Raw genomic sequence first — 72089 nt, 5'->3', positions numbered from 1 at the left:
TCTTTTACCCCTTTTGTTTTTAGTGGGTTGGTAAAGAAAATTTATGAGTGCTTGGTTTATTTATTTTCTTCATGCACTCATATCTCGTAATTGTTGGACTAAAGTTGTTCTTGATAAGCATACTCTCTTTATCTTAGTTGTGTTCTAAATGATATATAGGGAGTGAGGATTCCATGTTTGTGCATATTGTATTCAAATGCAAACATTATAAATTGTGCACGAACCTTGGGGAGCTTCCTTATTTTATAACACTACATCTCTCTTATCATGATATCTTTGTTTGTCCAATTGGATCATTGTTTGCTTGCTTTATTTGTTGAAGCTCACTTCACCATGTTATCTTTATGCAATCTTTGATCCTCAATATAGTTTGATTTCCTTCAAGTATTCATCATTGGATATGTGCACTTGATTCCACTCAAATTATGAGAAGTGCACACTTTGGGGAGGAACTCACATTATATTGGCCTTCTAAATTTTTTTTACCCATTTTGACAATCGATGCCAATGGGGGAGAAGTTTAGAGGGTTTAAGGGAATGGTTTTATACTTTAGCTTGGTTTGTGCTTAAGTGTTTTGCCTCTCATGCATGCATTCCATATCTATATGTCTTGCATGGTTGTATATATATATAGTGGAAACTATCCCAAAGGTTAATCTTGACAATATATGCAATGAATTCATGTTCATCACACGTGCATACATTGTGGGGGAGTTTTCTCTATATATATTGGTTCTACTCACATCTCTTGCATTTGTTGTAGTTGTGTGAGTAGAGCCGGTTTTGAGATGGGCTAGTAGCTTTGTGTTACTTGACCATATCAAATACAACCTCTTGTATACAACTTATTCTCGGATAAGTTGCGTACTTGTCTCTAATATTCATTATATAAACCCTCTTATTGTGGTTGTCATCAATTACCAAAATGGGGGAGATTGTAAGGGTATATTGCCCCTATGTGTGGTTTTGGTAATTAATGACAACCCCTATGGACTAATGTTTTCATTGAGTTTATATGAAGGAATATTCCATAGGTTCTACTTGTTCTCCATGTGTTGGATTCAAGTATGGATGCCATGAAAATAAAGATATACCTTGTGTATTGGCATCAAGATCATCGATTTGAAGATACATATGTGATATGATCAAGAAGAAGAAATGAAGATGGTGTTCTTATGTGGAACCCAATATTAGCCATGCTCTATCTCAAGTGAGTATGAGAAGATACAAGGTTGAGTTGGGCAAGTTCAAGATGAGCATCTTGAGTGGATCACATGCTTGAAGCTTGCCGTCCATTTGGTGATAATGGACATGTGAAGATGTGCATCAATGAAGCTTTCCCATCATAGTGTATGGGGGAGCATTTGTGAGTATACACGAAGCGACAATGATCAAGTGATGGGATGCGCAAGGCAAAGGTATGACCTTGATAGGCTTTCCTTTTACCGGTCTCGAGGTGGTTGATGGGAGACCGGATTATAGGATAGATAGCCGCACTATCAAGAGGGGCTTTCGGTTGGTTAACTTGATCACATCGTCTTAGGGAGCTCAATCCTTGCATGCATCGCATATTCTTATTGCTTCTTGGTATTTCTCGGTGTGAGGTTCTTGAGCTTGTTGCTAGCTTTACAACAAGCCCAAGTTCATCGAAAACGGAGTTCACATGCATCTTCTATTGCGTTTTCGAGGTTGGGTGATTTTACCGGTTATTCATGATATAAGGTTCTACCTTTTATATTCATGATAAAATCCCCTCCTACAGATTCTTGGGTTTTCACTTTCTATAAGATAGCATTCGTTGTTATCTTCCAAACAAAATTGGTTTCATGCGATTCGGAGTTCGGGAGCATTTGTTATTAAAGAAAAGGGAAAAAGAGAAAAGGATAAAAAGAAAAGAAAAGAAAAAAACAGAGGGGTGGCAGCCGGCGGCCGCCGGTCAGCCGGGCCGCGCCGGCCCACCCGGTCCCGAACCGGCCTGGTGACCGGTGCCATCCGGGCCGCGGCCGAGAGGCCATTTGGCCCATGATCGGCCGAAGGCCCGGTCCACGACCGGCCACTGGCGCGTGCCCCGGTCCCGACCGGATTCGACTCCGGCCGCCTCCGCCCCACCGGCCCACACGGCCACCGCTGCCCCGCGCGGCCTGTGCGGCCTGCGCTGCCCGCGCGCGCTCCACGCCTACCTGCCGCTCTGCGGCTCGCCCCGCCTGGGCCTGGCTGCTGCGCCGGCCCATCGCTCCCGCCCAAGCTGGGCTTTGCTTCTCCACGAGGCCCACGCGCCGTGTTTGGCTCCAGTCCGGTCGGACCGGGCTGCTGACCGGCCTGTCCGGCCTCAGCCCCGGTCGGCCGGCTGGGCCACCGGCTGGGCACGTTTTTGGGCCTTTTTAATGCGTTTTTCTCCTGGTTTTTCCCCCAACGGTTATTTCTCTTCTTGGACTATAAATAGGTCTTCTTCCACCTTTAGACAAGTACTTCTTCCCTTTCTCTCACCTCCATTGTTGCATTTGAAGAAGTTGCTCTCTCTCTCTCTTGTTCCCCCCCATGATTCTTGCTCATATTTGAGGATTTGAGAGAGGAGATCTAGATCTACACTTCCACCAAACCGTTTCTTCTCTAAGTGAGGGAATCTCTTGGGATCTAGATCTTGGAGTCTTTGGTTGACTTTCCCCCTTGTTCTTTCTCTCCAATCTCATCCTAGCATTCGTTGCTTTGGTGGGATTTGAGTGTGAAGGACTTGAACACCTCCGGTGTTCTTGCTTTGCGTCATTGCATAGTGTTGAGCTCTCCACCACGATTTGTTCGAGTGAGAGACCGTGAGCTTGTTACTCTTGGAGGGTGACCTCCTAGTTGGCTTGGTGATTGGTGCTCCGGTGATCTCTTCAAGAAGATTGTGAAGAGGCCCGGGCTTCTCCTTCGTGGAGCTTGTGAAGTGGTTGTGGAGCTTGCCATCTCCGGAGCGGAGGAAAAGCTAACCATAAGGAAAGGGCCATTATCCTTCGTGGGTGTGGTTCGGAGAATAGGGTGAGCCTTCGTGGCGCGGGGAATCCTTCGTGGGACCTCCACTCCTCCAAACGTGACGTACCTTGTTGCAAAGCAAGGGAACACGGGAATACATCCTCGTCTCCGCGTGCCTCGGTTATTTCTATACCCGAGCTCTCTTTCCTTGTGATAGCCATCGTGCTTGAAGTACATATATCTTGCTATCACTTGTGCTACATATATCTTGTGCCTATCTTGCTTAGCTCTAGTTGCTATTGTTACACTTAGTTGAGCTTAGCATATTTAGGGTTTGTGCTTGTAAACTAAACGATAGTTTTATTCCGCATTGTTACAAGACAAATCCGCGAGAGTTTGTAATTGCCTATTCACCCCCCCTCTAGGCGACATCTCGATCTTTCAGCCATTCACCCCCCCCCCCCTCTTGTTCGCTACGATCCGTTCACAGCTGACATTTTACCAGTTGCAAGTGGGGTTGCAACCGAGATTTCTCTGAAAAATATGGAGTTGCAACCAAGGTTTTTTTCTCGGTAGGCACAATTACCGATGGGTAACGGTACTTCCGATATTTCTAAAATACCGGAAAAAGCGGGTGAGATTTTCCAAACCAATTGATCATTTCGCCCAAAATTTATAAAAGTAAATAAATTTTAGCAAATTATTTGAATATAGGAAAAAAATTACGTATTATTTTTTCTCGGTGGAAACCGCTAAAACCAGTTTCTGCCGAATATTGGAAATACTTGCTGAGAAGAAAACCTGGTTGGAATCGAGTTTTTTTCAATTACAATTACACTAGTAGAAACAGATCTTTCGTCCAAAGCCCTTGGAAGCTCTACTCCCAGTTTAAAAAGGAACCGGGACTAGTGGGCCACATTAGTCCCGGGTCGAACGGTGCGGGCGACGGAACCCATTAGTCCCGGTTCGTCTCGAGCCATTAGTCCCGGTTGGTATTACCAATCGGGACTAAAGGGGCTTGGGGTAATACCAACCGGGACTAAAGGGCCATCTATATATACCCTGCCCTGCCCAAGCCTGTGAGCCACACTTAGCTTTTTCCACTACTTGGCACAAGAGGTGTATGTTGTTTTTCTCTCTCTTCTTATGCACAAGAGGTGCTCGATGAAATTCCTAAGAGCATTTGCCACTTGAGTTCACACAAAATGAGCCACACTTAAGCTTTCTCCTCTTTTTTCCTTCTCGATCGAGGTTAATAACTTTATCCTTTCATCAATCATTTATAAAATGCATGTGTGTATATATACATCGCTTCACTATTCATGATATTCTGTAATGGTTTTTGATAAGCTTAATTATATAATGTAGGTGAATCGGCAATGGATGTAAAGTGACCGACGCCATAATGAGTTCACCGCGAAACTGAGATTTTCCTGTTACAAGTGGGTTGCAACTGAGAATTTTCAGTTGCAACTGATATTTTTGTTTTATTGTTGAGCGGCCCATTCATGCCTTTGTGGGGTTGGGCTTTTTTGTCCTATTTTAATTTTGTTTTTCTATTTATCTTTATTTTTTTGCGATGCACTTGTAGAAATTTGTCACCTAATTATTTTTTCAGTTGCAAGTATGATTTCAACTGAGATTTTTCATTTGCAAGTGAGACTGCCGAGTTTTTCTCTAGTTAAAAGTCGGGGCTACAACTGATAGTTTTATGTTGTAACTAGGGTTGCAACTGAGATTCTTTTTTAGTTGTAAGTTGGGTTGCAACTGACATTTTCACTGCTGCCCGAGAGGGGTTGCACTAAGAATTTTCTAGTTGCAAATGAGATTTCTGGTGAGATCATTTTTCAATTGCAAGTTGGGTTGCATCTAATATTTTCCCAGTTGCAACCGGGGTTGCAACCGAGATTTTTCAAACTACAAGTTGGGTTGCAACCGAGATTTTTCCAACTACAAGTTGGGTTGCAACCGAGATTTTTTCAACTACAAGTTGGGTTGCAGCTTGTAAGAGCAAGATCCATATCCCGTGTTTTGTGTGTTTGATAACAACACTCGAACAATTCTAACCATGCACAAAGTTTGTTATTGATAGGTTTGCAAGATGCACGGTACCCTCGCTGAGCACATTTTGATCAGAAGACCGAAGCGTAGCTCTTAGGGTTTCTGGTTTTGCGTGTGTGTCGTGAGGTGACATGGTAGGAGAGGAAGAGAGGAAAGCTGTTTTAGCCATAGCGGTACTACCGGTACCAGGAGCGGTAGTACCGCCACCTCTACTGGTACCGCCCGTGATACCGCTCTGAGCATTGCACAAGGATTTGCCCCACAGAACACGTTGCGGTACCTTCACGGTACCTGGAGCGGTAGTACCGCTCGAGGGCGGTAGTACCGCCCACGGTACCACGCTAAGTACCGTAAAGCGTTACGGTAGTACCGCTCTGATACCGCTCGTGTACCGCTTGGGATCCAGTAAGGTCTGGACCCTATTGCGGTACCACAAGCGGTAGTACCGCAATGTGTCCACGTGGGCAAGTTCAGTGGGGAATTCGAACTCAGAGCGGTAGTACCGCTTCTAGGAGCGGTAGTACCGCTTAGGCAAAAACAGTGGGCAACGGTTGGATTTGGTGGGACCTATATAAAGGCCCCTTCTTCTCCACCCAGCCCTAGCTCTTCTCTCTCTCTCTCCTCCATTGTTGCTGAGCTCAAATTTGAGGGGATCTCCTCATCCACCCAACCAATCTTGCTCATACTTTGTGAGGTGGTGGAGGAGACCCCGATCTATCATTCTACCGAGAGAAAGTTCACCAATTCGTGGTAGTCCTTAGTGGATCTTGTTGTTAGGGTTCCTTGGTGGAAGAGCTTCTTGGTGGAGCATTGGAAGAGCTTCTTGGTGGAGCATTGGAAGAGCTTCTTGGTGGAGCACTGGAAGAGCTTCTTGGTGGAGCACTGGAAGAGCTTCTTGGTGGAGTTTTGGAGGGTTTCCTTTGGTGGAGCATTGGAGATGGGTTCCTATGGTGGAGCATTGGAGATGTGCAGCTATGGAGTCTAGCTTGGTGATGTACTAGCTCCATAGGGTGTTGGGAGCATCCTTGTGTGTGTGGAGCTCGCCCCAACCTTGTGAAGGAATCACCGCCTCGACCGGTGCCTTAGTGGAAGAGGGAGAGCACCTCCGTGGAGCTCTCTCGAGGAAGAGGGTGAGGCCTTCCTTCGTGGTGTGGCCGCCTAGTCTCTTGTGTGAGACTAGCACCTCCTCAACGCAGACGTACCTCCTTTAGTGGAGGGAACTGCGGGAAACAAACATCGACTCGCCTCGCGCCCCCCGGTTGTCTTGCTCCTCACTCTTACTATCTTGTTGATTCCTTTACTTGTTGCACATGCTCTAGCTTCATTGTAGGAACATGATGGCGTGTAACTCACACGTTCGTTGGGAACCCCAAGAGGAAGGTATGATGCGCACAGCAGCAAGTTTTCCCTCAGAAAGAAACCAAGGTTTATCGAACCAGGAGGAGCCAAGAAGCACGTTGAAGGTTGATGGCGGCGGGATGTAGTGCGGCGCAACACCAGGGATTCCGGCGCCAACGTGGAACCTGCACAACACAACCAAAGTACTTTGCCCCAACGAAACAGTGAGGTTGTCAATCTCACCGGCTTGCTGTAACAAAGGATTAACCGTATTGTGTGGAAGATGATTGTTTGCGAAAACAAGAGAACAAGTATTGCAGTAGATTGTATTTCAGTAAAGAGAATTGGACCGGGGTCCACAGTTCACTAGAGGTGTCTCTCCCATAAGACAAACAGCATGTTGGGTGAACAAATTACAGTTGGGCAATTGACAAATAAAGAGAGCATGACCATGCACATACATATCATGATGAGTATAGTGAGATTTAATTGGGCATTACGACAAAGTACATAGACCGTCATCCAAGCGCATCTATGCCTAAAAAGTCCACCTTCAGGTTATCATCCGAACCCCTCCGGTATTAAGTTGCTAACAACAGACAATTGCATTAAGTATGGCGCGTAATGTAACTAGTGACTACATCCTTGAACATAGCACTAATGTTTTATCCCTAGTGGCAACAGACAACACAACCTTAGAACTTTCTGTCACTGTCCTGTGTCAATGCAGCATGAACCCACTATCGAGCATAAGTACTCCCTCTTGGAGTTACAAGCATCTACTTGGCCAGAGCATCTACTAGTAACGGAGAGCATGCAAGATCATAAACAACACATAGCATAACTTTGATAATCAACATAACAAGTATTCTCTATTCATCGGATCCCAACAAACGCAACATATAGAATTACAGATAGACGATCTTGATCATGTTAGGCAGCTCACAAGATCCGACAATGATAGCACAATGGGGAGAAGACAACCATCTAGCTACTGCTATGGACCCATAGTCCAGGGGTAGACTACTCACACATCACACCGGAGGCGACCATGGCGGCGTAGAGTCCTCCGGAGATGATTCCCCTCCGGCAGGGTGCCGGAGGTGATCTCCGGATCCCCGAGATGGGATCGGCGGCGGCGGCGTCTCCGGGAAGGTTTTCCGTATCGTGGCTCTCGGTGCGGGGGTTTCGTCACGGAGACTTTTTATAGGCGAAAGGGCAGGTCAAGAGGTGGCACGGGGCCCCACACCACAGGGCCGCGCGGCCAAGGGGGGCCGCGCCGCCTAGGGTGTGGCCCCTCCGTGGCCCCTCTTCGTCTCTCCTTCGGACTTCTGGAAGCTTCGTGAGAAAATAGGCCCTGGGCTTTGATTTCGTCCAATTCCGAGAATATTTCCTTACTAGGATTTCTGAAACCAAAAACAGCAGAAAACAAAGAATCGGCACTTCGGCATCTTGTTAATAGGTTAGTTCCAGAAAATGCACGAATATGACATAAAGTGTGCATAAAACATGTAGATAACATCAATAATGTGGCATGGAACATAAGAAATTATCGATACGTCGGAGACGTATCAGCATCCCCAAGCTTAGTTCTGCTCGTCCAGCGGGTAAAACGATAACACGATAATTTACGGAGTGACATGCCATCATAATCTTGATCATACTATTTGTAAAGCATATGTAGTGAATGCAGCGATCGAAACAATGTATATGACATGAGTAAACAAGTGAATCATATAGCAAAGACTTTTCATGAATAGCACTTCAAGACAAGCATCAATAAGTCTTGCATAAGAGTTAACTCATAAAGCAATAATTCAAAGTAGAGATATTGAAGCAACACAAAAGAAGATTAAGTTTCAGCGGTTGCTTTCAACTTGTAACATGTATATCTCATGGATATTGTCAACATAGAGTAATATAATAAGTGCAATAAGCAAGTATGTAGGAATCAATGCACAGTTCACACAAGTGTTTGCTTCTTGAGGTGGAGAGAAATAGGTGAACTGACTCAACATTGAAAGTAAAAGAATGGTCCTCCATAGAGGAAAAGCATCGATTGCTATATTTGTGCTAGAGCTTTGATTTTGAAAACATGAAACAATTTTGTCAACGGTAGTAATAAAGCATATGCATCATGTAAATTATATCTAATAAGTTGCAAGCCTCATGCATAGCATACTAATAGTGCCCGCACCTTGTCCTAATTAGCTTGGACTACCGGATCATCACAATGCATTGTTTTTACCAAGTGTCACAAAGGGGTACCTCTATGCCGCCTGTACAAAGGTCTAAGGAGAAAGCTCGCATTGGATTTCTCGCTATTGATTATTCTTCAACTTAGACATCCATACCGGGACAACACAGACAACAGATAATGGACTCCTCTTTTATGCATAAGCATATAACAACAATTAATAATTTTCTCATTTGAGATTTGAGGATTGTTGTCCAAAACTGAAACTTCCACCATGGAACATGGCTTCGGTTAGCGGCCCAATGTTCTTCTCTAACATATGCATGCTTGACCATATGGTGGTAGATCTCTCTTACTTCAGACAAGACGAACATGCATAGCAACTCACATGAAATTCAACAAAGAGTAGTTGATGGCGTCCCCAGTGAACATGGTTATCGCACAACAAGCAACTTAATAAGAGATAAAGTGCATAATGACATATTCAATACCACAATAGTTTTTTAAGCTATTTGTCCCATGAGCTATATATTGCATAGGTGAATGATGGAATTTTAAAGGTAGCACTCAAGCAATTTACTTTGGAATGGCGGAAAATACCATGTAATATAGGTAGGTATGGTGGACACAAATGGCATAGTGGTTGGCTCAAGTATTTTGGATGCATGAGAAGTATTCCCTCTCGATACAAGGTTTAGGATAGCAAGGCTTATTTGAAACAAACACAAGGATGAACCGGTGCAGCAAAACTCACATAAAATACATATTGAAAACATTATAAGACTCTACACCGTCTTCCTTGTTGTTCAAACTCAATACTAGAAATTATCTAGACCTTAGAGAAACCAAATATGCAAACCAAATTTAGCATGCTCTATGTATTTCTTCATTAATGGGTGCAAAGCATATGATGCAAGAGCTTAAACATGAGCACAACAATTGCCAAGTATCACATTACCCAAGACATTTATAGCAATTACTACATGTATCATTTTCCAATTCCAACCATATAACAATTTAACGAAGAAGAAACTTCGCCATGAATACTATGAGTAGAAACCAAGGACATACTTGTCCATATGCTACAGCGGAGCGTGTCTCTCTCCCATAAAGTGAATGCTAGGATCCATTTTATTCAAACAAAACAAAAACAAAAACAAACCGACGCTCCAAGAAAAAGCACATAAGATGTGATGGAATAAAAATATAGTTTCAGGGGAGGAACCTGATAATGTTGTCGATGAAGAAGGGGATGCCTTGGGCATCCCCAAGCTTAGACGCTTGAGTCTTCTTGATATATGCAGGGGTGAACCACCGGGTGCATCCCCAAGCTTAGAGCTTTCACTCTCCTTGATCATGTTGCATCATACTCCTCTCTTGAACCTTGAAAACTTCCTCCACACCAAACTCGAAACAACTCATTAGAGGGTTAGTGCACATTATAAATTGACATATTCAGAGGTGACACAATCATTCTTAACACTTCTGGACATTGCATAATGCTACTGGACATTAATGGATCAAAGAAATTCATCCAACATAGCGAAAGAGGCAATGCGAAATAAAAGGCAGAATCTGTCAAAACAGAACAGTTCGTATTGACGAATTTTAAAATGGCACCAGACTTGCTCAGATGAAAATTCTCAAATTGAATGAAAGTTGCGTACATATCTGAGGATCACACACGTAAATTGGCATAATTTTCTGAGCTACCTACAGGGAGGTGGACCCAGATTCGTGACAGCAAAGAAATCTGGAACTGTGCAGTAATCCAAATCTAGTACTTACTTCTCTATCAACGGCTTAACTTGGCACAACAAAACACAAAACTAAGATAAGGAGAGGTTGCTACAGTAGTAAACAACTTCCAAGACACAAAATAAAAACAAAGTACTGTAGGTAAAAACATGGGTTGTCTCCCATAAGCGCTTTTCTTTAACGCCTTTCAGCTAGGCGCAGAAAGTGTGTATCAAGTATTATCAAGAGACGAAGTGTCAACATCATAATTTGTTCTCATAATAGAATCAAAAGGTACCTTCATTCTCTTTCTAGGGAAGTGTTCCATACCTTTCTTGAGAGGAAATTGATATTTTATATTACCTTTCTTCATATCAATGATAGCACCAACAGTTCGAAGAAAAGGTCTTCCCAATATAATGGGACAAGATGCATTGTACTCAATATCCAAGACAACAAAATCAACGGGAACAAGGTTATTGTTAACGGTAATGCGAACATTATCAACTTTACCCAAAGGTTTCTTTGTAGAATGATCAGCAAGATTAACATCCAAATAACAATTTTTCAGCGGTGGCAAGTCAAGCATATTATAAATTTTCTTAGGCATAACAGAAATACTTGCACCAAGATCACATAAAGCATTACAATCAAAATCTTTAACCTTCATCTTAATGATGGGCTCCCAACCATCCTCTAGCTTTTTAGGAATAGAGGCTTCATGCTCTAGTTTCTCTTCTCTAGCTTTTATGAGAGCATTTGTAATATGATGCGTGAAAGCCAAATTTATAGCACTAGCATTAGGACTTTTAGCAAGTTTTTGCAAGAACTTTATAACTTCAGAGATGTGGCAATCATCAAAATTCAAACCATTATAATCTAAAGCAATGGGATCATCATCCCCAATGTTGGAAAAAATTTCAGCAGCTTTATCACAGGCAGTTTCAGCAATTTTAGCAGTTTCAGGCAGTTTTTCGCGCTTTGCATTCGAAGTGGAAACATTGCTAACACCAATTCTTTTATTAGTATGAGTAGGAGGTGCAGCAACATGTGTAGCATTAGCATTACTAGTGGTGGTAATAGTCCAAACTTTAGCTATATTCTTTTCTTTAGCTAGTTTTTCATTTTCTTCTCTATCCCACCTAGCAAGCAGTTCAGCCATTAATCTTATATTCTCATTAATTCTAACTTGAATGGCATTTGCTGTAGTAACAATTTTATTATGATCATTCTCATTAGGCAAAACTTTTGATTTCAAAAGATCAACATCAGCAGCAAGACTATCGACTTTAGAAGCAAGTATATCAATTTTCCCAAGCTTTTCTTCAACAGATTTGTTAAAAGCAGTTTGTGTACTAATAAATTCTTTAAGCATGGCTTCAAGTCCAGGGGGTGAACTCCTATTATTGTTGTAAGAATTCCCATAAGAATTACCATAGCCGTTGCCACTATTATAAGGATATGGCCTATAGTTGTTACTAGAATTGTTCCGGTAAGCATTGTTGTTGAAATTATTATTTTTAATGAAGTTTACATCAACATGTTCTTCTTGTGCAACCAATGAAGCTAACGGAACATTATTAGGATCAATATTAGTCCTATCATTCACAAGCATAGACATAATAGCATCAATCTTATCACTCAAGGAAGAGGTTTCTTCGACAGAATTTACCTTCTTACCTTGTGGAGCTCTTTCCGTGTGCCATTCAGAGTAGTTGATCATCATATTATCAAGAAGCTTTGTTGCTTCACCAAGAGTGATGGACATAAAGGTACCTCCAGCAGCTGAATCCAATAAATTCCGTGAAGAAAAATTTAGTCCTGCATAGAAGGTTTGGATGATCATCCAAGTAGTCAGTCCATGGGTTGGGCAATTTTTAACCAGAGATTTCATTCTTTCCCAAGCTTGAGCAACATGTTCAGTATCTAATTGTTTAAAATTCATTATGCTACTCCTCAAAGATATAATTTTAGCAGGGGATAATATCTACCAATAAAAGCATCCTTGCATTTAGTCCATGAATCAATACTATTCTTAGGCAGAGATAGCAACCAATCTTTAGCTCTTCCTCTTAATGAGAAAGGGAACAATTTTAATTTTATAATGTCACCATATACATCCTTATACTTTTGCATTTCACATAATTCAACAAAATTATTAAGATGGGCAGCAGCATCATCAGAACTAACACCAGAAAATTGCTCTCGCATAACAAGATTCAGTAAAGCAGGTTTAATTTCAAAGAATTCTGCTGTAGTAGCAGGTGGAGCAATAGGTGTGCATAAGAAATCATTATTATTTGTGATTGTGAAGTCACACAACTTAGTATTTTCAGCGTTGGCCATTTTAGCAACAGTAAATAAAGCAAACTAGATAAAGTAAATGCAAGTAAACTAATTTTTTTTGTGTTTTCGATATAGCAAACAAGATAGCAAGTAAAGTAAAACTAGCAACTAATTTTTTTGTATTTTGATTTAGTGCAGCAAACAAAGTAGTAAATAAAACTAAGCAAGACAAAAACAAAGTAAAGAGATTAAGAAGTGGAGACTCCCCTTGCAGCGTGTCTTGATCTCCCCGGCAACGGCGCCAGAAAATATGCTTGATGGCGTGTAACTCACACGTTCGTTGGGAACCCCAAGAGGAAGGTATGATGCGCACAGCAGCAAGTTTTCCCTCAGAAAGAAACCAAGGTTTATCGAACCAGGAGGAGCCAAGAAGCACGTTGAAGGTTGATGGCGGCGGGATGTAGTGCGGCGCAACACCAGGGATTCCGGCGCCAACGTGGAACCTGCACAACACAACCAAAGTACTTTGCCCCAACGAAACAGTGAGGTTGTCAATCTCACCGGCTTGCTGTAACAAAGGATTAACCGTATTGTGTGGAAGATGATTGTTTGCAGAAAACAATAGAACAAGTATTGCAGTAGATTGTATTTCAAGAAAGAGAATTGGACCGGGGTCCACAGGTTCACTAGAGGTGTCTCTCCCATAAGACAAACAACATGTTGGGTGAACAAATTACAGTTGGGCAATTGACAAATAAAGAGAGCATGTCCTTGCACATACATTTCATGATGAGTATAGTGAGATTTAATTGGGCATTACGAAAAAGTACATAGACCTTCATCCAATCGCATCTATGCCTAAAAGTCCACCTTCAGGTTATCATCCGAACCCCCTCCGTATTAAGTTGCTAACAACAGACAATTGCATTAAGTATGGCGCGTAATGTAACTAGTGACTACATCCTTGAACATAGCATTAATGTTTTATCCCTAGTGGCAACAAAGACAACACAACCTTAGAACTTTCTGTCACTGTCCTGTGTCAATGCGGGCATGAACCCACTATCGAGCATAAGTACTCCCTCTTGGAGTTACAAGCATCTACTTGGCCAGAGCATCTACTAGTAACGGAGAGCATGCAAGATCATAAACAACACATAGCATAACTTTGATAATCAACATAACAAGTATTCTCTATTCATCGGATCCCAACAAACGCAACATATAGAATTACAGATAGACGATCTTGATCATGTTAGGCAGCTCACAAGATCCGACAATGATAGCACAATGGGGAGAAGACAACCATCTAGCTACTGCTATGGACCCATAGTCCAGGGGTAGACTACTCACACATCACACCGGAGGCGACCATGGCGGCGTAGAGTCCTCCGGGAGATGATTCCCCTCTCCGGCAGGGTGCCGGAGGTGATCTCCTGGATCCCCCGAGATGGGATCGGCGGCGGCGGCGTCTCTGGAAGGTTTTCCGTATCGTGGCTCTCGGTACTGGGGGTTTCGTCACGGAGACTTTTTATAGGCGAAAGGGCAGGTCAAGAGGCGGCACGGGGGCCCCACACCACAGGGCCGCGCGGCCAAGGGGGGGCCGCGCCGCCCTAGGGTGTGGCCCCTCCGTGGCCCCTCTTCGTCTCTCCTTCGGACTTCTGGAAGATTCGTGAGAAAATAGGCCCCTGGGCTTTGATTTCGTCCAATTCCGAGAATATTTCCTTACTAGGATTTCTGAAACCAAAAACAGCGAAACAAAGAATCGGCACTTCGGCATCTTGTTAATAGGTTAGTTCCAGAAAATGCACGAATATGACATAAAGTGTGCATAAAACATGTAGATAACATCAATAATGTGGCATGGAACATAAGAAATTATCGATACGTCGGAGACGTATCAGAACACCGCTATAGCGAAAGTTATCACCTTTACCTTCCGTTGCGCTAAAACTTGAAAAAGGTTAAAACTTGCCGTAGCGCCATTCACCCCCCCCTCTTGTTCGCTACGATCCGTTCAAGTGGTATCAGAGCAAGGTTTTCTTTCTCGGGCTTTACCGCCTAAGAAATGGCCGAACAAGAGGTGGTTGTGAATGGAGCCCTTTCCCGTGAGCAATCATCTCCATCATCAAGTGCCGATAATACTCCGGCTACTTTGTATGACCTCAAGAAATTGGAGTCATCCATTGTATCTCAATTGAAGGCCATGATGATGGAGTTGATTATTCCAAAGCCTAACCCCATCATAGATACTAATAGAGGTGTCAATGTCTCCCCATCACAAGTCGACTCTTTTCCTTGTGTTGAGATTGTTGAGAAATCAACAAATTCACATCGGGAAAAGGATCTTGAGGATGTTAACACCACATCAAAGGGGAAGGATGCATCTCCATCAAGTGATTATGATTCATATGCTCAAATTCCTATTCCTTGCATCATGACTCATGGTCCTCCACTATTACTCGAATCTAATAGCTTTGGTGATTGGAAACTATTAATGCATTCTCATGTGTGTAGCACCTCTACCAAGCTTTGGCGGATCATTCGAGAAGGATTTTCACCACAAGACCCAATGAACTTGACAAGAAGGGAAGTGGTGGACCACCAACTCAACGCCATCGCCATCGACATGATTCATTTGGCCATTACTCCCAAGGAACGCACTCATATCCAATCGCTCAAGACCGCCAGGGAAGCTTGGGACGAACTTGACAAGCTCTTCCTTGGAAATGGGGACATCCAAGGCTCTCATCTTAGTGAAGCAATGGCAAATGACTTTGTCATGATAGAGGGAGAATCTCCCGAAGAGTTGTATCAACGCCTTATTGCTCTCGCCATCCAAATGCAAGATCTTGGAGCGACTTTTGTGGATGATCGTTGGATCGAGAAAAAGTTCTACAATGATCTACTTCCTTGGAGTGGAAACAAGAAACCAAACTCGAGGTGAAGGAACTCTTGCTACAATTGTCGCGACAAAGGTCACTTCGTTGCGGATTTCCTCTACAAGCAAAGGGACTTATATGATGGATACCTCATTCGTAAGAGCAAGTTTCGACCCCTTCCCAAGCGCCTCCTCAACAACCACATCACCAAGAGATCCTTCATCGACAAGCCTAGAAACAACATGCTTCAAGATGAAGACCATATGGTGGAAAATGAAGGACTTGAAAAGAAGAAGGAATTGGAGCTTATCTCTCTCACCCAAGCTTATGAGGAAGAAGTGTGCACGCGTATGACTCTTGAAACTAGAGCTCTTATTCTTGAAGACTACAACAACTCTCTCATCTCCCATCTCAAGGATCGAGATTATGCTCTTGGTTGGTTGGACAAGATCAAGACAAAGAAGAATTATCTTGAAGAAGATCATGAATGGTCAATTGAGGATGTTGCAACCTTTGCCAAGAAGAAAGAAGATGAAGGTCCTAATTCATGTTGTGACAAGCTCCTTGACGAAGTATGCTTCTTGAGAAAACACAATGCAAAGTTCTTGGATGTCATCACAACTCAAGAGGAGGCCTTAGATGAATACTATCGCTTGAGTAAAGAGAAAGTGCAATGTTGTGATCATGAAGAAGAGATTGCCACTCTAAAGAAACACAAGGCCAAGCTAGTTGAAGTCAATGAGAGGCAAAATGAGTCCTTGTTGGAGTGGATCCGGTTGAGCAAAGGAAAGGTCACATGTTGTAACCATGAGGATGAGATTGTTTATCTCAAGAGGAGTAAGGACAAACTCATGGTGATCAAGCTTATGCAAGATGAAGCCATAGAAGAATACAAACGCTCAAGCAAAGACTACATTTGTCGCAATCATGAGGACGACATTGCCACTTTGGAGAGACACAAGAACTCACTCGAGAGAAGGAATTCTCTTCTTGAGGAAGCTCTAGTGGACCGAGAAGGTGAAGCTAATGACTTGAGGTCCGAGATTGAGAGTCTCCAAATTCAAGTCCAATTCTTGGAGGGAGTCATTGAAGCCCACGAGGACTTATGCCATGAAGGAGAAGTGGCAATTATGCCAAAGAAGATTGAGAGAGAAGGAAGGATCAATGAAGGAAAGGATATGGAGGTAGAGCCCATTGAAAAGTGGGCTCCTATTTCCAACTCTTGATCCATGAAGGGCCTTGCTTTCGGAGGTGCTTATTGGGTGGTTATCTTAAAGCCACAAGTCTTATGTCCGGAAGCAAGGAATTTGGTGTCGTCATCAAGCCCTTATATCCATCTTTCTCATGACGACGACACAATCAAGCTTAAAGGTAATGGAGCCTTGACAAAGTGGTGATCAAAGTCCTATCTTGTCAAGACTCCTACATATGTACTCTTTGTTCATTGCTCTAGACTCTTGGGTCTTTGTACCTACTATTATGAACATGTTGTGGACCTCTTGTGGAGCTAGTCTCTTCAAGAGGCCACGGTCTAGGACTAATGGAATTTGCTTCTTTGTGTAGAGATTGTGTTTTGTAGGAATTGTGTTGAAAGGAAATGCATCATGATGAAGCTTCCCAAACAATTTCGATACAAGTTCTATGACATAATCCTTGCAAGAAGAAGCAACAATGGAACGGAGTTTGTTCTCAAGATCTTGGTTTTCTTCATTGGCAAAGAAGGAATCCACCTTTTGCTCCTAGCCATACTCTTACCCTAACCTCATAGGGTTGCCGGAAGTGAGAGACAAATCTAAGAAGACACTCAAGCATAATGATGGAGTATGAGTCTATTGAGAGGCTTGTGGTATTGAGTGATGAGACTTCTTGATAGATATGATAGTTCTTTGGAGAAGGCGAAGTGCTTCTTGTGAGAAAGGAGATGTAATTCCCCCGATTACCATAGGAAGGATGAGTGTTGGCTCTCACCAATCTCAAACGCTACCTTCTATGAGTACCGGGGAAGGACAAAGTTCCATCTATATGGAGCCATCTACACCACAAGGCCAAGTCACCTCCTTTGGACAACCAAGTGATAAGTCACCTCTTCCACAACCTCAAGTTCGGCATCAACATCAATGACGTCAAGGCGAGGACCCAAATCTCGATGATGATCAAGGAACCTCACACGAACCTATCCTTTTGATCTTCTCTCGTTCGGGATGCTAATGTGTCAAGACCCCGTCATAATCCAAGCAAAGCACAAGATATTCTCAAGAGCAAGATGTGATGGGATCCAACGGTATAGCAATCCCAAGGATCTATTCATCCCAATTGTGCCCAACAAGACAATGGACTCACTCTCTATCGTTTATCGTCAAGGTTTGCCTCTCTACCCTTGTGCTTCTCATTTGGACATTGTGTCATAAGTGGATACCTATACCACTCTTGTGCCATATGTCTAGATGTAAAGCACGCATGGACATAGGGGGAGTGCGGTTTAAATTATTGAGCTATCCCTCCCCCCATGATGCACAAAGAAACCCAAAGCATGTGCTATTCGTCAATCAAGTGACTATGAGCTTCATGTTGAGTAGTAGTCGCGAGTCCTAGGTCTCTACGCGACCTCACACTACCAAACTCTTACACGGTGGCCTCGGCCACCAAACCTTCTCTCCGAGGAGGTGTTGTTCTTTTTGATTTCTTTTTCTTCTTCTCTTCGTGTTTTTGTTTGTCGTTTCTTCTTTCCTCTTTGTTTCTTCTCGGGAGATTCACCCAAGCTTGGCTTTTCTAGCTTTGATTCTTGCAAGCTTGGTTGGGTAGTACATTAACAGTTCCGTAATCTAATCCTAAGCCATCATCCACCTCTTGAGCCAATTCCGTCTAAAAGCACAAGTCTACACCAAAATCTGAGCTCTTTTCGAATTTGTGGACGGTACTACCGCTTCTTGGGGCGGTACTACCGCTCTGGGGCAGTTCTCTGACGAAACTGACAGTTATCCCCAGAACGGTACTACCGCTCTAAGTACCGGGCTAGTACCGGTAAGCGGTACTACCGCTTCTAGGAGCGGTACTACCGCTTGCTCCTTTTGACAAGAGGTACCGGTTGGGGTCGGGTCATCCCCACTCACCACTTCTTCCTCTTCCACCTCGAGTCAAAGGGCGTCCCCAAGTTCAAGAGCTCGAGGAGATCGGCCCCGATCTCCTTTTCCAGCCGCCATCGGCCCAATCTCCTCCGTGGAGAAGCTTCCCCAACCCCTTCTCCGCCATGTCCTCCGGTATGAACCCTAACTTCTCTCTCTAGGGTGAGTTGATCTCCCTAGATGCATATGCTAGAGTTTGTTGGAGATTTGTGGTGGAGAAGCACTCTTGGAAGCTATTCATGTGTGAGGATACTAGCTAGCAACAATGTGTGACTCTAGAGAGTCGATTTTGCCATGAACCAATCTGAATCTGGTTGTGCGAGCTTGAGCGGTAGTACCGCTCATTTCTGGATGGTACTACCGGTCCAAGCGGCACTACCGGTTGAAATTGCGGCACTACCGCTCTGTATTGAGTCACCAATGTTGCTTGTTAGTGTCCATTTTGATCTTTAATTTCTAGGCTTGTGCACTTATCCCCTATTCCCTCCCAAACCTCTGTTGTTCACAGGTGCACCAAAGACCCGTGGTGGCAAAGTCAAGTCATCCTCTCGTCGTCATCGCGATGATGAACAAGAGGAGATCATTGATACGTCCAATTTGCATCACTATTTTATATCATAATTTGCTGTTATTCATTGATATATTTCATATTGGGACACAATACTTATGTTATTTCATCTATTTTGCATGTTTCATCATTATTGGAGGATCGAACACCGGAGCCAGGATTCTGCTGGAAAAAGCACCGTCAGAACGCAATATTTCGGAAGATCAACTCTGGAAGGAAATTATACCAAAAATCCTATTTTTCAAGATGACGAAGGAAGCCAGAAGGAGGAGCCAGGAGGAGCCAGGGTGGGCCCACACCCTAGGGCGGCGCGGCCCAGGCCCTGGCCGCGCCGGCCTGTGGTCTGGGGGGCCCACGACCCCTTTCGCCTCCTTTTCTTCGCCAAACCCTTCGTCCCGAAGACCTAAGCCAGAGAGGGTACCTCGCGAAGAGTTACAGCCGCCTCTGCGGGGGCGGAGAACACCAGAGAGAAAAGAGCTCTCCGGCGGGCAGGAATCCGCCGGGGAAATTCCCTCCGGGAGGGGGAAATCGACGCCATCGTCACCGTCATCGAGCTGGACATCATCGCCATCACCATCATCATCATCTCCACCATCATCACCGCCGTCATCACCGCTGGACACCGACACCGCCGTAGCAATTTGGGTTTGATCTTGATTGTTTGATAGGGGAAACTCTCCCGGTATTGATTTCTACTTGTTGTTGATGCTATTGAGTGAAACCATTGAACCAAGTTTATGTTCAGATTGTTATTCATCATCATATCACCTCTGATCATGTTCCATATGATGTCTCGTGAGTAGTTCGTTTAGTTCTTGAGGACATGGGTGAAGTCTAAATGTTAGTAGTGAATTATGGATGAGTAATATTCAATGGTGTGATACTTAAGTTGTGGTGTTATTCTTCTAGTGGTGTCATGTGAACGTCGACTACATGACACTTCACCATTTATGGGCCTAGGGGAATGCATCTTGTACTCGTTTGCCAATTGCGGGGTTGCCGGAGTGACAGAAACCTAAACCCCCGTTGGTATATCGATGCAGGAGGGATCGCAGGATCTCAGAGTTTAAGGCTGTGGTTAGATTTATTTCTTAATTACTTTCTTGTAGTTGCGGATGCTTGCAAGGGGTATAATCACAAGTATGTATTAGTCCTAGGAAGGGCGGTACATTAGCATAGGTTCACCCACACAACACTTATCACAACAATGAAGATTATTTAGCCGTATGTAGCGAAAGCACTAGACTAAAATCCCGTGTGTCCTCGAGAACGTTTGGTCATTATAAGTAAAACAAACCGGCTTGTCCTTTGTGCTAAAACGGATTGGGCCACTCGCTGCAATTGTTACTCTCGCACTTTACATACTCGTACTTTATTCAACTGTTACATCAAACCCCCCTGAATACTTGTCTGTGAGCATTTACAGTGAATCCTTCATCGAAACTGCTTGTCAGCACCTTCTGCTCCTCGTTGGGATCGACATTCTTATTTATCGAAGATACTACGATACACCCCCTATACTTGTGGGTCATCAAGACTATTTTCCCGGGCGCCGTTGCCGGGAGTGAAGCGCTATTGGTAAGTGGAATTGGTAAGGAAAACCTTTCTTGTTGTGCTGATTTTATTTACACTTTGCTATAAGTCATTATGGAGAGATCTTCTCTTCAATTTCTATTTGGGAAATCTACTACTACTGCAACGGTAGTGGATGAGGCGCCAGGTGAGGAAGTAATACCATATAAAATACCTATGAAAATTATTGAACGTGTTATGGATAACCGCTATGAAGGGGATGGAACTGTCCATCCTGGTGATCATTTACTGTTTTTGCATGAATTATGCGGGTTATTCAAATGTGCAGGTATTGCTATGGATGAAGTGAGGAAGAAACTATTCTCTTTATCGCTGTCTGGTAAAGCGGCGCATTGGTATAAATTACTGGATAATGGGGATTCTCTTGAATGGAATGATATTGTGCCCCGGTTTTATTCTAAGTTCTATCCTCCAAGTGAAATTCACAAGGATCGGAATCGCATATATAATTTTTGGCCTCATGATGGAGAGAGTATTGCCCAAGCTTGGGGGAGATTGAAGTCTTTAATGCTCAAATGCCCCATTCATGAGCTTCCCGGTAATGTTATTATTGATAATTTCTATGCAAGACTTTCTTTTCAAGACAAGACCTTGCTGGATACTTCTTGTTCTGGATCATTTACACGCAACAAGGAAGAGTTTAAAAGGGACCTTCTTGATCGGATCCAAGAAAATACTGAAGGATGGGAGAACGACAAGGATAGAGAATCAGGTATAAATTATTATTATAAATGCATTGAAGCTTTTATGGATACTTGATAAATTTCGTAATATGAGTGCTACATATGGTCTTGATTCTCAAGTTGCTGCAAATCTTTATAAAGCTTTTGCCTCTCATTATGAATTGCCAAAGAAGAATTTTGATAAGTATCATGAACCTTATAAAGATAAAATTGATTCATCTATTAATAAATGTGTTGTAGTTGAAACTGCTGATCATGTTATTCCTGAAGTTTATATTGAAAAAACTCCTTTCCCTGCTAAAATGAAAGAGTACTCTGTTATAAATAGTGCGGTTCATAAAAGTGAAAAGAAACCTGTAGAACCTGAAGAACAAATAAAAGTTGAACCTGCTTGTTGCAATAATTAAAGATCTTGTATTGAAAATGTGGAGGATGGTCATATTATTTTCTGTGAAGATGCTTCACATATTGTTTCACATCCTAATAAACCCAAACAAGCTAGTGTTCCTATGCTATCTGTTAGAATTGGTGATCATTGCTATTATGGATTATGTGATATTGGTGCAAGTGTTAGTGCTATTCCGTATGAGCTTTACACGGAGATTATGCACGAAATTGATTCTTGTGAACTTGAAGATATTGATGTGGTTATTCAGCTGGCTAATAGAGAAACTATTTCTCCAATTGGTATTGTTCGAGATGTGGAAGTTTTATGCGGTAAGATTAAATATCCTGCTGACTTTTTGGTACTTGGTTCTACTTGCTAGTGATTATTGTCCTATTATTTTTGGTAGACCTTTTCTAAATACTTGTGGAGCTATTATAGATTGCAAGAAAGAGAAAATTTTGACTAAATTTGCTGGTGAATCTTATGAGTTTAACTTCTCTAAATTTACTAAAACTCCTTATAAAGCTGATTTGCCTAGTAATGATATTAAAATGGAGCAATGTGCATCTATTGTTCTTGTTCCTAATAATCCTTTGCAGCAACATTTGGAGGATAGCGAGAGCGAAATTTTTAGGAAAGAAAGAGATGAGCTTGAGGAAATTTTTCTTCGCCAACCTATTCTCAAGCATGATTTACCGGTGGAAGATTTGGGTACAACACCGCCACCTAAGGAAGATCCTGTTTTTGATTTAAAGCCTTTGCCTGATAATCTTAAATATGCTCATATTGATGATAAGAAAATATATCCTGTTATTATTAGTTCTAAGCTTTCAGAGATTGAGGAAGAAAGGTTATTGGAAATATTGAAGAAGCATCGAGGCGCTATTGGCTACACTCTTGATGATTTGAAGGGGATTTCTCCTTCTATTTGCCAACATGCTATTAATATGGAAGATGATGCAAAGCCTGTTGTTGAACCTCAGCGTCGTCTAATTCCAAAGATGAAAGAAGTGGTAAGGAATGAGGTATTACGACTCCTTGAAGCTGGTATTATATATCCTATTGCTGATAGTAGATGGGTTAGTCCTGTGCATTGCGTTCCCAAGAAAGGAGGTATGACTGTTGTGCCTAATGATAATGATGAGCTCATTCCTCAAAGAGTAGTTGTAGGGTATAGAATGTGCATTGATTTTCGAAAAGTTAATAAAGTTACTAAAAAAGATCATTACCCTTTACCCTTTATTGATCAAATGCTAGAAAGATTATCTAAAAATACTCATTTTTGTTTTCTTGATGGTTATTCTGGGTTTTCGCAAATTGCTGTTAAAGCTAAAGATCAAGAGAAAACCACCTTTACTTGTCCTTATGGAACTTATGCTTATAGACGCATGCCTTTTGGTTTATGTAATGCTCCTGCTACTTTTCAAAGATGCATGTCTGCTATTTTTCATGGTTTTTGTGAAAGTATTGTAGAGGTATTCATGGATGATTTTTCCGTCTATGGGAATTCTTTTGATAGTTGCTTATAAACCTTGATAAAGTTTTGCGAGAGATGTGAAGAAACTAACCTTGTTCTTAATTGGGAGAAATGCCACTTTATGGTTAATGAAGGAATTGTATTGGGACATAAAATTTCTGAGAGAGGTATTGAAGTTGATAGAGCTAAAGTTGAAGCAATTGAGAAGATGCCCTATCCTAGGGACGTTAAAGGTATTCGTAGTGTTCTTGGTCATGCTGGGTTTTATAGGAGATTTATTAAAGATTTCTCTAAGATTTCAAAGCCTCTTACTAATCTTCTTCAAAAAGATGTACCATTTGTTTTTGATGATGATTGTAAGGAAGCGTTTGAAACTCTAAAGAAAGCCTTAACAACTGCTCCTATAGTTGAACCCCCTGATTGGAATTTACCCTTTGAAATTATGTGTGATGCTAGTGATTTTGCTGTAGGCGCTGTTCTTGGCCAGCGAGTAGATAAAAAACTGAATGTTATTCATTATGCTAGTAAAACTCTTGATGCTGCTCAGCGAAATTATGCTACAACTGAAAAGGAATTATTAGCTGTAGTCTTTGCTTGTGATAAATTTAGATCTTATATTGTTGATTCAAAAGTTACTATTCATACTGATCATGCTGCAATTAGATACCTAATGACAAAGAAAGATGCTAAGCCGAGGCTTATTAGATGGGTACTTCTTTTGCAAGAATTTGATTTACATATTGTAGATAGGAAAGGTGCTGATAATCCTGTTGCTGATAATTTGTCTAGATTGGAAAAATATTGCTTATGATCCTGTTCCTGTTAATGATAGTTTTCCAAATGAACAATTGGCTGTAATAAAGGTGAGCTCGCGAGACAGTCCTTGGTATGCTGATTATGCTAACTTTATTGTTTCCAAGTACTTGCCTCCAACCTTTTCAGCTCAGCAAAGGAGGAAATTCTTTTATGACTTGAGGCATTACTTCTGGGATGACCCACACTTATATAAAGAAGGAGTGGATGGTATTATGCGAAGATGTGTTCCCGAATATGAACAACAAGAGATATTGAGTAAATGTCATGGTAGTGCTTATGGAGGACATCATGCCGGAGAAAGAACCGCGCAAAAGGTTCTACAATCAGGTTTTTATTGGCCAACTCTCTTCAAGGATGCGAGAAAATTTATTCTATCTTGTGATGAGTGCCAAAGGGTTGGTAATATCTCCAGACGCAATGAAATGCCTATGAATTATACTCTTGTTATTGAACCGTTTGATTGTTGGGGATTTGACTTCATGGGACCTTTTCCGTCTTCGGAAGGTAACACTCATATACTTGTTGCTGTTGATTATGTTACTAAATGGGTGGAAGCTATACCTACAAAAAGTGCTGATGGTGAGACCTCTTTAAGAATGCTCTTAGATATTATTTTTCCTAGATTTGGAGTACCTAGATACATTATGACTGATGGAGGTTCTCATTTTATTCATGGAGGTTTTAGAAAAACTCTTGCTAGGTATGGTATTAATCATAGAATTGCTTCCGCTTATCATCCTCAAACTAGTGGTCAAGTAGAATTATCAAATAGAGAGATTAAATCTATCTTGCAAAAGACCGTTAATAAAACTAGAAAGAATTGGGCTAGTAAATTGAAGGATGCACTTTGGGCTTATAGAACTGCTTATAAAAATCCCATGGGAATGTCACCTTATAAAATGGTTTATGGGAAAGCTTGTCATTTACCTTTAGAACTAGAGCACAAAGCTTATTGGGCTGTTAGAGAATTAAATAAAGATCCTAAACTTGCCGGTGATAAGAGATTGTTGCAATTGAGTTCTCTAGATGAATGGAGAAGTGAAGCTTATGAAAATTCTAAACTCTTTAAAGAGAAAGTTAAAAAATGGCATGATAGAAGGATTATCAAAAGAGAATTTAATATTGGGGATAAAGTCCTATTGTATCGGTCTCGTCTCAGATTCTTTGCAGGGAAATTACTCTCGAAATGGGAAGGACCATATGTTGTCGAGGAGGTGTATCGTTCAGGAGCAATCAAAATTAGCTCTCTCCAAGGCAATGCTACGCAAGTGGTGAATGGACAAAGACTCAAGCATTATATCTCAGGTGATTCCTATAATGTTGATGTTGATATTATTCAAGTGGAAACACCGGAGGCCTATATCAAAGGGCAAACTGACAGTCCGCCAGAACTCGACTTTGAATAGGTAACAGTACTGGTAAAGAAAAGTACGCAATTTACTTTCCGAACAATATTTTTGCTGTTTTTGGAAAATATGCGAAATTACGAGTTCGAAACGGAGTGGAAAGGACGCACGAGGGGGTGCCACCATAGGGCGGCGCGGCCTGACCTGGGCCCGCGCCGGCCTATGGTTTGGCCGCCCCGTCGCCCCTTTCCGACTCTGGTTCGATCTGGTGCTTTCCTTTTGTCGAGAAAATTTTTGCTATATAATCTCCCGGACCCCTGGAGGTCCGTATATCGTGTTTTCGACGTGTTTTGTTTCGAGCTGTTTCTGCCAGGATTTGTTTCGGATCTAGAGCCATCATGTCTTCGTCGGAAACTCCGAAGGACGGCTCCAGCAAGGATGTTGGCAACTTGTACATGGAGGAGCTGAGGATGCACCCAAAGGAGTTGCTGCTCGTTGAAGGAGAACTGCAGGTCAAGGATGTCCAGGGTCCTAAAGGAGAAGGAAGCCTGGAAGACAGGATGGAGAAGTTAGAACAAGAGGTTTTCAAGTACAAGAAGATGGCTGAGCGTGAGGTGGATATCTTCCACAGGATTGTGTCTGAACTCATTGCTGAACATGAGAAGGAAACTGCAAAGCTTTGGAGCGACATCCTCTCGCTTCACGACACCGCCAACAAGCTCCAAGCACAACTCTATGATTTTCAGAATCAGAACTGTGAGTATGAAAACAGGTTTAAATACATAAGCCGTGCTGCTAGTTTCAGGATCCCCGAGACCAAGACGTCATTTCTTGATGGAGAGCCTCTTCCTTGGAAGTTTGATGACGGGAGTTCATCACCACCATCACCGCAGGAGTAATTCATCATCGGTATTGGCATCCCCTTGGTTTGTTCCAAGCTTGGGGGAGTGCCGCGGTATCACATTATCACTACCTTTTACTTTTATTGTCAAGTAGTGTCATATCATGAGTAGGGAAGTTATCATATAAGATGAGTTGCGTTTGGAAGTATCTCTCCTTTAGTTGGTTATCTATGTATCCCTTGGTGTGAGTTATCGTTATGGAATATTAATGAGAAGGCTTATCATTTACATATTGCACATTTTATTTTAGTTTGCAATCTCTACTATATGATTCACCTTGTTGTTAGTATTGGTATCACTTTGGGAGCATTGAATAAATCTATTTGGTTTTGGCAAACTTAGCATTGGTCAATAGCAGCAACACTTTGAAGTTTAAATAGAAAAGAGAAATACATGTAGATGTTTCATTTTCTTTCTTGTTAGCTCATAGCTTACTATTCTGAAGTTAAAGTTGTTTGTGTTTACGAGGAAGATGCATGATTGTTTCTATCACATGTATATTAGTTTGTTTCCCTCGACTCTTATGCTTGCTAATTAACCTTGCTAGCCAAAGACCTGTACTGAGAGGGAATACTTCTCGTGCATCCAAACCTTAACCCAAACCTATGTCATTTGTGTCCACCATACCTACCTACTACATGGTATTTTCTGCCATTCCAAGTAAATACTTCATGTGCTACCTTTAAACAATTCAAAACTTAGTATCTCTTATTCGTGTCAATGTTTCATAGCTCATGAGGAAGTATGTGGTGTTTTATCTTTCAATCTTGTTGGGCAACTTCCACCAATGGACTAGTGGCTTCATCCGCTTATCCAATAAATTTGCAAAAAGAGCTGGCAATGGGATTCCCAGTCCCAAATTAATTAAACTAAATAGACACTCCTCCATGGTATGTGATTGATGGACGGCACCCGAAGGATTCGGTTAGCCATGGCTTGTGTAAGCAAAGGTTGGGGGGAGTGTCATCATCATAATAAAGCTAAAATAAAAAAGGCACTCCTTCATGGTATGAGATTGTTGGCAGGCACCCGAAGGATTCGGTTAGCCATGGTTTGTGAAAGAAAGGTTGGAAGGAGTGCCACACAAAATGAAAATAATATGGGAGCCGCTCTTAGGAGGTTGTCTGGCAAGGGGGTTAGAGTACCCGCTACCAGTCGTTGACAACAACAAACACCTCTCAAAATGTTACTTTTATTACCTCTATATGATTGCAAAACTGAAAAAGCTCTAGCACATGATTTAATCCCTGCTTCCCTCTGCGAAGGGCCTGTCTTTTACTTTATGTTGAGTCAGTAAACCTATTTCCCTCCATCTCAAGCAAGCATTTGAGTAGTTGTGATCAAACCATTATATTGTGATTTGCTACATCATGTCTTTTATTCTTCCTTGTTTAGTACAAGTTTTATCTGAATGAATATAGCTTTGCAAGTTATCAATGATCATGAGAAGACCATTATGATTGAGTATGCAAGTTGTGCCTTATAAACTTTAACATGAGAGCGCTGCTCAATGAGATAAATATAATCTGTTAATTGTTCTCTGACCAAGAACGAAGTTTGCCATCACCAATCATGATTTCTCATGCGCCTTTACTTGTGATTACCTTATACTTGTTTCAATATGAGTTATAAGAGGTTGTTTACTATAATGTCCTGTGTGAATGAATATAATGCTTCTTGTCCGTATTTTATTTATCGACTCTTCACTCCATAAACATGTGGTCATGTCTATCGAGTTCAGTTTCGCTTGGGGACAAGCGAAGTCTAAGCTTGGGGGGAGTTGATACGTCCAATTTGCATCACTATTTTATATCATAATTTGCTGTTATTCATTGATATATTTCATATTGGGACACAATACTTATGTTATTTCATCTATTTTGCATGTTTCATCATTATTGGAGGATCGAACACCGGAGCCGGGATTCTCGCTGGAAAAAGCACCGTCGTAACGCAATATTTCGGAAGATCAACTGCGGAAGGAAATTATACCAAAAATCCTATTTTTCAAGATGACGAAGGAAGCCGAAGGAGGAGCCAGGAGGAGCCGGGGTGGGCCCACACCCTAGGGCGGCGCGGCCCTGGCCCCCGGCCGCGCCTGTGGTCCTGGGGGCCCACGACCCCTTTCGCCTCCTTTTCTTCGCCAAACCCTTCGTCCCGAAGACCTAAGCCGAGAGGGTACCTCGCGAAGAGTTACAGCCTCGCCTGCGGGGCGGAGAACACCAGAGAGAAAGAGCTCTCCGGCGGGCGGTGAACTGGGAAATTCCCTCCGGGAGGGGGAAATCGACGCCATCGTCACCGTCATCGAGCTGGACATCATCGCCATCACCATCATCATCATCTCCACCATCATCACCGCCGTCATCACCGCTGGACACCGACACCGCCGTAGCAATTTGGGTTTGATCTTGATTGTTTGATAGGGGAAACTCTCCCGGTATCGATTTCTACTTGTTGTTGATGCTATTGAGTGAAACCATTGAACCAAGTTTATGTTCAGATTGTTATTCATCATCATATCACCTCTGATCATGTTCCATATGATGTCTCGTGAGTAGTTCGTTTAGTTCTTGAGGACATGGGTGAAGTCTAAATGTTAGTAGTGAATTATGGATGAGTAATATTCAATGGTGTGATACTTAAGTTGTGGTGTTATTCTTCTAGTGGTGTCATGTGAACGTCGACTACATGACACTTCACCATTTATGGGCCTAGGGGAATGCATCTTGTACTCGTTTGCCAATTGCGGGGTTGCCGGAGTGACAGAAACCTAAACACCCGTTGGTATATCGATGCAGGAGGGATCGCAGGATCTCAGAGTTTAAGGCTGTGGTTAGATTTATTTCTTAATTACTTTCTTGTAGTTGCGGATGCTTGCAAGGGGTATAATCACAAGTATGTATTAGTCCTAGGAAGGGCGGTACATTAGCATAGGTTCACCCACACAACACTTACAACAATGAAGATTATTTAGCCGTATGTAGCGAAAGCACTAGACTAAAATCCCGTGTGTCCTCGAGAACGTTTGGTCATTATAAGTAAAACAAACCGGCTTGTCCTTTGTGCTAAAAAGGATTGGGCCACTCGCTGCAATTGTTACTCTCGCACTTTACATACTCGTACTTTATTCAACTGTTACATCAAACCCCCCTGAATACTTGTCTGTGAGCATTTACAGTGAATCCTTCATCGAAACTGCTTGTCAGCACCTTCTGCTCCTCGTTGGGATCGACATTCTTATTTATCGAAGATACTACGATACACCCCCTATACTTGTGGGTCATCAATCATGCCGACAAGGACCACCAAGATACAGAGAGATGCAGCAGCAGGGGCAAGGGGACCTCAACAGTCTATGCTTGATGTGAAGAAATGCCAATTCTTGGAGGTGCGGGGAGCCAATCCTTATTTGCTCCCAAGAAATGCTCGCCAATGCACCAATGCCTACTTTCATCATATAAGTCAAGAGAAGATCTACTACGAGGTCTATGGAGCCAAAGAGTTCAAGTGCTGCCCCCAATAATCCATAAGCATGGACAAGCTCCGCTCTGACCTCGACTACTTTGGAGAATCTTTGGAGATATGTGAAGAAAAAGGTCTCATTCCTATCATGACGTTCTCTCATGATTTCTCCCGGGAGGTGATTTGCCAATTCTATGCCACCGTGGTCTTTCTTGAGGATGAAGGAGGCTATCGCTCCTTGAAGTGGATGACCAAGGAGCATGTGATGGAGGCCTCATGGCAAGATTTTGCTCGATGCCTTGGTTATGAGCTCTGATACGCGTTCAACACGCGTCCGTTGGGAACCCCAAGAGGAAGGTGTGATGCGTACAGCGGCAAGTTTCCCTCAGTATGAAACCAAGGTTATCGAACCAGTAGGAGCCAAGAAGCACGTTGAAGGTTGATGGCGGCGGGATGTAGTGCGGCGCAACACCAGGGATTCCGGCGCCAACGTGGAAGCTGCACAACACAACCAAAGTACTTTGCCCCAACGAAACAGTGAGGTTGTCAATCTCACCGGCTTGCTGTAACAAAGGATTAACCGTATTGTGTGGAAGATGATTGTTTGCAGAAAACAGTAGAACAAGTATTGCAGTAGATTGTATTTCAGTAAAGAGAATTGGACCGGGGTCCACAGTTCACTAGAGGTGTCTCTCCCATAAGATAAACAGCATGTTGGGTGAACAAATTACAGTTGGGCAATTGACAAATAAAGAGGGCATGACCATGCACATACATATCATGATGAGTATAGTGAGATTTAATTGGGCATTACGACAAAGTACATAGACCGCCATCCAACTGCATCTATGCCTAAAAAGTCCACCTTCAGGTTATCATCCGAACCCTCCAAGTATTAAGTTGCAAAGCAACAGACAATTGCATTAAGTATGGTGCGTAATGTAATCAACAACTACATCCTTAGACATAGCATCAATGTTTTATCCCTAGTGGCAACAGCACAACACAACCTTAGAACTTTCTATCACTGTCCCAGGTGTCAATGCAGGCATGAACCCACTATCGAGCATAAATACTCCCTCTTGGAGTTACAAGCATCTACTTGGCCAGAGCATCTACTAGTAACGGAGAGCATGCAAGATCATAAACAACACATAGATATAACTTTGATAATCAACATAACAAGTATTCTCTATTCATCGGATCCCAACAAACGCAACATATAGAATTACAGATAGATGCTCTTGATCATGTTAGGCAGCTCACAAGATCCGACAATGATAGCACAATGGGGAGAAGACAACCATCTAGCTACTGCTATGGACCCATAGTCCAGGGGTAGACTACTCACACATCACTCCGGAGGCGACCATGGCGGCGTAGAGTCCTCCGGGAGATGATTCCCCTCTCCGGCAGGGTGCCGGAGGCGATCTCCTGGATCCCCCGAGATGGGATCGGCGGCGGCGGCGTCTCTGGAAGGTTTTCCGTATCGTGGCTCTCGGTACTGGGGTTTTCGTCACGGAGGCTTTAAGTAGGCGGAAGGGCAGGTCAAGAGGCGGCACGAGGGCCCCACACCACAGGGCCGCGCGGCCAAGGGGGGGCCGCGCCGCCCTAGGGTGTGGCCCCCTCGTGGCCCCTCTTCGTCTCTTCTTCGGACTTCTGGAAGCTTCGTGGCAAAATAGGACCCTGGGCGTTGATTTCGTCCAATTCCGAGAATATTTCGTTACTAGGATTTCTGAAACCAAAAACAGCAGAAAACAAAGAATCGGCACTTCGGCATCTTGTTAATAGGTTAGTTCCAGAAAATGCACGAATATGACATAAAGTGTGCATAAAACATGTAGATAACATCAATAATGTGGCATGGAACATAAGAAATTATCGATACGTCGGAGACGTATCAGCATCCCCAAGCTTAGTTCTGCTCGTCCCGAGCAGGTAAAACGATAACACAGATAATTTCTGGAGTGACATGCCATCATAACCTTGATCATACTATTTGTAAAGCATATGTAGTGAATGCAGCGATCAAAACAATGTATATGACATGAGTAAACAAGTGAATCATAAAGCAAAGACTTTTCATGAATAGCACTTCAAGACAAGCATCAATAAGTCTTGCATAAGAGTTAACTCATAAAGCAATAATTCAAAGTAAAGGTATTGAAGCAACACAAAGGAAGATTAAGTTTCAGCGGTTGCTTTCAACTCATAACATGTATATCTCATTGATATTGTCAACATAGAGTAATATAATAAGTGCAATAAGCAAGTATGTAGGAATCAATGCACAGTTCACACAAGTGTTTGCTTCTTGAGGTGGAGAGAAATAGGTAAACTGACTCAACATTGAAAGTAAAAGAATTGTCCTCCATAGAGGAAAAGCATCGATTGCTATATTTGTGCTAGAGCTTTGATTTTGAAAACATGAAACAATTTTGTCAACGGTAGTAATAAAGCATATGTATCATGTAAATTATATCTTACAAGTTGCAAGCCTCATGCATAGTGTACTAATAGTGCATGCACCTTGTCCTAATTAGCTTGGACTACCGGATCATCACAATGCACATGTTTTAACCAAGTGTCACAAAGGGGTACCTCTATGCCGCCTGTACAAAGGTCTAAGGAGAAAGCTCGCATTGGATTTCTCGCTATTGATTATTCTCAACTTAGACATCCATACCGGGACAACATAGACAACAGATAATGGACTCCTCTTTTATGCATAAGCATGTAACAACAATTAATAATTTTCTCATTTGAGATTGAGGATATATGTCCAAAACTGAAACTTCCACCATGGATCATGGCTTTAGTTAGCGGCCCAATGTTCTTCTCTAACAATATGCATGCTTAACCATAGGGTGGTAGATCGCTCTTACTTCAGACAAGGCGGACATGCATAGCAACTCACATGAAATTCAACAAAGAGTAGTTGATGGCGTCCCCAGTAAACATGGTTATCGCACAACAAGCAACTTAATAAGAGATAAAGTGCATAATTACATATTCAATACCACAATAGTTTTTAAGCTATTTGTCCCATGAGCTATATATTGCAAAGGTGAATGATGGAATTTTAAAGGTAGCACTCAAGCAATTTACTTTGGAATGGCGGAAAATACCATATAGTAGGTAGGTATGGTGGACACAAATGGCATAGTGGTTGGCTCAAGTATTTTGGATGCATGAGAAGTAATCCCTCTCGATACAAGGTTTAGGCTAGCAAGGCTTATTTGAAACAAACACAAGGATGAACCGGTGCAGCAAAACTCACATAAAAGACATATTGAAAACATTATAAGACTCTACACCGTCTTCCTTGTTGTTCAAACTCAATACTAGAAATTATCTAGACCTTAGAGAAACCAAATATGCAAACCAAATTTTAGCATGCTCTATGTATTTCTTCATTAATGGGTGCAAAGCATATGATGCAAGAGCTTAATCATGAGCACAACAATTGCCAAGTATCACATTACCCAAGACATTAATAGCAATTACTACATGTATCATTTTCCAATTCCAACCATATAACAATTTAACGAAGAAGAAACTTCGCCATGAATACTATGAGTAGAAACCAAGGACATACTTGTCTATATGCTACAGCGGAGCGTGTCTCTCTCCCATAAAGTGAATGCTAGGATCCATTTTATTCAAACAAAACAAAAAACAAAAACAAACCGACGCTCCAAGAAAAGCACATAAGATGTGATGGAATAAAAATATAGTTTCAGGGGAGGAACCTGATAATGTTGTCGATGAAGAAGGGGATGCCTTGGGCATCCCCAAGCTTAGACGCTTGAGTCTTCTTGATATATGCAGGGGTGAACCACCGGGGCATCCCCAAGCTTAGAGCTTTCACTCTCCTTGATCATGTTGCATCATACTCCTCTCTTGATCCTTGAAAACTTCCTCCACACCAAACTTAGAACAACTCATTAGAGGGTTAGTGCACAATAAAAATTAACATATTCAGAGGTGACACAATCATTCTTAACACTTCTGGACATTGCATAAAGCTACTGGATATTAAATCAAAGAAATTCATCCAACATAGCAAAAGAGGCAATGCGAAAAAAAGGCAGAATCTGTCAAAACAGAACAGTTCGTATTGACGAATTTTAAAATGGCACCAGACTTGCTCAAATGAAAATGCTCAAATTTAATGAAAGTTGCATACACATCTGAGGATCACTCACGTAAATTGGCATAATTTTCTGAGTTACCTACAGGGGAAAACAGCCCAGATTAGTGACAGCAAAGAAATCTGTTTCTGCGCAGTAATCCAAATCTAGTATGAACTTTTCTACCAACGGCTTTACTTGGCACAACAAAACACAAAACTAAGATAAGGAGAGGTTGCTACAGTAGTAAACAACTTCCAAGACTCAAAATAAAAACAAAGTACTGTAGGTAAAAACATGGGTTGTCTCCCATAAGCGCTTTTCTTTAACGCCTTTCAGCTAGGCGCAGAAAGTGTGTATCAAGTATTATCAAGAGACGAAGTGTCAACATCATAATTTGTTCTCATAATAGAATCAAAAGGTAACTTCATTCTCTTTCTAGGGAAGTGTTCCATACCTTTCTTGAGAGGAAATTGATATTTTATATTACCTTCCTTCATATCAATGATAGCACCAACAGTTCGAAGAAAAGGTCTTCCCAATATAATGGGACAAGATGCATTGCATTCAATATCCAAGACAACAAAATCAACGGGGACAAGGTTATTGTTAACGGTAATGCGAACATTATCAACTTTCCCCAAAGGTTTCTTTGTAGAATGATCAGCAAGATTAACATCCAAATAACAATTTTTCAGCGGTGGCAAGTCAAGCATATTATAAATTTTCTTAGGCATAACAGAAATACTTGCACCAAGATCACATAAAGCATTACAATCAAAATCTTTAACCTTCATCTTAATGATGGGCTCCCAACCATCCTCTAGCTTTCTAGGAATAGAGGCTTCGCGCTCTAGTTTCTCTTCTCTAGCTTTTATGAGAGCATTTGTAATATGATGTGTGAAAGCCAAATTTATAGCACTAGCATTAGGACTTTTAGCAAGTTTTTGCAAGAACTTTATAACTTCAGAGATGTGGCAATCATCAAAATTCAAACCATTATAATCTAAAGCAATGGGATCATCATCCCCAATGTTGGAAAAAATTTCAGCAGCTTTATCACAGTAGCTTTCAGCAGCTTTAGCAGCAGTTTCGCGCTTTGCATTAGAAGTGGAAACATTGCTAACACCAATTCTTTTATTATTATTAGTAGGAGGTGCAGCAACATGTGTAGCATTAGCATTACTAGTGGTGGTAATAGTCCAAACTTTAGCTACATTCTTTTCTTTAGCTAGTTTTTCATTTTCTTCTCTATCCCACCTAGCACGCAGTTCAGCCATTAATCTTATATTCTCATTAATTCTAACTTGGATGGCATTTGCTGTAGTAACAATTTTATTATGATGATTTTCATTAGGCAAAACTTTCGATTTCAAAAGATCAACATCAGCAGCAAGACTATCGACTTTAGAAGCAAGTATATCAATTTTCCCAAGCTTTTCTTCAACAGATTTGTTAAAAGCAGTTTGTGTACTAATAAATTCCTTAAGCATGGCTTCAAGTCCAGGGGGTGAACTCCTATTATTGTTGTAAGAATTCCCATAAGAATTACCATAGCCGTTGCCATTATTATAAGGATATGGCCTATAGTTGTTACTAGAATTGTTCCGGTAAGCATTGTTGTTGAAATTATTATTTTTAATGAAGTTTACATCAACATGTTCTTCTTGTGCAACCAATGAAGCTAACGGAACATTATTAGGATCAATATTAGTCCTATCATTCACAAGCATAGACATAATAGCATCAATCTTATCACTCAAGGAAGAGGTTTCTTCATGAATTTACCTTCTTACCTTGTGGAGCTCTTTCCGTGTGCCATTCAGAGTAGTTGATCATCATATTATCAAGAAGCTTTGTTGCTTCACCAAGAGTGATGGACATAAAGGTACCTCCAGCGGCTGAATCCAATAAATTCCGTGAAGAAAAATTTAGTCCTGCATAGAAGGTTTGAATGATCATCCAAGTAGTCAGTCCATGGGTTGGGCAATTTTTAACCAGAGATTTCATTCTTTCCCAAGCTTGAGCAACATGTTCGGTATCTAATTGTTTAAAATTCATTATGCTACTCCTCAAAGATATAATTTTAGCAGGGGGATAATATCTACCAATAAAAGCATCCTTGCATTTAGTCCATGAATCAATACTATTCTTAGGCAGAGATAGCAACCAATCTTTAGCTCTTCCTCTTAATGAGAAAGGGAACAATTTTAGTTTAATAATATCACCATCTACATCTTTATACTTTTGCATTTCACATAATTCAACAAAATTATTGAGATGGGCAGCAGCATCATCAGATCTAACACCAGAAAATTGCTCTCGCATAACAAGATTCAGTAAAGCAGGTTTAATTTCAAAGAATTCTGCTGTAGTAGCAGGTGGAGCAATAGGTGTGCATAAGAAATCATTATTATTTGTGGTTGTGAAGTCACACAACTTAGTATTTTCAGGGTTGGCCATTTTAGCAACAGTAAATAAAGCAAACTAGATAAAGTAAATGCAAGTAAACTAATTTTTTTGTGTTTTTGATATAGCAAACAAGATAGCAAGTAAAGTAAAACTAGCAACTAATTTTTTTGTATTTTGATTTAGTGCAGCAAACAAAGTAGTAAATAAAACAAAGCAAGACCAAAACAAAGTAAAGAGATTGAGAAGTGGAGACTCCCCTTGCAGCGTGTCTTGATCTCCCCGGCAACGGCGCCAGAAAAAGCTGCTTGATACGCGTTCAACACGCGTCCGTTGGGAACCCCAAGAGGAAGGTGTGATGCGTACAGCAGCAAGTTTCCCTCAGTATGAAACCAAGTTTATCGAACCAGTAGGAGCCAAGAAGCACGTTGAAGGTTGATGGCGGCGGGATGTAGTGCGGCGCAACACCAGGGATTCCGGCGCCAACGTGGAACCTGCACAACACAACCAAAGTACTTTGCCCCAACGAAACAGTGAGGTTGTCAATCTCACCAGCTTGCTGTAACAAAGGATTAACCGTATTGTGTGGAAGATGATTGTTTGCAAAAACAAGAGAACAAGTATTGCAAAGAGATTGTATTTCAAGAAAGAGAATTGGACCGGGTCCACAGTTCACTAGAGGTGTCTCTCCCATAAGATAAACAGCATGTTGGGTGAACAAATTACAGTTGGGCAATTGACAAATAAAGAGGGCATGACCATGCACATACATATCATGATGAGTATAGTGAGATTTAATTGGGCATTACGACAAAGTACATAGACCGCCATCCAACTGCATCTATGCCTAAAAAGTCCACCTTCAGGTTATCATCCGAACCCCCTCCAGTATTAAGTTGCAAAGCAAGAGACAATTGCATTAAGTATGGTGCGTAATGTAATCAACAACTACATCCTTAGACATAGCATCAATGTTTTATCCCTAGTGGCAACAGCACAACACAACCTTAGAACTTTCTCACACTTGTCCTGTGTCAATGCAGGCATGAACCCACTATCGAGCATAAATACTCCCTCTTGGAGTTACAAGCATCTACTTGGCCAGAGCATCTACTAGTAACGGAGAGCATGCAAGATCATAAACAACACATAGATATAACTTTGATAATCAACATAACAAGTATTCTCTATTCATCGGATCCCAACAAACGCAACATATAGAATTACAGATAGATGCTCTTGATCATGTTAGGCAGCTCACAAGATCCGACAATGATAGCACAATGGGGAGAAGACAACCATCTAGCTACTGCTATGGACCCATAGTCCAGGGGTAGACTACTCACACATCACTCCGGAGGCGACCATGGCGGCGTAGAGTCCTCCGGGAGATGATTCCCCTCTCCCGTGCAGGGTGCCGGAGGCGATCTCTGGATCCCCCGAGATGGGATCGGCGGCGGCGGCGTCTCCGGAAGGTTTTCCGTATCGTGGCTCTCGGTGCGGGGTTTTCGTCCACGGAGGCTTTAAGTAGGCGGAAGGGCAGCTAAAGAGGCGTCACGAGGGCCCCACACCAAAGGGCCGCGCGGCCAAGGGGGGCCGCGCCGCCTAGGGTGTGGCCCCTCGTGGCCCCTCTTCGTCTCTTCTTCGGACTTACGGAAGCTTCGTGGCAAAATAGAACCCCGGGCGTTGATTTCGTCCAATTCCGAGAATATTTCGTTACTAGGATTTCTGAAACCAAAAACAGCAGAAACAAGAATCGGCACTTCGGCATCTTGTTAATAGGTTAGTTCCAGAAAATGCACGAATATGACATAAAGTGTGCATAAAACATGTAGATAACATCAATAATGTGGCATGGAACATAAGAAATTATCGATACGTCGGAGACGTATCAAGCTCCACGAGAACGACTCCAACTTCTTCCGCGTTCATCTCCAAGCCAAGCCCATGGCCAAGGAGAAGATGGCCGACCTCTACATTCGAGGGAGGATGTTGTGTGGGAGCACCAAGGGCCTCCTGCCGGTCTATGATATCATGAACCGCATCTACCGCAACACCATCAACCCCAAGCATACCAACCACGACGAGGTGCACGGATTCCTTGTGAATCTCCTTGTGCGCACACATAAGCAGAGGGGCCGCGGCAAGCAACTGGACATCATGGACTACATTTGGCATGAGATGCGTGATTGTGCCTTCCTTCGCAAGCTTCCTCAATATGCTCCCTATCTCATGAGGCTCATTTGTCTTAAGTGGGATCAAGAAGGCCGTGGAGATCTTCTAGCGCAATGCCGCCCCAACGTCACCATTCACAAGGAGAAGAGTCCTCTTGTCAAGGACCATGACCTTCCAAGGATTGGCAAAGGAGCCGCCAGGGACAAGGACGAAGATGATGCCGACAGCGACGACTCCGACTATGTGCCCAACTCCATCAAGCAAAAGGGCCTCTTCGCCAAGCTCACCGCTCGCCTCAAGAAGTCCTTTTGCTTCAAGAGGGACCTCGAGGATAGGATGTACCAAGCCCATCACGACAACAAGAAGATCCGCCAACGCCAAAAGGCGATGATGAGGCACATGCAACTCCCGGTCTCCGAGGGCTCCAAGGACAACATCACTCCTCCCGGTGAGTGGAAGTCAAAGCTTGTTTGGTCTAGCTCCGAGGAGTCCGAGGAGCCACCTCATGGCAAAGGACTTGCCCAAGATGAAGAGTATGAGGATGAAGAGGAGGAGGACGTCGAGGATGAAGGTGATGACCATGATGATGATGATGACGAGGAGGATGATGACGACGAGTGATTCCCTTGGGACGCTAGTATGCTCCTTCTCCCTTTTTGGTGTCTCGATGCCAAAGGGGGAGAGGTTGATCTATTAGGACAGGAATTTGCATGGGGATGCCAAGGGCTTGGTGACTTCGTTTTGGTTCTTTCGGCATTGGCATCAAAACTTTCCACTAGTTATTCGGAACTTATTCGTATGTGTTTGCTACTCTATTCGTGGGTCTCCCGACCCCCCGTTTGTATTAAGACTTAATCGTGCGTAGCTTAATGGTCATTGGTCTCCATTTTTTATTCTTTGATTGGCCATATCATTCCTATGGAGGCACTTATTATTATGGTGGTGGCACTTATTAGTATGGTGAGTTTGGGTTTTTCTCAAGGCAAAGGTATGAAAAGGTTCACCCAAACTTCCCTATATACATATATTCTTGCCTCTATAGTGCACTTGTGCTACATTATCTTGTCATATGATCATCTTAGCACTTGTGCTTGGTTTGTGAAAATTAGGGGGAGTTCTCTCTAGGATGTGTGCATTTGTATACAAATGCATATTCTAAATATGCACACATCTAGGGGGAGCTTCGCCTATACTTGCAAACCAAAATTCCTTATCATAATATCCTATGATTTATTGCAAATTCGTGTGTTGTCATCAAACACCAAAAAGGGGGAGATTGTAAGAGAAAGATCCATATCCCGTGTTTTGTGTGTTTGATAACAACACTCGAACAATTCTAACTGTGCACAAAGTTTGTTATTGATAGGTTTGCAAGATGGGTACCCTCGCTGAGCACATTTTGATCAGAAGACCGAAGCGTAGCTCTTAGGGTTTCTGATTTTGCGTGTGTGTCGTGAGGTGACATGGTAGGAGAGGAAGAGAGGAAAGCTGTTTTAGCCATAGCGGTACTACCGGTACCAGGAGCGGTAGTACCGCTACCTCTACTGGTATCGCCCGTGATACCGCTCTGAGCATTGCACAAGGATTTGCCCCCACAGAACACATTGCGGTACCTTCACGGTACCTGGAGCGGTAGTACCGCTCGAGGGCGGTAGTACCGCCCACGGTACCACGCTAAGTACCGTAACGCGTTACGGTAGTACCGCTCTGATACCGCTCGTGTACCGCTTGGGATCCAGTAAGGTCTGGACCCTATTGCGGTACCACAAGCGGTAGTACCGCAATGTGTCCACGTGGGCAAGTTCAGTGGGGAATTCGAACTCAGAGCGGTAGTACCGCTTCTAGGAGCGGTAGTACCGCTTAGGCAAAAACAGTGGGCAACGGTTGGATTTGGAGGGACCTATATAAAGGCCCCTTCTTCTCCACCCAGCCCTAGCTCTTCTCTCTCTCTCTCCTCCATTGTTGCTGAGCTCAAATTTGAGGGGATCTCCTCATCCACCCAACCAATCTTGCTCATACTTTGTGAGGTGGTGGAGGAGACCCCGATCTATCATTCTACCGAGAGAAAGTTCACCAATTCGTGGTAGTCCTTAGTGGATCTTGTTGTTAGGGTTCCTTGGTGGAAGAGCTTCTTGGTGGAGCATTGGAAGAGCTTCTTGGTGGAGCATTGGAAGAGCTTCTTGGTGGAGCACTGGAAGAGCTTCTTGGTGGAGCACTGAAAGAGCTTCTTGGTGGAGTTTTGGAGGGTTTCCTTTGGTGGAGCATTGGAGATGGGTTCCTATGGTGGAGCATTGGAGATATGCAGCTATGGAGTCTAGCTTGGTGATGTACTAGCTCCATAGGGTGTTGGGAGCATCCTTGTGTGTGTGGAGCTCGCCCCAACCTTGTGAAGGAATCACCGCCTCGACCGGTGCCTTAGTGGAAGAGGGAGAGCACCTCCGTGGAGCTCTCTCGAGGAAGAGGGTGAGGCCTTCCTTCGTGGTGTGGCCGCCTAGTCTCTTGTGTGAGACTAGCACCTCCTCAACGCAGACGTACCTCCTTTAGTGGAGGGAACTGCGGGAAACAAACATCGACTCGCCTCGCGCCCCCCGGTTGTCTCGCTCCTCACTCTTACTATCTTGTTGATTCCTTTACTTGTTGCACATGCTCTAGCTTCATTGTAGGAACACCGCTATAGCAAAAGTTATCACCTTTACCTTCCGTTGCGCTAAAACTTGAAAAAGGTTAAAACTTGCCGTAGCGCCATTCACCCCCCCCCCCCCCTCTTGTTCGCTACGATCCGTTCACAGCTGACATTTTACCAGTTGCAAGTGGGGTTGCAACCGAGATTTCTCTGAAAAATATGGAGTTGCAACCAAGGTTTTTTTCTCGGTAGGCACAATTACCGATGGGTAACGGTACTTCCGATATTTCTAAAATACCGGAAAAAGCGGGTGAGATTTTCCAAACCAATTGATCATTTCGCCCAAAATTTATAAAAGTAAATAAATTTTAGCAAATTATTTGAATATAGGAAAAAAATTACGTATTATTTTTTCTCGGTGGAAACCGCTAAAACCAGTTTCCGCCGAATATTGGAAATACTTGCTGAGAAGAAAACCTGGTTGGAATCGAGTTTTTTTCAATTACAATTACACTAGTAGAAACAGATCTTTCGTCCAAAGCCCTTGGAAGCTCTACTCCCAGTTTAAAAAGGAACCGGGACTAGTGGGCCACATTAGTCCCGGGTCGAACGGTGCGGGCGACGGAACCCATTAGTCCCGGTTCGTCTCGAGCCATTAGTCCCGGTTGGTATTACCAATCGGGACTAAAGGGGCTTGGGGTAATACCAACCGGGACTAAAGGGCCATCTATATATACCCTGCCCTGCCCAAGCCTGTGAGCCACACTTAGCTTTTTCCACTACTTGGCACAAGAGGTGTATGTTGTTTTTCTCTCTCTTCTTATGCACAAGAGGTGCTCGATGAAATTCCTAAGAGCATTTGCCACTTGAGTTCACACAAAATGAGCCACACTTAAGCTTTCTCCTCTTTTTTCCTTCTCGATCGAGGTTAATAACTTTATCCTTTCATCAATCATTTATAAAATGCATGTGTGTATATATACATCGCTTCACTATTCATGATATTCTGTAATGGTTTTTGATAAGCTTAATTATATAATGTAGGTGAATCGGCAATGGATGTAAAGTGACCGACGCCATAATGAGTTCACCGCGGGCCTGAATTTTTTTATCGTTGTGGCTGAGGAAAACAGACGGTATGGTTTTATGTATTATCCATGTGTTAACTGTCAGAATAAGATAAATTACTCTTCCTCGAAAACCCTTCACACCCACCAGATGCGGTCCGGTTTCATGCCCAACTACAATTGTTGGACCAAGCACGGAGAAAGAGGGGTTATGATGGAAGACAATGAAGAAGAAGAGGATGATGACAACTATCCAATATTCACTAAATATGGTGATACTACAATGGGGGAAGCAGAAGATCAAGAGGCATCAGATGAGCCTGCTAATGAACTTGGTCAGGCCATTGCTGATGCAAAGAGAAACTGTGAAACTGAAAAGGAAAGGTTGAAGTTCGACCAGATGTTAGAGGATCACAACAAATTGTTGTACCCAACTTGTGAAGATGGCCAGAAAAAACTAGGTAGCACACTGAAATTGTTGCAATGGAAGACAAAGAACGGTGTGACTGACTCGGGATTTGAATTTTTTTTTGAAAATAATTAAGAAGCAGCTTCCAAGGGGCCCGCCCCAGTACGTACGAAGCGAAGAAGGTGGTATGCCCTCTAGGATTAGACGTGCAGAAGATACATGCATGCATTAATGACTGCATCATCTACCATGGTAAGTATAAGAATTTGAATGCATGCCCGGTGTGCACTGCATTGCGGTATAAGATCAGACGAGATGACCCGAGTGATGTTGACGGTTTAGTTTATGCATGGCGAAAAGGAGCCTTGGAATGGTCTTAACTGAATATTTGGACAAAAAAGGAAAAGATTCCATTGAGACAGTTATGAATTTGATTGAGTTTGCCTTACTTGACCAAACAAGTTCCAATTCTGTTATTTCAACTACACCAAATGATCTTTCAAATTGGTCAAGACTCTCCAGTTTATGGCCCCTTCTATACGGTGCCAGTTGTTGTTTCATTGAATTTGCGCAAGCGCCCGAGGAAGAGGGTTCCTCCAAAGGTTATGTGGTATGCATGCTTCTATAATACCACGGCTGAAACGTTTGTTCAGAAATAAAGAGGACGTCAGGTTTTTGCGACGGCACAAACAAGACTGTAAGAAATTAAAGACATGATGTTGAGACACCCCGCTGATGGGCGCGATGGAGAAAAATCGAGATAAAGTTCCCGGACTTTGCAGATGATGCGAGGAACTTAAGGTTCGGTCTAAGTCGAGATGGCATGAATCGTTTTGGAGAGCAGAGGTGCAGTCATAGCACCTGGCTGTGACTCTATGTATCTATAACCTTCCTCCTTGGTTGTGAATGAAGCGGAAGTTCATTATGATATCAGTGATCATCCAAGGACCGAAACAACCCGATAACGGTATTGATGTGTACCTAAAGCCATTAGTTGAAGAACTTCTACAGTTGTGGGCCGTAACAGGCGTACGTGTGTGGGACGAGCACAAATAGGAGGAATTTGACCTATAAGCAATGCTTTTCGTAACAATCAATGATTTGTCTGCTCTTAGTAACCTTTCAGGATAATCAAACCAGGGACACAATGCATGCACACACTGTTTAGATGAGACTCACAGTATATATTTGGATAAATCTAAGAAGGTCGTGTACCTGGGGCATCATCGATTTCTTACGCATAACCATCCCGTAAAAAAGAAAGGCAAGCATTTCAAAGGTGAGGCAGATCACCGGAAGAAGCCTGTCTACCGTACTGGTGCTGATATAGTTGGTATGGTCAAGGATCTAGACGTGATCTTTGAAAATGGTCCCGGCAGACAGTTTGTTCTGAATGACGTTGCCGGACACGCGGCCATGTGGAAGAGGAAATCTATATTTTGGGAGTTATCCTATTAGGAAGTCCTAGATGTCCGCTCTTCAATCAACGTGATGCACGTGACAAAGAATATGTGCGTGAACCTGTTAGGCTTCCTGGGACGTGTACGGGAAGACAAAAGACACACCTGAAGCACGACATGACCAACAAGGTATGAAACGAGGCAGCATGCATTCAGAGAATTAGACAGATAAAGGACGTCATTACTCCAGCTACGCTTTATAAAAGCAGAGAAGAAAATCTTTTTTAAATGCATGAGCAGTCCCGTCCGACTTCTCGGCCAATGGGAATAATAAATATGACAAAAAATGCCAGAACCTGAATTCTCATGAATGCCACGTGACAATGATGCAATTGCTTCCGATTGCATTGAGGGAGCTTCTAGCGGAAAATGTTCGAGTATCCATTGTGAAGTTATGTGCATTCCTCAATGCAATTTCTCAAAAGGTAATCAATCCAGAAAGTCTACAGAGGTTGCAGAATGATGTGGTCCAATGTCTTGTTAGTTTTGAGCTGGTGTTCCCACCATCCTTCTTGAATATTACGACGCATCTCCTCGTTCACTTGGTCGAAGAGATTTCCATTCTTGGTCCTGTGTTTCTACACAATATGTTTCCCTTTGAGAGGTTCGTGGGAGTCTAAAAGAAATATGTTCATAACCGTGCTAGACCAAAAGGAAGCATCTCTGAGGTCTATGGAACATAAGAGATCATTGAGTTCTGTGTTAACTTTACTTCTGACCTTAAGCCGATTGGTGTTCCTGAATCGCGGAATGAGGGGATACTGGGTGGAAAAGACACGCTAGGAAAGAAAGCAATGATAAGTATGGACATGCATTCTTTCACTCAACCACACTACACAGTTCTACAAAGTTCCACCTTGATGGCTCCGTATATCAATGTACACAAGAATTTTATACGCTCCCAACACCCAGGGTAGTCGGACGACTGGATTACACGTGAACACATGGAGACTTAAGGCAGTTGGTTGCAAAAACATCTCATGAATGACACCAATGTTGGATATCGGTTTTACTTGTTGGCCATGACACCATTTTTGAGTGTACTGACTTTCCAAAGGTACGAGATAAATGAGAATATATTTTACACGATCGCCCAAGATAAAAAGAGCACCAACCAAAATAGTGGTGTACGCTTTGATGCAAAAAACAACAATGGCCAAAGGGACACATATTATGGTTACATAGAGGTGATATTAAAACTTGACTATGGACCTTCTTTTAAGGTCCCTTTGCTAAGGTGCAAATGGATCAAAATAACATGAGGCAGGGTTCAGGTATACAAGCTGTATGGAATGACAACAGTGGATCTCAACAATCTTGGGTATAGAGACTAACCATTCGTCCTAGCCAATGATGTGGCTCGGGTTTTCTATGTGAACGACATGTCTACCAAATCGAGAAAAAGAAAAAAATAAGCAAACGAATACGTCATACGATGAGCCAAAGCGCCACGGAGTTCTTTCAGGAAAAAAACATCGTGGGAGTCGAGGACAAGACAACCATGTCAGAAGATTACAATAAATTTAATGAAGTTCCGCCCTTCACAATGAACACTGACCCAAGCCTCAAGTTAAATGATGATGATGCTCCGGCCGACACGATCGTAAGCAAGGGACATACGCGAAGGAGTCTCTCAATATGGCAATCAATTTCCCATTTCTTCTGGTGTAATTAATGTAACTCTATGTAAGGTATTAACACTAGATGAGCATGCTTGGGGACATTGATTTGAACAAAAGTGACATTTATTTGTATGAAAGGGATTTTGCATGAGAGGGAGGTGTTAACGGGCTTGAGGGGAAATTTTACCGGGGTGAGCTCCTCGGAGATGTCGTAGGGCGTGCACATCAATGACATCTTCGAGAAGCTCCGCCACGGGAGATTTCCCAACCATTTCCTCCGGCCATGATGACAAAGCTCCCTACCTTATTGGTTGGCTTGTTTTTTCTACTTATATAGAGGTTGTGACCTACCATAGAAGGATTTTGTACGAGAGGGAAGAGGCTACTGATAGGATTAGACCAACAATGGAGATGGAGGTGTTCACAGGCTTGAGGGGAAATTTTCCCGAGGCGAGCTCCTCGAAGATGTCGTAGGGTGTGCACACCAACTACATCTTCGAGAAGCTCCGCCACGGAAAATTTCCCAACCTTTTCCTCCGGCCATTTGGACGAAGCTCCGTACCTTCTTGGTTGAGATCCTTTTATAGTCCTGGCGCCACTTCCTCCTTTGTCTTGTTCTTCCGATAGGGTGTCGTGCGCTACATGCCTTATCTCACTGAGCAGTGCGTCCACCCACACGTCCTTATCCCACCGACAGTTTTGTTAGATGGCTGACACGCGTACAGCACGCGACCGTTGGGAACCCCAAGTGGAAGGTGTGATGCGTACAGCAGTAAGTTTCCCTCAGTTAGAAACCAAGGTTTATCGAACCAGTAGGAGTCAAGAAGCACGTTGAAGGTTGATGGCGGCGAAGTGTAGTGCGGCGCAACACCAGGGAGTCCGGCGCCAACGTGGAACCTGCACAACACAACCAAATTACTTTGCCCCAACGTGACAGTGAGGTTGTCAATCTCACCGGCTTGCTGTAACAAAGGACTAGATGTATAGTGTGGATGATGAATGTTTGCAGAAAACAGTAGAACAAGTATTGCAGTAGATTGTATTCGATTAAAAGAATGGACCGGGGTCCACAGTTCACTAGAGACGTCTCTCCGATAAGAATAAGCATGTTGGGTGAACAAAATACAGTTGGGCAATTGACAAATAAAGAGGGCATGACCATGCACATACATGATATGATGAGTATAATGAGATTTAATTGGGCATTACGACAAAGTACATAGACCGCTATCCAGCATGCATCTATGCCTAAAAAGTCCACCTTCAGGTTATCATCCGAACCCCTTCCAGTATTAAGTTGCAAACAACAGACAATTGCATTAAGTATGGTGCGTAATGTAATCAACAACTACATCCTTAGACATAGCATCGATGTTTTATCCCTAGTGGCAACAGCACATCCACAACCTTAGAACTTTATGTCACTGTCCCAGATTTAATGGAGGCATGAACCCACTATCGAGCATAAATACTCACTCTTGGAGTTACTAGCAAAAACTTGGCCAGAGCCTCTACTAATAACGGAGAGCATGCAAGATCATAAACAACACATAGATAATAAATTGATAATCAACATAGCATAGTATTCTCTATTCATCGGATCCCAACAAACACAACATGTAGCATTACAGGTAGATGATCTTGATCATGTTAGGCAGCTCACAAGATCCAACAATGAAGCACAATTAGGAGAAGACGACCATCTAGCTACTGCTATGGACCCATAGTCCAGGGGTGAACTACTCACTCATCACTCCGGAGGCGACAATGGCGGTGAAGAGTCCTCCGGGAGATGATTCCCCTCTCTGGCAGGGTGCCGGAGGCGATCTCCTGAATCCCCCGAGATGGGATTGGCGGCGGCGGCGTCTCTGGAAGGTTTTCCGTATCGTGGCTCTCGGTACCGGGGGTTTCGCGACGAAGACCTTAAGTAGGCGGAAGGGCAGGTCAGGAGGCGTCACGGGGGCCCCACACGCTAGGGCCGCGCGGTCCCCCTGTAGGCCGCGCCGCCCTAGTGTGGCGGCGCCCCGTGGCCCCACTTCGTCTCTCCCTCGGACTTCTGGAAGCTTCGTGGCAAAATAGGCCCCTGGGCGTTGATTTCGTCCAATTCCGAGAATATTTCCTTACTAGGATTTCTGAAACCAAAAACATCGTAAAAACAAGAATCGGCTCTTCGGCATCTCGTTAATAGGTTAGTGCCGGAAAATGCATAAATATGACATAAAGTATGCATAAAACATGTAGGTATCATCAATAAAGTGGCATGGAACATAAGAAATTATCGATACGTTGGAGACGTATCAATGGCCCAAAAGGAACACCTTTAGTCCCGGTTGTACCCACGATCCGGGACTAAAGGTTGCCCACTCGTCCTTTTCCCACCGACAGTTTTGTTACATGGCAAAAAAAACACCTTTAGTCTCGGACGGCCGGGACTAAAGGTTGCCCACACATCCTTATCCCGCCAATAATTTTGTTAGATGGCCAAAAAAACACCTTTAGTCTGAAGTTTGGCCTCATCTTCACCCGCATCATCCACTATGATTATGGTTTTAAATTAATGCATTTTAAATTGAAAATCGCAAAATAGTTAATAGTTAGAATAATTATTTTAGAAAATATAAAATTGTTTAGATTAATTATCCAAATTCAAACACTTTTCATGTTGAAAGCTTTGTTGGAATAGAAACTATGCAAACAATATAAATTCATGCATTTTAAAATTAAAATGGCAAACTGGTTAATAGTTTGAATAGTTAGAATAATTATTTTAGAAACCATAAAATGATTTTAGATTAATTATCCAAATTCAAATACTTTTCATGTTGAAAGCTTTGTTGGAATAGAAATTATGCAAAAGATATAACTTAATGCATTTTAAATTGAAAATGACAAAATGGTGAATAGTTTAAATAATTAGAATAATTATTTTAGAAAACATAAAATTGTTTTATATTAATTATTCAAATTCAAACACTTTTCATGTTGAAAGTTTTGTCGTAATAGAAATTATGCAAAAGATATAAGTTAATGCATTTTACATAAAAATAGCAAAATGGTTAATAGTTTAAATGGTTAAAATAATTATTTTAGAAAACATAAAATGGTTTTAGAATAATTATCTAAATTAAAACACTTTCATGTTGAAAGTTTTTTCACATTCAAATTATGCATAAGTTATTTAAATTCATATTCAAACACTTTACATAAGAATTCTTAAATAATTAAATTTTCATAAAGAATAAATTATATTTTTATTAGATATAATTCTTTCTAAATATTCTGATATGCTATATGTTATTTTCTGGTATGAAATAAGGCGGGAATCAAAATAAATTTGGAAAACAAATCGAAAACACCCAAAACCGCAGCAAAATACCCCCTTTAATCTCCTCCTTCTCCGCGCAGATCATTCGCACGGAGAAGGAGAAACGACACAGGCAGGCTACCAAAATTTCCCACGCCGCCACCCTCCTACTTCACGCCGCCGTCCTCTGCCACTGCGCCCTGCACTGCCGCCCGGCCGCCGCATCCACCGTGGGCGCCTCCCGCGCCCCGCCCTCCTCCAACGTCGCTGCGCTGGCCTCCTCTGCCGCGCGCGCCACCCGCGGCGCCGCCCTCGTCCGACGCTTTTGCCACACCGGCCTCCTCCTCTCCTGCCATCTCCACCACCGGCCGGCCTTGAATTGGTAAGTTTTTGTTCTTTTTTTCTTTTTATTTAGCACAAACTAATTAATTAGTAAAAATTATATGTATTTGTTAGTTTATATTAGTATTAGTAAATATATTAGTGTTAGTTTATATTTGTATTATAGTAGTATTATGTTAGTTTATAGTAGTATTATATATGTATTATGTTAGTTTATATTAGTATTAGTGTTAGTATTATGTTAGTTTGAGTGGCTGTGGCTAGGCATCTTCAAGACACCGGAGCTCATTGCCTGCGCGTATGACGTCTTGGTCGTCACAAATTTGCGAAGGTCGAGAGCCACGAGGAGGCGGCTTTTCTTGGGCAATCGTTCGAGGTGACAAGGAACGCCTGATCCACCAGCAGTACATGCGGTTGTCCATCCGCCAAGCCGACAAGGCAACCATGGCCGAGTTTCGCAACGCTTCTGAAGCACGTGGCGGCAGAGCTGGAATACTATGGCGAATTGCCGAACTGGCCACCCAACAAGCTGCAGTTGCCTGTGCATTGTCCTCTACCGCTGGTGCATCATCCTCTGCCAGCACTTCGAACATCGTTGACAACTTGTCGCTCACGAAGATCGGCACCGACTTCTGGGAGTCCATTATCCACGAGGCCGACGAGGAATCGAAGAAACGACGGATTCTAGAACTAATTTCTAGTTGAAGATCAAGTGTCAACGATAGAGCATCAAGTGTCGAGTGTCGAGAGTCAAGTAATCGAGTATCGTGTGTTGTGTGTCAAGACTCGAGAGTCTAGTAATAATTGAGTGCCGAGTGTAGCGTGTATGTATCGAACTTTATATGAATGAACTATCTATGGCGAGTTGTCGATGTTTAATATGTGTCAAGGTTTGAATTTCATTTGAAATGTGTCAAAGTTTGATTTTTTTATTTGAAGTTTTGTAGCACAAGTGAAGTAAAATACATCATCCGGTGGAGCACAATTGGAGGTGAGGTAATGTATTTTATATCATCTAAGTTCCGAGAAAAATATCAGGTAATGTAAAATCTGAAAAACTGCAAAAATAGGTGATATGTATTATTCATCGTTTGTTGGAGATGCTATAGTTCGCAAGCGGCAGTCTCCAAGCACTTCCGTCTTCCCCAAATTGCAAGTGACGGGTTCAGCTCTGGTGCACACATATCTTATCCACTCACACCCCATTTGTCTCGTGTCCATAGCATCATCAACAGACCAAAGCATATCCTCTCTGCACAATAGGTCCCCACCATGGATTCCATCTCCTCTCCCAAGTAACACCGAAACCTTGAAATATACTGACATCCAGACAGAGAGAGAGGACGAGATAGAGAGAAGTCAAGAGGTTAGCTACAATGGCGTTGGCCACGGCAAGGCTAATTCACCCATGCAGCGTGGTGTCCAAGAACCCGAGAGCGCCACAGCCACCCTTGTTCATCCACTCCCACAAGCCCCTGGCTACCACACGGACCTCATCATCTCACTTCTGGCTCCACTCCGTCGACGTGTCCAAGGACGACAAGCCGCTGGACACGGCGGCGGCCGAGACCAAGCAAGAAGACTTCTCCGCGCCATTGCCGGGGGAGCTGGACGAGGGGGAGGACGGCGGGCCGAAGCTTGACCCTCGCCGGTTCGAGGAGCAGTTCGCGGTGCTGAACACGGGTGTGCACGAGTGCCGGTCGTGCGGCTACCTGTACGACCAGGCGGCGGGGGACCCGTCCTACCCGGTGCCTCCGGGGCTGCCGTTCGCCAAGCTCCCCGACGACTGGCGGTGCCCGACGTGCGGCGCGGCGCAGTCCTTCTTCGACAGCAAGAGCATCGAGATCGCGGGGTTCGCGCAGAACCAGCAGTTTGGCCTCGGTGGCAACTCGCTCACCTCCGGCCAGAAGACTCTGCTCATCTACGGAAGCCTCCTTGTCGGCTTTGCCTTCTTTCTCTCCGGCTACTTCTTGCAATAAGAAAATAGCTTGTTTAAATTGGCCTCAGTGCATTTCGCACACTACACAGATCGAATGCAATGCTGCCAAGTTTTGTTTTTTCATACTTCGGAACATTTACAAATGGTCTAGAGAACTATTTGGAACTACGCACTAAGAAATGCGGGCAGTACAGACTAATAAATAGAGTGGAGATTTGGTTCATGTGGAAATAATTTGTATTTTGGGCATCACAAAAATAACAAAAATGTGGATCTAAGTATAGTGATTTCGAATCTTAAAAAAAACAGATTTTATTATTTTTGTGTAGCTCAGAATACAAAACATTTCGAATTGAGTTTTTACGATTTTGTGGGATACATCACAGTTTCGTAAGTATCATTTTCAATTTTTTTTCAATATGCAAAGAGCACTGGATCTTGGGAGCGAAAATGACTTTCCGCTTGAGAATACTGATATTTGCACTGGCATAGGTACAAATTTCATAAGAATAAATCAAACACGAAGACACATCACTGGCTAAGGACCTGCCAAGGACAAACAACTTCTAGAGAAAAATGAAGTGCATATATCTGCACATCCATCCGACAAAGTTCACCGGTCGAACCATCGTTCTTTCATCCCACTACTGCATCACCGATCAAAGCCATCTTTGCAAGCAAGCAAATGTGACTCGAGCACCGAATCCAACAAGAAGCTCCTCAGGACACCCGGATGAGTCATCCTCATTAGTTATCAAATAGTCTCCCGTGTTCTTCCTCGTTTTAGGAAGACCCTTACATGGAAGCCTTTGTTGCGTCGCCGACCATACGAGTTAGGTCTTGGACAACTTCAGACATTGGTGGCCTGAATTCTGGCTCATGCTGCGGAAAAAGTTTCAGGTAAGCCACACAGTCTAATAAGGATGATCTCAGATGAAAGATCAAGCGTGTTACCTGAATACAGCGGCTAATAACATCAGCAAAACGTGACAGAGCCTTGTCAGAACACTGTCCTCGAATAAAAGGATCTACCATCTTTGATATGGCATCGATATCATAAAGCTGAGAAGTGGCCCATCGCACCAGATGTTGCTCAGCGCGTGGACGGGAACTGCCATTTCATTGCACAGAGAAATATTAAGTTAGATCAGGAAGCCATTTGCAAGCAAAATAACCATGCTTGATGAATATCAAGAGTAACTGGCGTGGGGATTGCTTACCTGTCGTAAGGTTCACGTCCTGTAAGAAGTTCCAACATAACGACACCAAAACTGTAAACATCACTTCGATCACTGAATGATCTGGATTCATGCACTTCAGGGGCTTCATAATGGAACAAGGCACGCAAACTTCCAGACAACTGTCATCCAAAAGAGAACAAGATGTTGTCAGTAATAGAAAGCTCTTTCATCTCATGTATCACAAATTTTTTTTGGTCTCCATAGTTTCTATATGGTGAAAATGTTTGCCAACTTATTAGTCTTCCTATAACCTAAATTTGACAGAGAGATGTTGTCCATTTACTCCAAACTGCATTATGACTAAATAATGTCTAAAGTCGCTGGCATACAATTCTAAGCAAGATAACTGAAATTTTAGAGAAATTCCTCTGACACTCAGTTGTTACAGCTTTTTCGTTGCTCCTTTTTTTTGTTCACATAATCCAAATGCAACCTTTTCAATTCTTTATGGTCCTTTGGGAACATCAACAATACACAATGAACTTTAACTATCCAATTCTGATTTATTTGCACGTTTATACTGACAGAAATCCATGCTGTTACGCATATTTGCATTGGTGTATCTTCGAATTTTGTAATTTCTACTACAAACATAAAACTAAAAAAACATTGGACGAAACAAACGGATAATAGCAAACCATAGGGTCTAAGGCAGGCATAAAACAGAGGCACCAAATAATGAGCAGTGCTAGATTGGCTAGGGAGCATGCCTGTGAGCTCATCCACCCACGTTCGAGGTGCAGCCTCTACAAGTGCCTTACTTCTACCTAAGAACGTACATTTAAGGGAGGGAACTTACTCCTTTAACCATGTTTTATGATTTACACATGCATAGCTAGGTTTACACCCAGCCATGCATTCTACATTATCTTTTTTTATATAAATGCAGTTTTACATAAATGCAGCCTCCACAAGTGCCTTACTTCTACCTAAGAACGTACATTTAAGGGAGGGAACTTACTCCTTTAACCATATGTTATGATTTACACATGCATAGCTAGGTTTACACCCAGCCATACATTCTACATTATCTTTTTTTTATATAAATGCAGTTTTAGATGCCTAGACAGCGTAAATTGAGTTTGGGATTTCACAAAGAGAAACCTTCTCTTCTTTATTAATACTCCAAAGTATCTCTCGGCCTTTTTCTTCGTAACCAATGTCAGTTTTCTTGAGATATCGTGTACTAGGGTATAATGGTGACCGAGAGCATCTGAAGTTCCCATAAACCTAAAGAGTTCTTCAAAATGTAACACTCAAATATGTTCACTGTTATTTACCTGAGACAGAGAAGCAAGGCCAGACCCGGAAATTTGAACTGACAACGTGCTATTAAGGAGAATAACTGATGGTTCAAAATTCTGATGTACAAGCGGTGGTTGACAGCCATCATGAAGATATCTGCAAATCAAGATACAAATGTATTTTTTGGAAGCCATATTTAACAACTTCACATGACCTGAAAAATTTAGAGTAATTATTTCTGCTTACTGCAATGCCTTGGCTGCTTCTACAGCAACTTGGAGACGGGCATTCCAGGACAATGCGTTGCTGGGTTCGTCCACATAATGGAGTTCATCATGTAGAGTCATCTTACTACAATGCTCGTAGACAAGTAGCCGCTGCTCAAACTCCGCACAGTATCCCACAAGCTCAAGTATATTAGGATGATTTACTTCTGAAATGCTCACAACTAGCTCTAGAAAGACATCTACTGGTACTCTTGAGTTATCAATGTCGATCTTCAAAACTTCCAAAATCTGCAAACCAAGTCAATATCGTAAGTATAGAATTGATAATGGCATAACTAATGCAGTCTTACTAAAATAGCAATCTGAATGCTTTTGATAAACAGCTTGTACCTCTCCACCAGGAAGTTCTGCCAGATATACTCTACCAAACCTGCTATCTCTTATTAAATTTTGTTCACTGAAACTGTTGGTATATTGTTGAAGGGATGCAACAGAAAAGGACTTCACGGTAGTTTTCAGATCTATCTTCCCGAGTGAAGGTACCCTCCCCTTTTTAGTACGAACACTGGTACTGACAATGGTTTTTTCAGTACGCGGCGCAGCAGACTGGGGAAAATGCAGTGGTTCTTCCACAAAATCATCAGGTTTTTCCATGTCAATAACATGTTCCTTCTGTTTCTTCGTGATCAACACAGGAGCGGCTGCAATGTTAGCAATTTTGGTTAACTTTCCTATACTCAAATCTGTAATATACAGCATTTTATTCAGTTCTCTTACCTCCAATTGGAGGATATAATGCAGCCTCCTTCGCATTATAAACAACATTTGGGGCTGTTAGATACAACCTTCATATGTCAGTCAATCGGAAAATGAGGATTGGCCAGCTGCCATTCAGCCATGCCAACGTTTGTTTTAAGTATTTTTACACTAAAATGCAAGGCAGTAAATCACAACACATGTAGGCACATACTTTATTCTAAAGTTGCTACATCTCACCTTTTATTGATGTATTGACTTTCAGCTCCTCTTTTGAATTAGAAACCACATTTGAAGCTGTTGACAAAAAGATCCACATGTCAAATTCATAGGGGGGACCGGGGGAGGGGATAATAAGACATTATCAATAATTCCTTTGTTTCACAAGAGAAAAGAATTGGGACCTTTCACGACAGTATTCTTAGGTCTTATCGAATGCTCCTTTATTTCCGGTACTTCCTTGATTTTAGATCCTCCAAGCCTCTGAGGTTCCCTTCGCATATGACTTTTTGTATACACACCATTCTTTGATTTCCTTTCTTTGTACTTGGATACACAAAACATTACCATTAAGACAACAGCCACCGCTGATACCACCCCAACAATAATGTATCCAATATTCTTGACTGTCCAAAAAGTATTTTTCCCTGGTGCTGGAGAATTTCCATTCGTCACGTCAGAAGACTTTGTAGGTTCTTTTGAGGGGACACGCCCTGTTGAAGGTGACAGTGATGGTGATGGGGCTGGTGCAGCAGGCAGTGGAGATGGAGCTATGCTAGTATTAAATGGGTTACCATCCCTCCTGTGTAGCAGAACATATTTACTCAGCATAAACAAAGTTACTCATGAAGTTGTTAAATTCATAGTATGGATAATGGAAAAAAGGTCTTGTCTTCGAACATGTTTCTAATGTTCCAATTAGGAGCATACAAATAATCAAGACAAACATTTTGAGAAAGGAGGAGTGCCTTACAGAAAGTTTGGAATGGTATATAGCTTCGTGGGAACAGGGCCAGAGAACAGATTGTTTTCTATATCCCTGTTGAATGCAAACCAGTTACCACACAGAAATGAAGTAATCTACAAAGCCATTAAGTACGCCAATTATTTTGTTCTTTAGATATTTCTTAAATAAAAGTTGAGTGGCCATACAAATCTTGAAGAGGGAGATCTTGCAACACATCCAGGGTTCCGGACATTTGATTGTTCTGAATATGCCTGCGCCAATAGCAGATATTAAGTAGTTGACACTACCGCATTTTATTCAAGTAATCAATGAAATAGACATCGATACTCACAGGCTAGTCAATGCTCTTAAGTTTCCCACTGACGGTGGTAACGGCCCGGTCAAGTTGTTAGAAGAAAAATCTCTGGTGAATCAGGTTCAATGAGAATTGTCATTGTTACGAAACTTCAGATAACAATTAATTATAGCGTGTAAACCGTAAGAGAAGGCAACATCTTCTTACAAGCTTGCAAGTCCGGTGAGTGCTGAAAATGCATCTGGTATGTCCCCAACCAATTGATTGTTGTTGAGGTACCTGCAAAGCAAGACCACAAGGAGGGACAGTTTGAGAAACTAACTGGGGATGTCCTAATTTTCTGAGAACTAGTGGCCACGTATTGGTAATGTATACTTACATGGTTGTCAACATTGTAAGCGTTGACAATGTACTTGGAATTCCACCAGTTAGCTGGTTTACTGATAGGTTACTGTGATTGACAAGAGAAGGCTTAGTAAAGAAATAGCTATAACAAGTGGAACGAAAGAGTAACAGAATGCTGAGATGGACATACAAACGCTGCACTGTGACAGGCAGATTGTCTGGTATGGTTCCACCAATATTGTTGTTGCTAAGGTCCCTGCATAAACGAAGAAGCGTTAAGCACCGACTCGGTAGCATAATGTCAAATTAGGACCAAATCAAGTGCAAGCCCGAGCTCCGCACGATCAACATACAAGGTGATCAGCGATGTGAAATTTGCCAATGTGTTACCCAGTTGTCCTCCCAAACTCATACCGTTGAGAGTTCTGCACAGAAACATGACACATTATTCGTTTGCATAGCCAAATAATGAAAATCACGGAATACAAAACAGCAGCACATAGCAACTCATCGTACATGGAGGTAATGTTTGATTCCGCGCAGCCTACGCCCTGCCAGTTCTCAGTGCAGGGGTCGCCGCCGTTTGTAACCCATCCAGGCACCGTTGGGGATCCAAGTGCAGTGTACAAGCCATTTATAGCGAACACTGTTAAACAAATAAAAAGAAGTCCACAAGATTATAAGAATATATTCCCATTATCCCACTCATCAGAAATAGTATCGGCGCGGTGCAAGACAGCGCTGTTTTAAACATATAAATAATCAAGACCCCCTGGATGTACCAACGATTATCAAGAAGGATAGTCTATACCATCTTGCTCGTAGGTGTAGGCCTGCGAGAGCGGCAGCGCCGAGAGAAGCAGCAAAACGGCGGCGCGAGCAATCAGGGGCAGCGCCGCCGCGCGCATCGAGCGTACGGAGTCAGTCATCACCGCACGCACATCCATGGAGAGTCCTCGACCAAGGGCATCACCTGACCTGGAAAAGGAAATTTCTTCAAATCTCTAGGCGGTCAGATGAACGATGGGAGGATATATGAGTCTGGCCTCTGGGGCCAAGAGGATGGGAGACGCAGATAAAGCAGAAACAAAACGCACGACAGAGTCACGCATTGCCGATGGGCGAATTTTCTTGTAACCGAAAGAAAACGGGCCCTAAAATTCGGCCAGAAACCCATCACTCCCGGTTCCCGAAAGAAATCCACCCAGCTTACCAAGAACACACCCAAGAACCAATCTTTCCCAAGAAACATAGCAGACAAGCGAAAGCAGAGCTGGGACGGAAGAGGCAGAGATGAGATGCGTCCGATACCTGAAGATTCTCGCCTTTGGCGTCCGCTTTATGGAGCCGCCCGCCACCGAAAGCTACTACGACCAGCGACCAGTGCTGCTCCCCCGTTTTCTCTGGACTCTCTCTTGGGAAGCGTTTACGCCCTGCCGAGCGAGCTCGTAAGGAAAGCCTTGGCCGCTAAGGATTTCGCTGGGTGCGGAGGAGAAGAAAGATGGCTGGCCACGAGAGGGACGAAAGAGGAAAGAGACGCGGCCGATGTGGATAGATCTACCGCTGCTGCAAATCGAAAGGGGATTGGGGGCTGGAGGTGAACGGCGGCAAGCGGAGCGGAGCGTCTGTGTGCGCTGGGACTGACACTGGGAGACACGGAGGAATGAGCTAAAGGACAAGCGCACCCAGCGCCTTGGTTTAAACTACCACGGCCAGTAGGCAGCACTAAGAATGAGCAGTGATTGTGATTGTGACGGCAGCTCTTGATTTTCTTCTTAATCAAAGAAAGGTTTGAAATGCATGTGAGAACCAAACAAAGGTACGGTTGTGGTTCAACCATTGGGCATCGCATCTGGTGCTCCTTTGCATTTGCAGCGTTATTTTAAACATAGAAAATTCTATTGTCTAGGTTCAGAAAGAAAATTCCAGTATTGTCTAGATGTACTTATGTGAAGTTGCGTATTTGAATATAATATAGAGCTAATTTTTGAACATAAATGCATATGAACTTGTTCTTAAAATTTCAGTGCAAATTTGTGTGGCGTGATTTTCTTTGAACTATAGGCATTTGCATACGTTGAGTAATATATGGAGTAAGATAACTCGCTCCACCGGGCGAGGCTTACCATGATCACCATCCAGGTCCTTGTCCCGAGGTGAAATGTGAATAAATAAAAAGTGAAATTTGCAAACTCCTGAGAACAATATTATTGGGTCATTGTGTTATCTGAGTAATGTGTGTGCGGTACAAATGTTTCATTTTGTTGCTGAATTGTGGTATGCTGAACTTATTTATAATAATTTTGTTGTGAGGCCACACTTAGGAATGTTGGAAATTTTGGTCAAACAAATGGCAAAACAAGTAGAAGGTGATTAGACAAATAAAATCATCGTTTTCTTACAAACAGCAAGCAAATGTATCCTAGTACCCAAGGAGACGCAATTATTCACTAAATCAGCTAGGGATTACTATGAACCTTTCCCCTGCTAGGAATTGTGCCCGCAGTCGTTTCCTTAACTCTGACATATGGGGAATTGAGTACCGTACCGTTTTGTAATCATGGGTTCATGTGAGAGTACGATCTACCCTGTACGCAGGTTAGAATGTCTTAACTCCTTGATACATTACGGAGATCACAGTGATTCGTTGGAATCACAACGGATTGGAAAGCTTGAGACCAGAAATCTCTTGGTATTTTCAAACCAAACTGCTTGCAAAATCGCGCTGGGGTTAGGGCATGTACAATGGTTGATAGGATGGTCTTATCTTATGTCATTTGATATGACAACAAAACATGGTATACAATGGGTTATTTTTTAGTCTTATCTTTAGCCTCGTGTATTCCTAAAAATATGGTGAGACATATTGTGCTAAGAGATCATCTCTTAGCCAAAAGAAGACAAAGATCTTTTTTGTTTCTCTCTCCTCCAACTCAGCAGTTATCTTATGTGGCATTCCTAAGATAAGATTAAGATAAAACCATTGTACATGCCCTTATTACCGCCCACGAGATACGCAGAATCGTTAGTCTGTCCCAGCCTCCAAGGTATAGTATCCATTGTGTGAAGTTACTCGGCTGGTCGATTAACAAGAGAGATCATAACGGACGCGCAGCTTTAAACGAGAAAATAACTCCTCGGACCATAACTGCTGCGGATATGATATCGTTATTAATAATTTTCAGGCTACCCCTGGCCATAAACTGGTGCAGCCAATCCAGACCCCAGCAAAGGGCACCAATGATGCGCCCACTTTTGTTGCCTTTTGAATTTTTGGCACGGTGACGACCAATAATGGAGCTATGGAGGAAGAGCCGTCCGGGCAATGTCTGCATGCTCCCCACTGCTCCCTTGGATGCTTTTGTGCTAGAAAATTGTCTCATGTTTTCAATCCGATAGAGAACTTATCCCTATAAGAAAAGGAAGACAATTAGAACATCTCTAACAGATTTATCTTAAAACACGAAAAAATCTAAAAATAACCGCTATTTACAGTTTTCGCGTGAAAAAATGGATCCGAGAGATCCTGTATTTTTTCTAAAACTTTAAGGTAAGCGGTAGAATCCTCCAAGATGTTCATATCCCTAGTTTTCGTGAGCGCACCGGCACGCGTCCCTTTTTCTCTCCCAACCTTTGGCGCGCTAAACATTTAGCTCTTCCACTCCCCCGTTCCGCCACCGACGCCGCTCCCGCTCGAGCTTTCCGTCATCCCCGCCTACCGCCGCATCGATTCGTACCTTTTGGACCACGGACGCTGCAGACCCGCATCGAGGCAGAACAAAGCGAGATCGTGCCCACCATGGATGACGTGCGGAGCTCCAATTCGGCTGCTCCCCTGGAGGTGTAGATGAACCGGTAGCCATATCCCTTCACTGGATTCGTTGGAATATCCTCCAACACACGGAGCGCCCCTGACCCCCTCCTCCCGCACCCGTCCCAAACCCTAAACATACCCCGCCGCCGCCGCCGGTAGCGCCTCCGGGTAAAGGCCGCGGGGCGTGGCGGCGGCGGCGACCTCTCCTTATTGCCGCGCTGGGACGGCGACCGGGATCCCTCGACGCTCGCTGCGGCCGGTCGGATTTGGTGATGGGCGGCGGCGACGGCCAGACCTCTGCGCGACGGCCAGAAGCGGCAGCCCCTGCCTTCCGCCGGATCTTCACCATAGCACTCTGGAGGGGCTGGTGGCGGGCAGCGGCCAGGCCATGATCTGCGCCACTTTCCCCCCGCCTCTCGGCCGTGTGTGGAGGCGATCTCGGGTTTCTCTCGTGCCACGAGGTCGCCCGGGGCAGTAGCCTTGGGTACGACGTCGGAGAGGGTCGTCTGCGGTTGGTGGTGGTGGATCCATCGATCTATCACCGCTTTCCGGCGGCATGATGGAGGAGCTTGGAAGCCGGCGTCGGTGTCGCCGGTGGTGGGTTGGAGTGGCCAGCCCGGGATGGTCGCCGACGTGGGGGTCTGACCTGAATAAAGGCAGCGGTGCTAGGGCCTCTCTTGCGTGAAGAGGAGGACCTACCGGAGGCCTGGACTCGTGATCTGGCCGGAGTGTTGAGTTCCGGAAGGCTCCGCCGATGAATGTAACAGTGCTTTTGCCTGGAGTTTGTTGGATCGGAGGTATTCGGTCGTGCGCACCCATGTTTTTATTCCGACCGATTGGTTCTGGAGGGAGCGGCGTGAAGCTCTTTTTCTTTGATTGACATCAAGTGACTATGGATCCATGATGAAAGTCGGAAGAAGAGAATTTCATGAAGGCCAGAGGGGAGGACTAGCTAAGGGAGGTTCAAGACTTTGCGATGTTGAGGGACTTGCTTGGTGTTTCGGGCTTCACAGCAGCGGTATGAAAGTGGGGGCGACAACACAGGTGAAGTGCAGAGTCCTATCTTTCAGGGTGAAAACCCAAGGTCTGGCCTTAATTGGTTGTGTCTGGCAATGTCCTTGGTGGAGGCATTTGTTTTGAGAGCGGGGACTAGTCTGCAATTCAGGTGTTGTCTTGGCGGTGGATGTATTGCTGTTGTTAGGCCCGAGATACTGTAGCGGGACTTTTATTTCTTAGTTTTCTTTTCTTGTTTTTGGCTGTGTGCATCCGTAATGCCATTAGGATGGTGCGTTGTTGCAGAGGCTGGGTGTAATTGGTATCTTCTTGATATTAATATATTCCCTTTATCGAAAAAAATCCTCCAACTCGCGCACAAGTTCACTGGCGCCTGTCGGATCCCCGTGCACCCGAAGGTAAGTTTCTCCGGTCATTTCGTTCATTGATATCGCGTTGAATTGTATTTGAGATAGGATATGTGCGGTATTTTGTACTTGCTCTCTCCCAAAATAACTTGCTTAACTTTATCTAGATGGGCACATTTTAGTTATAGCTACATCAATCCGTATCTAGAAAAAATTGAGGAAGATATTTTGGGACACAAGCAATATATGAGTTTGACATTGAGCCTGAGCACTCAATTTTTGTTCGACTCGTTGGCGTCCTCAGACGATTCGAATCTCGATGATTGCTCTTCGACGATAACATCAAGCAAATGATTGAACTCCTCACCGTCGAAGAGCTCGAGGATCAAAAGAACAAGAAGCATGGAGGATCCACGATCGGCCATCTCTGCATCCCGCTAAACCCGCACTCAGGCACGACATGCTCATGCGCAAATACTTCGTCAAGGTACCTATCTACCCGCCCAATCTCTTTGGACGGAGGTACCGAATGCACTAGGATCTATTCATGAAGATAGTTCAAGCTTGCGCGGTCAACTACCGACTTTTTTACCCACCGGAAAACATGGTCGGGCTACTAGGTTTTAGCCCTTACCAAAAGATCTTGGCGGCTATCTGGAGGATCTCCCACGACTTTCCAACAGACTACACCGATGATTATCTCTGCATTGACGAAGATGCCACTCTCAAGTATGTGCGCATGTTTTCCAAGGTGGTTATTCTTTTGTTGGGCCGGTATATTTTTAGACTCTTCATGAAGAGAATACGGAGAGATTGATGGCATACAATGAACGACGCGGTTGGTCGGGCATGCTAGGGAGCATAGATTGTGTGCATTTGAGATGAAAGAATTGTCCGGTGGCATGGCATGGACAGTAGACCAAAAAGAGCCGTGATCCCATAATAGTTCTTGAACCGGTGGCTTTGAAAGACTTGTGGATTTGGCACTATTTCTTTGGGCTTCCAGGTTCTCCCAATGATATCAATGTCTTGCATAGGTCTCATCTTTTTTGCTAGCTTTACTAGTGGAGAGGCTCTGGCTTGCAACTACATGGTGAATGGGCACAACTACACAATGGGGTACTACCTCATTGATGGCATTTATCCTTCGTGGTCTACATTTGTGAAGACCATCCCAAACCTAACAACAAGGAAGCATGCTGAATTTTTTGAAGCACAAGAGGCATGTCGAAAGGACATTGGTAAAGCCTTCGGTGTTCTGCAAGCAAGAGTTCGAGGGCCAGGACATTTCTGGAACAAGAACCCCCCCCCCCCCCCCCACAATAACATCACGACATGTTGTGTCATTTCTCACAACATGATTATCGATGATGAGAGGGGCTTGGGCTTTCACCTTCTCTATAACAATGTTGGCAGTCGTGTGAAGCCAACAAGAAACTCCGTCCAGATCCGTGTCTTTCTTCACACCTACCGCGAGATTGAGTACAGTTCCACACATACTCAACTTCGAGATTATCTTATTAAGCACCATTAGCAGTGGCATGGACATTAGTTCTCGTTTGTATTTCGTTGCATTTTGTGAGATGAACCATTATTTGCTTCCTGGGCCATTCAATATTTGTTTAATTGAGTATGAGATGAACCATTCAATATTTGTTTAATTGGCTTATTGTTGTAATGTGTTGCTAAAAATATTCATTGTTTAAGTTTACATTGCTAGCATATTTAGATTTATTAAGTACATGTGTGCTGATGAAATGGAGAAATTGCGTTAAACCCCTAATTTACGGTTTGGCGCGGCAATTTTGCGGAACAGATCTCAGATCTCGCAAAATGAAAACGGTAAAACAATAGAATGTTTTGCCGTTTCCATTTGTTGCCGTGTGGTCCCTTAAACGTGTGCTTTTTACACCTAACGCAGCCTTTGTACGCATTTTAAGAGCATCTCTAACAGAGCCCGTAAATTCCGCCGGAACCGAACTTTTCTGGCGGATTTACGGGTTCGGGCTGAAATGCGCGTAGATCAGAGCCCGTAAACATGGGCCGGCCCGAACTGGAAGTTCAGGGGCCCAAAAAACTCACCGCACGACCACTATTAAAAGGGTTCGCGGAGGGGAGATCGGTTCGGAAACCCTACTCGGAGATCGGTTCGGAAACCCTACTCCCCTCCCGTCGCTCCTCTCCCGCCGCCACAGCCCGCCGCCGCTCTGACAAGCAATCCCGGGTGCTTAGACGCCGCTCCGCCGCCACGGCCACCACCCCGCCGTCCGAAATGACGCGTGCAAGACACGTGGGTAGGGGCGGCGGCCGATCCGGCGCCGGAAGGGCAAGTCGCCGTCCGCCGGGCATACGGGCGGAGACGGAGCGTGCCAGGCGATCGCGTTCCGATGCCGCATGGAAGCGGGCCGGCCGCAAGTGGCCGGACCTAATGGCGCGCCGCCTTGAAGCGCGTGCGGAGGCGGCTGCGGTTGGGGAAGCGGAGGCAGCTGCGGTTGGGGAAGCGGAGGCGCCTGATACGTCTCCAACGTATCTATAATTTCTGATGTTCCATGCTTGTTTTATGACAATACCTACATGTTTTGCTCACACTTTATAATGTTTTTATGCGTTTTCCGGAACTAACCTATTAAAAAAGATGCCACAGTGCCAGTTCCTGTTTTCTGTTGTTTTTGGTTCTAGAAAGGCTATTCGGACAATATTCTCAGAATTCGACGAAACAAAGACCCAATATCTTATTTTTCCCGGAAGATTCCAGAACACCGAAGGAGAGTCGGAAGCGGGCAGCAGGGGGCCCACACCATAAGGCGGCGCGGGTGGCCCCCTGGCCGCGCCAGCCTATGGTGAGGGGTCCCCAGGCGCCTCCTTGCGCCACCTCTTCGCCTATATAAGCCCTTGCGACCTAAAAACGCGATACGATTTGACGAAACTCCAGAAAGACTCCAGGGGCGCCGCCGCCATCGCGAAACTCCAATTCGGGGGACAGAATCTCTGTTCCGGCACGCCGCCGGGACGGGGAAGTGCCCCCGGAAGCCATCTCCATCGACGCCACCGCCTCCATCATGCTCCGTGAGTAGTTCCCCCATGGACTACGGGTTCTAGCAGTAGCTAGTTGGTACTCTCTATCCCATGTACTTCAATACAATGATCTCATGAGCTGCCTTACATGATTGAGATTCATCTGATGTAATCGGTGTTGTGTTTGTTGGGATCCGATGGATTGTTACATTATGATTAGTCTATCTATAAAGTTTGTGAAGTTATTGTTGCTGCAATCTTGTTGTGTTTAATGCTTGTCACTAGTGCACGAGTGGCATGATCTTAGATTTAAGCTCTATACTTATTGCTTAGATTGTATCTACAAGTTGTTTGCACATATTGCTGTCCGGAACCCGAGGCCCCAAAGTGACAGAAATTGGGACAACCGGAGGGGAAGGCTGTGATATGAGGATCACATGTTTTCACCAAGTGTTAATGCTTTGCTCCGGTGCTCTATTAAAAGGAGTACCTTCATCGCCAGTAGATTCCCTTGAGGTCCGGCTGCCACCGGCTGGTAGGACAAAAGATGTTGTGCAAGTTTCTCATTGCGAGCACGTACGACTATATATGAAAAACATGCCTACATAATTAATAATCTTGATATTCTGTCTTATTGTTATTTCAATCCTATCAATTGTCCAACTGTAATTTGTTATTGGAGAGTTACCACTAGTGTAGATCGCTGGGAACCCCGGTCCATCTCTCATCATCATATACTCGTTCTATATGACATTGGAAGTAGTATCAACTATTTTCTGGTGCCATTGCCTCTGTGTTCTTATATCGCCGCTGTTATTCTGTTACATTATTGCTCTCATATTACTGCTTTCACATCACCCATGTTACTAGTGCTTTTCAGTGCAAATGAATTGACAACTCGATTGTTAAGGCTTATAAGTATTCTTTACCTCCCCTTGTGTCGAATCAATAAATTTGGGTTTTACTTCCCTCGAAGACTGTTGCGATCCCCTATACTTGTGGGTTATCAAGACTATTTTCTGGCGCCGTTACCGGGGAGGCATAGCTCTACTCATAAGTTCACCTGGGGAGTACACTCTACCTCTCTCTCTGTTTTTATTTTATTTTATTTTGTTTTGCTTAGTTTACTTTTGTCTAGTTTATTTGTGCTTAGTTTATTTCTGTCTAGTATTATTTTTCTTTGTTTACTTTTGCTTAGTTTCTTTTTGTCTTGTTTTATTTTTCTCATATACCCAAAAATCCATAAAAATTTGAAAACCCGAAAAATTAAAAACTGTTGTTATGGGAGAACCCACAACCTATTTGGAGCTCATAGAATTATATAATAATTATAGAGAATCAAGAACAGGTAAAGTTATGAGTGATGTGATAGAAAAATTGAATACAATTGCTAAAATCTTGCTTAAACGCCATGATATAAACTGTTGCTCTGAACAGGATACTAAACATCTGAAATTCCAATGTGGCTTTAGTGAAGAAGCTTTAATTAAGAACTATAATTGGAATAGCTATATTCATTTTGGGTTCGAAGAGGTAGAACAGTTTGTCATATTTATGGGAGCCTCTGAGATAGAATCCTTCATGGTTAAAAATTATGAAACTTGTGTTGTTTGTAAGGACCTTAAAGATTATGTCTCTTCTATCCTTAATTTTTGCATAGAAAGTTACAGTGATAATCCTTATATCATTGATTATAAAGAGAGACTCATTAATGCACAAGAATGCACTCACAATTTGCAGGAACCTGTGGAAGAAGAAATTGATGAACCTGAAAGCTCATTGGATGAAAAAGAGGAGGAAATTGATGAACCTGAAAGCTCATTGGATGAAAAAGAAGAGGAGAGTGATGAACAAAAGGAGGAAGAATGGATTAGCTACCCATGCCAACCTTCTAATGAGAGTAACTCTTTATCTCTTACACTATTTGATTGTCCTCCATGCTTACCAAAGGAGGTTGAATGTTATGTTCCTGTGGATTCTCTTGAAATATTCCCTATGAGTAAAACTTGTGAGAATAATTATGCTACTGCTATCTATGATAATCCATGCTATTTTGATAAATCTTATGATAATGCTTTGTTTGTGCCTAATATCAAAATGCATGGTACTAAAGAGTTTTGCTTGGCAAATGTTTATGATAAAGCTCTAGATGATGGTCCTATGTTACTTGATAATATTAATTGTACTACTAATGAAAATGGGATTGGAGAGTTCTTGACTTTATGTAGGAGTCCCATATCTCTTGAGATTGATCAACCATCTTGTTATATTATTGATAAAAGTGGGTATGAAAGTTTTAATCCCACTATTTTTGAGCTTGATAAAAATTATGTGTTTGTGGACCATGAAAAGCATGCTTTATGTGATAGCTATATTGTTGAGTTTGTTCATGAAGCTACTGAAAATTATTATGAGAGAGGAAAATATGGTTGTAGAAATTTGCATGGTACTAAAACACCTCTCTATGTGCTGAAACTTTTGAAGTTACTCTTGTTTTATCTTTCTATGCTTGTCACTTTGTTCTTCATGAATTTATTTGTGTACAAGATTCCTATGCATAGGAAGTGGGTTAGACTTAAATGTGTTTTGAATTTGCTTCTTGATGCTCCTTTTGCTTCATTTTCTATTTTCCATGTGAGCATCATTAAAATTACTGAGCCCATCTTAATGGCTAAAAATTACTGAGCCCATCTTAATGGCTAAAGCACTTCTTGGGAGATAACCCATGTATTTATTTTGCTACTCTTTTGTTGTGTCTTGGAAGTTGTTACAACTGTAGCAACCTCTTCTTATCTTTATTTTATTTCATTGTTGTGCCAAGTAAAGTCTCTAATAGAAGGTTGATACTAGATTTGGATTTCTGCGCAGAAACAGATTTATATCTGTCACGAATTTGAGCAGGGCTCTCTGTAGGTAACTCAGAAAAATCTGCCAATTGTTGTGCGTGTTCCTCAGATATGTACGCAACTTTCATTAGTTTTGAGTTTTCTGATTTGAGCAACGGAAGTACCTCTTAAAAAATTGTCTTTACTGGCTATTCTGTTTTGACAAATTTTGTCTCTGTTTTTTGCATTGTCTCTTGTGGACTTTAAGTGAGGCTTTCTAGATGTAGAGGGATGTAGCTAATGTTTTATTGAGTTCCTGCAATGTGTCACTACAGGACTAAAGTGAATTAAAGTTTTTTGAGTACTAACCCCTCTAATGAAGTTTATGAGAAATTTGGTGTGAAGGAAGTTTTCAAGGGTCAGGAGAGGAGGATGATATATGATCAAGAAGAGTGAAAAGTATAAGCTTGGGGATGCCCCCGTGGTTCATCCCTGCATATTTCAAGAAGACTCAAGCGTCTAAGCTTTGGGATGCCCAAGGCATCCCCTTCTTCATCAACAACTTATCAGGTCACTTCTATTGAAACTATATTTTTATTCGGTCACATCTTATGTGCTTTACTTGGAGCGTATGTGTATTTTTATTTTTGTTTGTGTTTGAATAAGATTGGATCCTAGCAATCCTTGTGTGGGAGAGAGACACGCTCCGCTTTTTCATATGAACACTGGTGTTCTTCGTTTTACTTTTAATGTTCATGACAAAAGTTGGGAGCTATTGCACTTATTGTTATTTGGTTGGAAACAGAAAATGTCTCATACTGTCTTGGATAATTTGATATTTGGCAATTGTTTTGAGCTCTTAAGTAGATCATGATTAAGTTCTTGCATCATGTAGTTTAAACCTATTAGTGGATAACTACCGTAGAGCTTGTTGAAATTGGTTTGCATGATTGGTCTCTCTAAGGTTTAGATATTTTCTGGTAAAAGTGTTTGAGCAACAAGGAAGACAGTGTAGTGTTTTATAATGCTTGCAATATGTTCTTATGTGAGTTTTTCTGTACCGGTTCATACTTGTGTTTGCTTCAAATAACCTTGCTAGCCAAAGCCTTGTACTGAGAGGGAATGCTTCTCGTGCATCCAAAACCTTGAGCCAAAACCTATGCCATGTGTGTCCACCATACCTACCAACTATGTGGTATTTTCTGCCATTCCAAGTAAATACTTCATGTGTTACCTTTAAACAATTCAAAAGTTGTTATCTCTTATTTGTGTCAATGTTTTATAGCTCATGAGGAAGTATGTGGTGTTTTATCTTTCAATCTTGTTGGGCGGACTCTCACCAATGGACTAGTGGCTTCATCCGCTTATCCAATAATTTTGCAAAAAGAGCTGGCAACGGGGTTCCCAGCCCCAATTAATTAACTTTCATTAATATTTCTCTTCACGTGTTTTGCCCTGATTCATCAGTAAGCAACTTAATTTTGCAAATAGACACTCCTTCATGGTATGTGAAATGTTGGAAGGCACCCGAGGATTCGGTTAGCCATGGCTTGTGTAAGCAAAAGGTTGGGAGGAGTGTCACCCATAAATAAAACTAAAGTACATGTGTAAACAAAAGAGAAGAGGGATGATCTACCTTGCTGGTAGAGATAACGTCCTTCATGGGAGCCGCTCTTTGAAAGTCTGTTTGATGAGGGGGTTAGAGTGCCCACTACCATTCGTTGACAACAACAAACACATCTCAAAACTTTACTTTTATGCTCTCTATATGATTTCAAAACTTGAAAAGCTCTAGCACACATGATTTAATCCCTGCTTCCCTCTGCGAAGGGCCTTTCTTTTACTTTATATTGAGTCAGTTTACCTACTTCCTTCCATCTTAGAAGCAACCACTTGTGTCAACTGTGCATTGATTCTTACATACTTGCTTATTGCACTTATTATTCTACTTTGTGTTGACAATTATCCATGAGATATGCATGTTGAAAGTTGAAAGCAACTGCTGAAACTTATATCTTCCTTTGTGTTGCTTCGATGCTTTTGCTTTGAATCTATTGCTTTATGAGTTAACTCTTATGCAAGACTTTTGATGCTTGTCTTGAAAGTACTATTCATGAAAAGTTTTGCTATATGTTATCTATTTGTTAGCAACTATAGATCATTGCCTTGAGTCACTTCATTCATCTCATATGCTTTACAATAGTATGATCAAGGTTATGTAACACTACAAGAAAAGTTCTGATAGACAACGTCTCAAAATCGTCCGCTAAGGGGTATTTTTCGTCGCCTATGGGCCTAACCCGACGATATGGGTTCTGTTGTGGAAACTGCGTCAGGCAAAGTCCTACGACGATTTTTTCGGTCCGTCGCGCTTGGCGCCTTCCGCCACGGAAAATCGGACCGTTGCCCAAGTGTTTCCGGGAGCCCGTTGACTGCTGACGTCATGCAAACTGACACGTGGCAGACGCCGTTAACTGGCAGTTAACGGCGTTAACCGGCTGAAACCCCGTGGTAGATGGTAGGCCCACACGAGGCCTGCCACGTCTTAAGCGGGCCGGCCCATTAAGTTTGCGGGCGGGCAGTGACTTAGTTTGACCGGTCAACTATATAGTCGGGCTGGTCCATTAGTTACGTGGGCCGGGCCTAACCTCTAAGGTTGATCGGTCAAAACTTTAATGGGCCGCCCACCAAGCATGTGGGCCGGGCCGAATGCACTCGATTGACCGGTCAACAGGCAAAAGGGCCGGCCCATAAGACATGTGGGACCCACTTTCCTGGTATCGGGCCGGCCCATTTACAAAGTGGGGTCCAGAGTAAAGCAACTGGCCCGGCCCAAGAAGTTATTGGGCCGGCCCAATTAGCATGTGGGTCCCACTTTCCTGCTATCGGGCCGGCCCATTTAGTACGTGGGGTCCACATTTGATCAAATGGGCTGGCCCAACAAGCCGATGGTCGGGCCAAAAGCACAGTGGGTCCCACATTCTGTTAAAGGGCCACCCATTTAGTATGTGGGGTCCACCATATAGCAAGTGGTAGGCCCAACAAGATAGTGGTCCGGCCAAAACACAGTGGGTCCCACTTTCCGGCTTAAAGGGTCGACCCATTTAGTATGTGGGGTCCACCATATAGCAATTGGGCCAGGTCCAACAAGATAGTGGGCCGGGCCAAAACACAGTGGGTCCCTCTTTCTCGCTAAAGGGCCGGCCCATTTAGTATGTGGGGTCCACCATATAGCAAGTGGGCCGGCCCAACACGCTAGTGGGTCGGGCCAAAAACACAGTGGGTCCCACTTTCCTCTTAAAGGGCCGGCCCGTTTAGTTTGTGGGGTCCATCATATAGCAAGTGGCCGGCCCAACAAGATAGTGGGTCGGGCCAAAACACCGTGGGTCCCACTTTCGTCTTAAAGGGCCGGCCCATTTAGTATGTGGGGTCCACCACAAAAGCAATTGGGCTGGCCCAACTAGTCGATGGGCCGGCCCGGTAGTGGGTGGGGTCCACCTTCAAGCAAGTGGGCCACCAATTAGAGTGTGGGGTCCACCGTAAATCAAGTGGGCTGGCCCAATAAGTAAGTGGCCACGTTTAGTTGTTCTTGTTTATATGCCGGCGTAATAGGCGCTTTAGGATTTTGCGGCACATATGTGATTTCGCTTAATTGGGCCGTTTAAGGGATGGGAATTCGTGATTTAGATATCGAGAATATTTACGCATCATTTATTTCGTCGGATAGCCTCACTTACCACAAGCCCCAAAGAAAAAAAGCGCGAAAGAACTAAAAAAACAAACTAAATATTACATCATTTGCAAGGCTTTGAAAAATATTACAGAACCCAGAGAAATTGAATGGTAATTAAACCTAGCAATACAATGAAGCGATCCCGCAATCTTTTAAGTTGTCCATGCATGCACCTATATCCGAAACAAAGACATTACAAGTTAAGACAAAGAACTATGGAAACGCAAAGACACTGCAATATTGTTTGCCAAAGAATTTGGAACTCATCATTTCGTCGTTATAACAAGATCATTGTAATGCGCACAATAAGCAAACAAAGAGTGCATGCCGCATACCAACAGCCAATATAACGAGCATGTTAGAATGAAACAATGAGACTTACTATCGTCGAGTCCCATGCAAACCAACATGTTCGTGGAGTACAAAATTGGCATGAACAACATAGTAGCAAAGGCTATAAATTTTGTAACAACGATCGAGCAAGATGAAGTTATGATGGCTACATCTACAGAGCAGGGAATGTAAACCAAAAATAGAAGTTACGATGGCAAAAGCTAAAGAGGAGGGAATGTGAACCAACATGTGCCAAGTGCAATTACTTCATTTTGGCCGTGAACTAAATAATACTCCTGAACTTATAGTGAAGGGGATGCAAATCAAGATGTTTCGGGATATAAACTTGTAATGAGCAACACATAGAGGATAGTTAATGCTGGAGCTTAGGATGGACCAGATACAGAATATAGTGGGATCACCTGTGAACTTGTATAAGAGGGAATGCAAACCAATATGTTCAGCTTTCCATATGTGAGCGTCATGCCAAGTCAGAGAAACAAGTCAATAATGCAGCTTTTGAAGAACAAGATGGCACGCAAAATTATTATCTAGTAGTATATGACAAGTTTATTTGTACTACATGCTAGATAGCAGAGTGATAGCATGCCAAACTAAGTCCTTACTTTGTTAGCTTAC

General features: G+C 43.0%; 2 protein-coding genes across 2 annotated transcripts; one reads left to right on the top strand and one right to left on the bottom strand.

The window, feature by feature from the left end:
* The first annotated feature begins 50559 nt into the window (after nucleotides 1–50559).
* On the top strand, nucleotides 50560–51516 carry LOC127333042 (uncharacterized). The gene has a single exon (XM_051359362.2). It carries the CDS (start codon nucleotides 50731–50733, stop codon nucleotides 51331–51333), a length of 603 nt encoding a protein of 200 aa, XP_051215322.1. The 5' UTR covers nucleotides 50560–50730; the 3' UTR covers nucleotides 51334–51516.
* Nucleotides 51517–51731: 215 nt separating this feature from the next.
* LOC127333041 (protein STRUBBELIG-RECEPTOR FAMILY 3) lies at nucleotides 51732–58037 on the bottom strand. Its single transcript, XM_051359361.2, has 19 exons — nucleotides 57681–58037; nucleotides 57181–57347; nucleotides 56886–57015; nucleotides 56723–56794; nucleotides 56560–56625; nucleotides 56404–56475; nucleotides 56232–56303; nucleotides 56061–56132; nucleotides 55915–55980; nucleotides 55736–55801; nucleotides 55167–55564; nucleotides 55003–55059; nucleotides 54784–54837; nucleotides 54397–54707; nucleotides 54026–54294; nucleotides 53815–53935; nucleotides 52514–52653; nucleotides 52248–52404; nucleotides 51732–52175 (listed from the first exon to the last, which is right to left on the bottom strand). Exons 2-19 carry the CDS (start codon nucleotides 57314–57316, stop codon nucleotides 52089–52091), a joined length of 2346 nt encoding a protein of 781 aa, XP_051215321.1. The 5' UTR covers nucleotides 57317–57347; nucleotides 57681–58037; the 3' UTR covers nucleotides 51732–52088.
* Between the last annotated feature and the right edge of the window lie 14052 nt (nucleotides 58038–72089).

Source organism: Lolium perenne, chromosome 2 (assembly GCF_019359855.2).
Source record: "Lolium perenne isolate Kyuss_39 chromosome 2, Kyuss_2.0, whole genome shotgun sequence".
NCBI classification, from domain to species: domain Eukaryota; kingdom Viridiplantae; phylum Streptophyta; class Magnoliopsida; order Poales; family Poaceae; genus Lolium; species Lolium perenne.
Note: the sequence above shows the minus strand (reverse complement) of the source record. Positions and strands in the feature narration are given on the sequence as shown.

What these genes read in the sequence shown, in the direction of transcription:
- LOC127333041 (XM_051359361.2), bottom strand. Translation starts at nt 57,316, where the DNA reads ATGGATGTGCGTGCGGTGATGACTGACTCCGTACGCTCGATGCGCGCG. An exon ending in CTTACAATGTTGACAACCAT is followed by an intron (nt 56,304 to 56,403) that starts GTAAGTATACAT and finishes CTTGCTTTGCAG; the next exon opens with GTACCTCAACAACAATCAAT. An exon ending in GATCTCCCTCTTCAAGATTT is followed by an intron (nt 55,802 to 55,914) that starts GTATGGCCACTC and finishes TGCATTCAACAG; the next exon opens with GGATATAGAAAACAATCTGT.
- LOC127333042 (XM_051359362.2), top strand. Translation starts at nt 50,731, where the DNA reads ATGGCGTTGGCCACGGCAAGGCTAATTCACCCATGCAGCGTGGTGTCC.